Raw genomic sequence first — 72,089 nt, 5'->3', positions numbered from 1 at the left:
CTATATATGTCTGCAAACTAAGAGTTACAAAATTCTTTCTATGTGTCTTCTGGAGTCAAATCTTGATTCTTGACTTTCTTGTTTGTGTTGACCTTAGTTTGGATCTTGATGCTCTTTGAAGAAAAGATTATGACTCAATCTCAGTGCCTGCTTTCCTGATCCGAAATTGAGATGATGAATCTTCAGAAGATGGGTTATTGACAGATTGTCAAAGTTAACTCCAACTAAACTGTGATCGAAAGACTTCTTTCTTCTGATGATAACTGAAACGGCAAGCCTTTGATCGTCACAACCTGTGCTCTATGGAAGGGCCTGCAAAGCCATCAAAGACGAACAAAACGAACAAAATTTTCTGCCCCAGTGTGGCACTGAGAAAATTTTGTGAGTTATTGGGTAAAGCTGCAGATCAGCTTATTTTATTTGAAAGATGCAAAAATGATACAGAAGTCTCCGAATCGAATGTGCTTCTCTTAGGAGTAGAACGGATAAGACATAGACTTGGAGGTGCATCTCCCATGGGTAGCACTGGAATGACTACAAAATTGAAGGACTCGAACTATGAATTGCGTCTCCTAGGATTAATGATTCATATTAGGGAGTGCATCTTTTATTAGCATGAGCAGGGTTGACTCGAGCTAAGAAGTGCGTCTCCTACGAGTGAGGTGGAAAGACTCGGACTAGGAAGTGCGTCTCCTACGAGTGAGGTTGAAGGACTTGGATTAGAAAGTGCATCTCCTACGAATAAAGGTATAGATTAGGAAGTGCATCTCCTACTGGAATGACTCAAGCCAGGAAGTGCATCTCCTACGAGTGGGGTTGAAGGACTTGGACTAGGAAGTGTGTCTCCTATGAGTGAGGTTGAGGGACTTGTACTAGGAAGTGCATCTCCTAGGATTGATGGTTCATACTAGGAAGTGTGTCTCCTATTGGAATGGCTCAAACTAGGGAGTGCGTCTCCTACGAATGAGGTTGAAAGGTTTGGACTAGGAAGTGCGTCTCCTAGGATTGGTGGTTCAGATTAGGAAGTGCGTCTCCTAATGAAAAGATTCAAACTAGGAAGTGCGTCTCCTACGAGTGAGTTGAAGGGCTTGGACTAGAAAGTGCGTCTCCTAGGATTGATGGTTCAGATTAGGAAGTTCGTCTCCTAATGGAATGACTAAAACTAGGAAGTGTGTCTCCTACGAGTGAGGTTTAAGGGCTTCGACTAGGAAACGCGTCTCTTAGGATTGGTGGTTCAGATTAGAAAGTGCGTCTCCTTTGCAAGACTTGTACTAGGAAGTGTGTCTCCTAAGATTGGTGGTTTAGATTAGGAAGTGCGTCTCCTAATGGAATGACTCAAACTAGGAAGTGTGTCTCCTACGAGTGAGGTTTAAGGGCTTCGACTAGGAAACGCGTCTCTTAGGATTGGTGGTTCAAATTAGGAAGTGCGTCTCCTATGAATGAGGTTGCAAGACTTGTACTAGGAAGTGCGTCTCCTAAGATTTGGTGGTTTAGATTAGGAAGTGCGTCTCCTAATGGAATGACTCAAACTAGGAAGTGCATCTCCTAGGATTGGTTGAAAGGTTTGGACTAGGAAGTGCTTCTCTTAGGAGTAGAACGGATAAGACATAGACTAGGAGGTGTATCTCCCATGGGTAGCACTGGAATGACTACGAAATTGAAGGACTCGAACTATGAATTGCGTCTCCTAGGATTAATGATTCATATTAGGGAGTGCATCTCTTATTAGAATGAACAGGGTCGATTCGAGCTAAGAAGTGCGTCTCCTATGAGTGTGAAGTGCGTCTTCTAGGATTGGTTGAAAGGTTTGGACTAGGAAGTGCGTCTCCTAGGATTAATGATTCATATTAGGAAGTGCGTCTCCTATTGGAATGCGCCCTATTGAAAGGTTTGGACTAGGAAGTGCGTCTCCTAGGATTGATGGTTCAAATTAGGAAGTATGTCTCCTATTATAAGGACTCAAACTAGGAAGTGCGTCTCCTAGGATTGGTAGTTCAGATTAGGAAGTGCGTCTCCTATTGGAATAACTCAAACTAGGAAGTGCATCTCCTAGGATTGGTTCAAAGGTTTAGACTAGGAAGTGCATTTCCTAGGATTAATGATTCATATTAGGAAGTGCCTCTCCTATTGGAATTGCTCGAACTAGGAAGTGCATCTCCTATAAATGAGTTTGAAAGGTTTGGACTAGGAAGTGCGTCTCCTAAGATTGATGGTTCAGATTAGGAAGTACGTCTCCTATTGGAATGACTCAAAATAGGAAGTGCGTCTCCTACGAGTGAGGTTGAAAGACTTGGAGGGAATGTAACCAGGGGTTGGCGCCCTGTACCACTGAGAAAGAATGTAACCAGGAGTTGGCGTCCTGTACCACTAAGAGGGAATATAACAGAGGTTGGCACCCTGTATCAGTGAGAAGGAATGTATGTATTACTAAAAGTGAATATGGCTAGGGATTGGCACCTTATATCGCTGAGAGAATGTAACCAATGGATGGATCCTTGTATCACTAAGAGAGAAAGTAACCAGGGAATAGGATACCTTGTATTAAAATGGAACCTCACTAAAGATGGTTGTACCTTATGTCAGAAAATACATCTAGGGATTGGTGTACCCTATACTAAACATGCGGCTAGGGAGTGGTGTGCCCTATTTCAAAATGGAACCTCAACTAAGGATTGATGTACCTGATACTGGAAAGTGCAGTGGTTGATTATGTGATTATAGGCATATCTAGAAAGAAAAAGCAGAGAGTTTGAAGAACTTACCTTTGGTGACAATTCGTCTTTTGAGAACTTCAATTCTACACTGCTTTGTTTCCTGCTTCAAACAAAGAAAGATTTGTGAGTTTAACAATGGTGGTCGGTTTGTGGCCTTGAATGCTCTGAGCTGTTTGAATCTGCGGCCACCTCGTTGTTAGAGAACTGATTTGCAAGTATGGTACCAAACAGCTAGGAGGCTCTGTACCGTGTTCTAGAAACGTCGGCTTTCTACTGTCGCCTCCGGCTGTTTCATAACCGGATGTCTAAGGCGTTGCTAAACTTTGTCTATAAAGCAAGTCTTCACTTTGGCAGTTTTTTCCTTTAAAAATCAAACTCGATTATTTTGCACCCGATATTAGTTTGTGTCTGGGGTGCTATCTACTTTGCCCATGAAGCAAGTCATTCTTAGCGACCTTTTCGATGTCTTTAAAACACTTTGTTCGGCTTATCAGAGGTAATCACAGTTTGATTCGTGCCTTTGTCAATGCCGCGTATGCCCCACATCCTTTATTTTGCACTTCTAGGAAACAATGACCAATTTTGTGGCCCTTTCTTTATTAGCTTCTAAACGAATAGACCAGCAAACTAATGGAACTTCCGTTGGCATGAACCCTCAGATCTCGTTTATCTTCAACAAGCTTATTGTGCATGTTGCTTCCTGGGTATGTCCTCTTTGATGTGCCAGGATAGAACTCGCTTTGTACAATTGGAAAGCTGGTAATAGATGTTGAAATCATTTCTCGGTTGTTTTAACAAAGAATGAATCAAAAATAAAAATGCAAATGGACAAAATGACGCGATGTAAAAGTGAGAAGGAATAGTATTTAACTGAAAATGCCACTTTACGGGGAGAGAAAGAAAAAGGGACTCCTTTGAATATGGTAGCCAACTTTAATGATCATGACATGCATTTTGGACTGAGCGGCCAAATCTATCCAACCAATCTACCCTTTCTTCTTGTTGTTCCTTTTCGTATTTGAAGTTGGCCTCTTTGTGCCAATCATTTGCATCAAATCACAGCTCACCTTCGACCAGTGGTGCCCTGAAAGGTTTTCACCAACCGGACTCTCTCATTTATTTATCTCTACTTAGCATCGCCTTATAGTGCCCATGAGGGTTTTCACCAATAAGACTCTCTCATTTTCATTCATTTTCTCTTCTTTGTTTTCGCCTTTTTGTGCGAGCAACTTGACATTGTTCTACGTTGTGTGACTACTGTTGCTTACTGCGTGTTTCCCTTGGCATTCTTAAGACTATTTGGAAGGTCTTTATTTGGAAGGCTTTAGGAGAGGGCTAGAAAGAAAGGGTGACAATAAGGCTCAAAATAGACTCAAGATGATAGGGTTGTATATTTACAACTCTTGGAATCGACTCTTCATAAAAACATAAAAAAAATTCTGCCCCAGTTTCAGAAACTGGGGAATTTTTATTTTTGATTTGGTTAGACTGAACCCTAGTGTAGAGCTGCCTACGTATCCTTTAAAGGAATCAAGTCAAACGTAGTTCAAACTAACATGAAAGATTTCTTTGTTGTTTTTCTATTCATTTTTCATTTTTCATTTTTATTTTCTCTTTCCATTTCTTCTCTTTTTTTTTATAATCAGATTGTCCTAGCTCTTATCTTTCTGGTGGCATGGATCTTCGATTTTTTTTGACTCTATACTTGATTCCAAAAGAGGGGGGGGGGGGGGTTCAAAGAAAAATAAAACAGGCTCAAAAGGGGTAACGAAGGGTATAAAGTATTTGGGTAGCAGAAAAAGGGCCTCCCAGCCTCAAGAATGCCAAACATTCTATCTCTTCTCAGGTTCGGCATTGATGGACATGACTCTCTTCTTGGTTTTGTCAGTTGTATAGTTTCGTAGTCAATATCTTGTTCGCAACAAATAACTTTTGACAATTTGGAGTCACTTTTTCTTGGTCCTTATCCTGATGTAGAAGGGTGCACTTTAGTACCAGCTAATCATTTTAAATTCCCTGGGATGGACCTTCTTTGGGGATTTGGGTCATCTTCCCGGATATGATCAGATTATGCATGCCATGGCAAAAACCTTTTCGCTGATTAGTCCAACAAAACTTCAAAACTTTCAATTATCCTTAAACCAGTATTCATGACTATTTTGGTTCAATGTGATCTTGACACAGGCTTATCATCAAAGTTTTTCAACCTCTTACTTCTCCTCCACGTGTTTTTTCCTCGATTCAATTCAAGATTGGACAAGCTTTCTAAAATCTAGCCGAAAACTCCGCATGCATGTCATGTCACTAAAATTGGCGTGAAAAGAATTATATATGCAAGAAGAACTAAACACAATGGATTAAAATGACACAAAGAAAAAAGTTGTATTTCATTGATTAAAGGATAGAGAGGCTTGATGACAGGACAAACAAACAACATATGGATCACAACCTCGAAATAATCCGGATGATAGAAATTATGACAAAATAAGTTACCAAGACTCCTTCCCGTCAAGGAAGGGAGTGACTTTCCAATTATCAAGCTCAACATCTTAGCTACGAATTTGCACATCAGCATCAAACAAGATCGTCAACAATTTTGATTCCCTTGCATTCAGTGGACATGTTCTTGACATTTTCCACCAAACCGTCCCCATATTCTTTATCATTGTAAATCATCCGAACAATGCGTGCTTGGTCACGACGTTTAGGGTGCCATTATCTTGGACCACGATCATTCCTTCTTGAATCATCTTTTCTATTTCCTTTTTCAAAGCCCGACAACCCTCAATGCTATGTCCCTGGACATTAGAATGGTACATGCACCGTACAGCAGGGTCAAAACCTTTTGCATATGGATTAGGAACATACCCTTGAAGCGGCTCAATCATGCCACAATGTTTCAACCTTTCAAACAAACTTGTGTAGGATTCTACGATTGGCGTGAAATTGTCCCTCCGCTTATGTTCCCTTTCATACTCTTGTTTTGGACGAGCGTTGTAGAGTGATTGAGAGTTCTGATGTCGCGGATGAAGGTATGTTAGAGTTGGGGCCTGCATATGTTGGCGATTGGATGGTTTGGCAAAAGACTGAGTTCATACTGTGGAGCAACTGAGTATCGTGTATCCGGGGGTTGAGATGCTCCTTTTTGGCCTCTTTTTGCCCGTGATGCCATCATGGCCTCGTCATCTTTCTTCTTTTGGTTAACACAATTATTCCGCCTATTCTGGATTTCTTTGGTGGCTGCTTTGAGAGACGCTTGACTTATAATTCGGCTAGTATTGAGGCTGTTCTCGACCATTTCTCCTATCTTGATTGCATCAGTAAAAGGTGTGCCCATTGCAGCCATCATATTTTGAAAATAATCAGGATCCTGAGCCTGAAGGAAGACAATGATTAACTCATGGTCATCCATGGGTGGTTTAACTCTGGATGCTTGCTCTCTCCACCTAACGGCATACTTCCTGAAGCTTTCAGTCGGCTTTTTCTTCATATTGGATAGGGAATTGCGTCTGGCGCAATATCAATGTTGTACTGAAATTGTTTGACGAAAGTCTGGGCCATGTCGTCCCAAACATGCCAGTGAGAGATATCTTGGTCAATGAACCATTCAGAGGCTACCCCTACCAGACTCTCCCCAAAATAAGCCATCAGCAACTCTTCTTTTCCTCCTGCACCCCTCAGCTGGTTGCAGTACCTTTTCAAGTGGGCGATAGGGTCGCCGTGTCCATCATATTTCTGAAATTTTGGTGTCTTGAACCCTGGGGGTAAATGGATGTGAGGAAACATGCACAGATCACTGAATGAGACACTTTTGTGACCACCTAGTCCTTGTATTTCTTTATGTTCTGCTCAAGACTTTTCATTTTCCTGACCATCTCATCTGGCTCTCCTGTCTTTACAACCTTTTCATTTTCTGCAGGTAACTCATACTGTGGGGTCTGATTGTGTGGAGCCGAACCCTTAAAAGCCATATCTAGAGAGTAGTATTGGCCATCGTAAGCATGAGATAGTGGCTCGATGTTTGGCCTCGTCACAGGATTTGGTGGGGGGATTATATACACAGGCGGACTAGAAACGACGAGAGGTGTGTCCCTAACCGGTGCGGCAGAAGGCTGGGCATTAGAGATACCAGGGACGCTATGGAAGCTGTATTTTGGCACATGCCTTGGTGGTAGAATGTGATCGCTCGTTACAGGGAGTGGTGGTTGAGTAGCCTGGGGTATGGTGGAAGTTCCCTCAGAGGGACCCTGAGGCGGAGGCTGACTAGAGACCCAAGCCAGATACACATACTCAGTTGATGTTTCAATCTTCTTACTTCCTCTAACTCTTGCTCAACCGATTGACCCAGAGGGTCGTCACTAACCAACTTAATTTCATCATTGTTAGCCATCGCTGCCTTCCCCTTAGATCTGGTCAAGTAATGATGTGTTGCCAGTTTCACCACAAACCAACCACCTTAAGCTTACTATATAAGAGGCAACAAACGTGTTAGGGTTAAGCATTTTATAATACGAATCACACGTAACTATGCTATGCTCCTAACATTATCACGTCTCTAACATGCTTTTGGAAGGCTTCATGTTTCATTCCGGCTTATAAGGTCGCTGCTTATTGACACTCTTATTTATTCCTCTCTTCTTTTTTTCCTTTTTTTTGTTTTTTTTACACCTTGCCTTATTTTAGAGCCGTTGAAAAATATTTCGATCGAACCTTTTGGGGGTTGCCTACGTATCATATCGCCGCATGAATCAGATCATTACGTAGTTCAAGGACATGATCCTTTTTTTTCTTAAATTAACAAAACAAAGTTTTCCCCTTTTTTTATGTACAAAAAAAACAACATTTTTTTGGTTCATTTTCAAATTTTCCTAAAACAAAATCTTTTTCATTGATTTTTGATNCAGGATTTGGTGGGGGTATTGTATGCACAGGCGGACCAGACACGACGAGAGGTGTGTTCCTAACCGGTGTGGCAGGAGGCTACGCATTAGAGATACCAGGGACGGTATGGAAGCTGTAGTTTGGCACATACCCTGGTGGTAGAATGTGATTGCTCGTTGCATGGAGCGGTAGTTGAGTAGGGGTGTGCATTCGAATCGGTTTATCGATAAATTGAATCGATTATTTGTTATCGGTTTATCGATTTATCGATTTCGATTTCAATTTCGAATTTTTCCTTATCGAGTTATCGATTTCGATTTCGATTTTGTCCTCTTCGGTTATCGGTTTATCGATAAACCGATAAGATATACTAAAAAGATAAATATATCCTTATTCTATAATACCCTTTCCTCTACCCTAAGTCCCTAACCCTATTATTTTCTGATGAAGTGAACTCCGGCGCTTTTACCCATTATTTCCTTGACGGGAAACCTTTAAGATCTAACTAAAAGTGCAGTCTCACTCATAGAGACTCTTCTTTCCGTGGAGCCACACAAACGTGGAACTGCCTCTTCTGCTCTTGTATCTGAGGTATTGTTTTCATTTTTCAATCTCTTTTTTGGTTTTTTATATAGTAATGATAGTTTCTGTTATTGTATCATATACTTTAGTTTCTTTAAGCCTGTAAGAGTTGTTTTATGGTTTGGTTCTTCTCATGTTAATTGTTAATGAACGATGCAAAGAACAAGTTTGTCTGTATCTTATAAGTTGAACTATTTTAAAAAGTAATTCCATATTCCTGTATAAACACGTGTACTGTTTTTGCAATGGTTTTCTTATATTTTACAATTGCATAAATTTCAAATTCTCTAATTCCATAACGTCCAAATTCTATCTTTAGTACTTCAAGACAAAGCCTTATGCTTGCGATCCTTCAAATTTCAAATTCTCTATTATTTCCTGAGGAAGTGAACTTCAGCGCCGCTTTTTTCTTTCTCCCTCTCTTCCGCGAACTGCAAACCCAACAGATAAAGTGAACTCCGGCATACTCGGGCGACTTCAATAGTACGTTTCTCCCTCTCTCTCTCTCTCTCCGTGCCTTTGTTACAATTTCAAGGCATGTTTATAGCGATATACTTTCCGTGGAATCCCGCAAATTTTCTTATTGGTGTAATCGATAACCGAATCGATAAGCCCCAAAAATCGATAAATCGAAATCGAAAAAATCGAAACCTTACTGAAACGATAACGATAAGCATATGTACAAATCGATAATCGATAAGTAATTATCGATAAGGGTCAAAACCGAATCGATAAATCGAATGCACACCCCTATGGTTGAGTAGCCTGGGGTACGGTGGAAGTTCCCTTCGAGGGACCCTGGGATGGAGGTTGACCGGAAACCCAAGCTTGATATACATCTGACAGTTGTTGTCTCAACTTTCTTATTTCTTCCGACTCTTGCTCAACTGACTGGCCCTGGGGATTTTCACTGAACAACTCGATTTCATCATTGTTATCCATTACCACCGTTCCCTTAGATCTTGTGAAGTAATGATGTGTTGCCAGTTTCATCACAAACCAACCACCTTAAGCTTACCATATAAGAGGCAACAAACGTGTTAGGGTTAAGCATTTTATAAATACGAATCACACGTAACTATCTCCTAACATTATCACGTCTCTAACATGCTTTTGGAAGGCTTCATGTTTCATTCCGGCTTATAAGGTTGCTGCTTATTGACACTCTTATTTATTCCTTTCTTTTTTGCTTTTTTTTTTACACCTCGCCTTATTTTAGAGCTATTGAAAAATATTTCGATCGAACCTTTTAGGGGTTGCCTACGTAACATGTCGCCGCATGAATTAGATCATTACGTAGTTCAGGGGTATCAAGAACAAATAAATAAACTAACTTTTTTTTTGTTTTTACTTATATACAAATTAGAACACGAAAGCTCCTAACAAGGAAAATATTTTTAGATTTTTCTTTGTGGGAATTGTTGAATGAAAGACTTCTAAAGAGTAAGAATATTTTTTTTATTCAAACGAAAGACTTCCAAAGAAGAAGAAAATATTTTTGGATTTTTAATTTATGTCTTTGAATTTTCGAAAATATTTTAGATTCTGAGTTTTCTTTTTAATTTCCGAAAGAAAAACTTCTGAAGAAGAACGAAAATATTTTGGAATTCAAATTCTTTTTCTTTTTTTCAAATTTCGAGAATTGATGTATCAAAGATTAAAGGAAAATATTTTTGGATTTTTGAAAAATTGGGGGCTGGCCCCGATAAAGGTTGCCTACGTATCTCACATCCGGTGAGAATCAAACCCTGCGTAGTTCGGTAGAACCGACTATTTGTTTTCTGATTTTTATGAAAATTAATCTTTACACCTCACTTCAGACTACTTCAAAATTTTAGTAAAAAAGGATTATTTATACTAAACTAGGAGAATGTTTTTTTTTGTTTTTTTTTTGTTTTAATTCCGCTCAACTAATTTTCTAAAGCCAGTCAACAATGCAAGCAAGCCTTCCAAATGATGTAGCAAATAGCACATAAGTGAGCATGATGGTCTCAAAGAGGATACTTGTCCTATACGGACCCGGCCCCCGTGCCAAGCTTCGCTAAGTCAAATATACGTGATGCAAATAAAGCGAACCTACTAGAGATATCCGGCATGCGATTTGTTTTTCTAGGTTTAAATCCTAGTTGAGAATGTATCTAGACTGGTTTACTCGAGCAGACAACTCGAGTCGAGGAGGTTCGGCGTACCAGTAGCATTGCTTTCCGGCTTAGCTGGTGGTGCTCCCCGCCTAAAATATGTGTGACTAAAATCCTTCACCGGGTGACAAGCACCTCGGCTATCTCAAAGAAAGCGGGCTATGACAAGCAAATTCCCAATTTTTAATTTCAAGAAGAATCAGAGGGAGTGCGCGAGAAGACAATTTATATGTACAGTTCAACAATATCAAAGCGGTAAAAAGCAAACAAGTAGCACATTATGCCCAAATAAATCACAGTATATACAAAATTAATAAAGCCAAATAAAAGTCAACATGTACAAGCTCGAATTCTGGTTTTCCCCAGCAAAGTTGCCAGAGCTGTCACACCCCTTTTTCTACCCCCGAAAGATATGTATGTTACGGATTGTGGGTGGGTTAAAGAGTTTTTCCAATTAAAGTGACAAGCTTGAATAGGGATTATTTTGTTTAAAGAGTCGCCACTTGGAATTGATTTTTTGGGTGTTCCAAGTCACCTTTTTATTTGAATCCCTAGTCAAAGAAAGGTTTAACTCTATTATTATCAGTCCGCGAAAATAAAGTTCAGGTAAGAAATTCTGTTGATCGGGGAGAAGGTGTAAGGCATTCCCCGAGTCTCGCGGTTCTAGCACGGTCGCTTTATTGACATAAACTTGGCTTTAATTAATTTTGAACAAATTGATATTTATATGTTTTTTATATTTTTACCTAGCCACTTTTATATCTGGATTATTAGAAAAATTAAAGATTTTGTTTGAATAATAAGATGTCATAACCACACTACGCAAGCAAATGCGTGATCGAGACGAAATTTATTAATTTTATCATAACAGCGCTACGCAAGCGAATCCGCAGTTATGACAAGGATTATTAGTACATTATTACTTTTGAAAAAAAAAGTTACTACACTTAGAAATTACTAAAATATTAAGTATCGCGCTACGCAAGCGAAACCGTAATTTTAGCAAAAGAATTAATTAAATTAGAAATTAATTAAAGCTAGTAGAAATAGTATAAGTGTGAACAACTAATTTTTGACCACACTAAAATTTTATACTAGTTTAGTGTAAATATTTCTTTTAGGTCTAATCTTAATATTTTAAATGTTTATCTTACTCTTATAGGTTTTATTTAAGAAAGTTAAAAACTATAAAAAATATTCATATTCTTAGAATATAAGATTTTTTCCAATGTTTAAATAGAAGAAAATTTATATATATATTTGGTTTCTTCTAATTTAGATGTAATTTATAGTAGTATTTTTCTTGGTATAATTTATACTTTAGTGTAAATATTGAGTTTTCTTATTTACATAGTTTCTTTAAGTCTAAAAGTAAGTTGGAATATATATATATATATTATATATATATATATATATATATATATATATATATATATATATATATGTGTGTGTGTGTGTGTGTGTGTGTGTGTGTGTTTTATCTTCTTTTATTTTTGATTTAAAAAAAAGGGTTAGGAAAAGTTAAATAAATATATATAAAGTTAAAAAAATAAACAAATAAACAAATAAAACCACCCAACTTTTCCGCTTCCCCACTTCACTCATGCCTCACCCCCACTCCTCAGGTCATATGCACACGCAACACATAATCTCCATAATTTTCTATTTAACTACCAATTACCCAATTAATTTATAAATAAAAGAGAGCACAAAAAACGAAAAGGGGGATCCGACCAAGAAAGCAAAACAAAAGTGAAAAGAAGATTGGAAAACTTAGAAAAGCAAAAACGTAAGACAAAAGAAAGAAAGAAGCAGAAGTCAGAGGATCTGACAAAAAGCAAAAGAAAAGAACGAAAAAGAAGTGAGAAGACAAAATGAAAAAGGTTCTGCATTTTTAATTCTCAAACAGAAAACATGGAGTTCCAGTAGAGGTTACATTCGTGATTCGGGTTCCGATTTTCCTTAGAAATTTTGGCTCTGACCGTGATTTTATATCTATTCATTGTTGCCATTTCGCTTGGATTACAGAGTTGAAACCACATATTCATTTCCTACTATTATTCTTAAAGAAGTTTCATTCTACAGGTTTTCTTCTATTCATTCTTTTATATATTTTAATGTGTCCTACCGGGAACGTGAACTTGAGCCATCTAAAAGATTTTTTTTTTTGCAGTTACAGTTCTTTAGCTTTTGAATGTTTATTTATTTAACAAAAAAATACATATTCAAAGATCTCCATTTGTCCTTGAAAGACGTGTCAATTTTGCACAATAAAATGACTGATTTACCTTCAATATAGAAAACCATGTAATTTTGCATATGAATATTTTTTTTTATTCCAAGCATTAATAAAGGTTGAAGTAGTAATTAGCAGATATGTGTGATGAATTTTGTTCTAGTATAATAGTTATTCTGTATGTGTTTTAATTTTAAGATAATTTAATTAGTTCATTTTACTTCTTTGCTTAATTTATACTTTTAGATCTTTAGAAAATAACAAAAATAGTAGCATATTAAATAGTTCAATCGTAATAATAGACTTTGAAAATTGCAAAGATCATTAGATTTTTTTTTTAGTTGCCGTTAATCTGGTAACTTTAGGATTGAATTAATAAAGAACGAAGGGTTGAGCTTAAATTGGTGAGAAGTTAGTACTTAGTACACCAAACATTGGTCTTATAAAAATAATTTGGGTTTAATAAATCAGTCTTAAGCAATTAATTAGCTAACTAACTTAAACTCTTTTAATATCTCATAATTCAAGAGTAGAATTAACTCAAGATCCATAGCAATAAGTAAAAAAAAAAAAAAAAAACACATAATTAAATATATCGAATATACAAGAGACAAAAATAGTTAAATATTCTAAATATGCTATTAGTCCATGTGTTCATATCCGAACCTCGGATTGATATGCTTAATTAATAAAAGGATCGTGTGCGCATTCCCGCGTCTTGATACCTTTCAAATTAAAATAATTATGTTTTGACCGTGTGTACATTTCGTACCTTGGTTTAACATTCAATTTTAAAGAATACCTTGTGTGTACCCCATCTTAGTGAACATAATTAAAAATATATAATAATTAATTAAGCGATAATAAATAATCCATAATCAATAAAATATAAGAATAGCAAAAAATTGATTTAAGCCTTACATTAGTCAATAGAAGCGACCGTGCTAGAACCACGGGACTCGAGGGGTGCCTTACACCTTCCCCTCGGTCAACAGAATTCCTTACTCAGTCTTCTCTTTTCGTATACCATAAATTAAGAGTCAATTCCTTTTAAAAAAGGATTCAAATAAAAGGTGACTTGGAACACCAAAACTCAATTCCAAGTGGCGACTCTAAATAATAAATAATCCCTTTTCGAAACGTCACTTTAATTGGAAAAACTCTTCTAACTCAACCTCATAATAGGGTTGCGTGGCAAAAAGAGGTGTGACAATGAGATTATTGGATTAAAATATTAAGAGTTAATATCACGCTACGCGCACGAGTCCGTGAATGAAAAAGTTAAAGCGCACCTACTAGTTGCCTTGCGTTTAAATTAATTATTAAGGAGATTAAGTTGTAATGTTATTTTAATAAAAGAAAAAACTATTTTTTTTTAATTATATATAAAAATAGATATGGAACCATTAGTGATGGGCCAGCTCACTTATATTGAAAATGTCGGCCTGTTTCGGTTGTCATGGGCATTGAGTCCAATTAAAGTAATCACTTGTGCTGCTGGCCCCTTTAGAAGTTAAATGGTCATTTTGGGCCAAAGATTAGTTATTAACTTTGGGCCTAGCATTTTATATTTTCTATCCAACTTACTATTAACTATTGATAAACCATTATTATATTTGCAGGGGCCAATATTTTATCCTTTTCATCACCTAACTACTATTTTATGATCATAAAAATAAATCCACACCAAAATACTTATAAAACAATAATTACAAGAAATAACACACTAATAAAAATTTTGGAAATGAACATCACGGATTGTTGAACATTGGCTAACAAATCTCAGGCAAACTAAACTCAATAAGCTACTAAAAGGAAAAACTTATAAAATTAAAAGAAATCATATTTCCTTTTCATGAAACATGCATTAGGTTAAAATACGAGATAATCTTCCGGCCTCAAATATACATTGCAACGGACAAGAAAAAGACAACGAGCTATGAGCCAAAATATTTTAAAATATGGTGTCAACCACAATTAAACAAGAAGGTCAACATTCATTACACATGCTTACATACAAAATCCTACACAAAACAAGATATTTAAAGCTCAAAAAGAAGCTGAATAATACTTAAATCTGCTTCATTCCTATTCGTTCTTGACTCAAAATTACAGTAGCGCTTTGAGAGAATTACCTGGATAGCAGAAAGAAAATGTCAGCAGGGAAGAACTAAATTTCAGCAACAAAAATAGTAGAAAACAGCAGCAAAATCGTGTTTAAACAGCCCGAAAACCTTAGAGAAGAAACCCAGAATCAACTCTAAAAGACTTATTCTTTTTTGAAAGAGTTTTCACTCTAAGAAGCACTCATAAAGCTAAAATTTCAGCTTACTTTCTTTAAGTTCAGCTGCTGATTTTTACTCCTAAAATTATATTTTTTAGTGTGTAAAAATGTCTAGCAAATGTGTGATAGAGTGTGTGTAAAGTGAGGAAAGGGCTGCCCTTAAGTTGGCAAAGAAAGCCACTTTTGTCCAAAAGGACTAACTTTTGTGTGCTAAACACTGTTCAAAGGCTGTCTAAAAGGTGAAAGGACAACCTGAAAATCTGCTATAGCCGAAACAAGGAGAAAAAATATCATTCCGCCCACCCTACTAGTAAAAAGTAAGCTACTAGTACCCTATTTCATCATTTACCTTTTACCCTTCACAAACTAATAAACTAACTAACCAATTCAAACCAATGTAAAAACAAAAAATTCAGCATTTCAAAACATCAAAAACTAATGCTAAAATAATTAATAAGAGGCAAAAAAAATAAAAATCTGAAAAAATAATAAAACAAATCAACCATGAAAAAAGAATAGTATTTTTTACCATTTTAAATTTCAAGTGGCCGAAAAATGGTGGCATGCCAAACGAGGGCGTTCGGGGAGGTCGCCGGAATTTGGCCGGACTTTTGGTCGCCGGATTTTTGGTGTAGAATTGACATCAATAGGTAGGTATTGAGGAGCTCTATCCGTTGATGTAGGTATTGTGGGGTGTTAGTGGCCGGAACTTCAAGAATTTGGGCAAAAAAGTTGCGGCTTAAGTTTCCTAGATCTAAAATTCAAGGAGTTTGAGGGTTTTGTTAAGGATTTGGTTTATAGATATGTAAAGAGGAGAATGTGGAGATTGTATGGTGCGATTTTTGGGTGATTTGGAGGTGGACGGCCGCCGGTGGGCGATTTTCGGCGGCGGTGGAGAGGCGGCGGTTATGGAGAAAGAGAGAGTGAAGAGAGAGGAAGGAGAAAAGAATTATGGGTGAAATGGGGCAAAATTTCAGCATTTCTAAGTCTTAAATACCTAGTTGGGAGATTGATTGTGGACCATTGGATGAGGGAGAGATGAATGGATGAGATTTAATTTTGAATCACTTAATGAAACGACGTAGTTTTGAGGCAAAACTACGTAGTTTCGGACCCTTTCAATAGCAGCCCCTTATCTTGCACTCTTTTTCTTTCAAATTTGGCCAAATTTCTTCCTTAATCCTACTTATTAAACTAAATTTACACAAATAAATAAATTAATTAAATAACTTATTCAAATGATCAATTAACTAGATTGATTCACCAATTGAAAAGTTAGTCAATTCCTAAAATGCACAAATGAAGGAAGAACTATTATTTTTTGGTATTTTCATGATAGGAAATATGCAATTAAAGACACAAAATTTGAGAAAAACAATTAAAATAACAAAACGCTAATAACTTTAGGAGGTGTTAAAATAGTGCAAAAATTAGGTGTTCACAGCTGCTCCTCTTTGCTCGAGAACATGAAGAGTTTTCATGCAAAGAAAAGTGAATGCCATAGCTAATTTTTGCTCACATATCACTCCAATGGAAGCAATTTTTTGAAAAAAGGTGAGCGAACCTTGCTTCCGAGGTTGCCTACATATCCTTGGCTATAAAGGAATCAGGTCAGTGTAGTTCTGAAAATTTGGTAGCTGGGACTACCAGGCACTGGAGTTAAGACTGTTGCTGTTGTTGTTATTGCTATTACTGTTACTTACTGCTTACATCAAAAGGATGAGAGAGAGAACTATATATTTCTGCAAACTAAGAGTTAAAAATTCCTATCTATGTGTCTTCTGGAGTCAAATCTTGATTCTTGACTTGTTTGTTTGTGTTGACCTTAGTTTGGATCTTGATGCTCTTTGAAGAAAAGATTATGAGTCAATCTCAGTGCCTGCTTTCCTGATCCGAAATTGAGATGATGAATCTTCAGAAGCTGGGTTATTGACAGATTTTCAAAGTTAACTCCAACTAAACTGTGATCGAAAGACTTCTTTCTTCTGATGATAACTGAAACGGCAAGCTTTGATCGTCACAACCTGTGCTCTGAGGCGGGGCCTGCAAAGCCATCAAAGATGAACAAAATGAACAAAATTTTCTGCCCCACTTTGGCACTGAGAAAATTTTGTGAGTTATTGGGTAAAGTTGCAGATCAGCTTATTTTATTTGAAAGATGCAAAAATGATACAGAAGGCTCTGAATCGAATGTGCTTCTCTTAGGAGTAGAACGGATAAGACATAGACTAGGAGGTGTATCTCCCATGGGTAGCACTGGAATGACTACGAAATTGAAGGACTCGAACTATGAATTGCGTCTCCTAGGATTAATGATTCATATTAGGGAGTGCATCTCTTATTAGAATGAACAGGGTCGATTCGAGCTAAGAAGTGCGTCTCCTATGAGTGAGGTGGAAAGGTTTGGACTAGGAAGTGCGTCTCCTTGGATTTGATGGTTTAGATTAGGAAGTGCGTCTCCTATTGGAATGAGGTTGCAAGACTTGTACTAGGAAGTGCATCTCCTAGGATTTGATGGTTTAGATCAGGAAGTGCGTCTCCTATTGTAATGACTCAAACTAGGAAGTGCGTCTCCTACGAGTGAGGTTAAAGGACTTGGACTAGAAAGTGCGTCTCCTGGGATTAATGTTTCAGAGTAGGAAGTGCGTCTCCTATTGGAATGACTCAAGCTAGGAAGTGCGTCACCTACGAGTGAGGTTGAAAGACTTGGAGGGAATGTAACCAGGGGTTGGCGCCCTGTATCACTGAGAAAGAATGTAACCAGGGGTTGGCGCCATGTATCACTAAGAGGGAATATAACAAGGGTTGGCGCCATGTATTAGTGAGAAGGAATGTAACCAGGGGTTGGCACCCTGTATTACTAAGAGAGAATATGGTTAGGGATATGCACCTTGTATCGCTGAGAGAATGTAAACAATGGATGGCGCCTTGTATCACTAAGAGAGAAAGTAACCAGGGGATAGGATACCTTGTACTAAAATGGAACCTCACTAAAGATTGTTGTACCTTATGTCGGAAAATACAGCTAGGGATTGGTGTACCCTATACTAAACATGCGGCTAAGGAGTGGTGTGCCCTATTTNCACTAAGAAGGAATAACCAGGGGTTGGCGCCCTGTATCACTGAGAAAGAATGTAACTAGGGGTTGGCGCCCTATATCACAAAGAAGGAATGTAACTAGGGATTGGCGCCCTGTATCACTGAGAAAGAATGTAACTAGGGGTTGGTGCCCTATATCACTAAGAAGGAACGTAACCAGGGGTTGGCGCCGTGTATCATTGAGAAAGAATGTAACTAGGGGTTGGCGCCCTATACTACTAAGAAGGAATGTAACTAGGGGTTGGCGCCCTGTATCACTAAGAAGGAAAGTAACCAGGGGATAGTATACCTTGTATCAAATAGAACCTCACTAAAGATAGTTGTACCTTATAGTGGAAAATTCGGCTAGGGTTTGGTGTACCCTATACTAAACATGCGACTAGGGTGTGGTGTGCCCTATGTCAAAATGGGACCTCAACTAAGGACTGATGTACCTTATGCTGGAAAATGCAGTGGCTAATGATGTCATTATAGGCATATCTAGAAAGAAAAAGCAGAGAGCTTGAAGAACTCACATTTGGTGACATTCGTCCTTTGAGAACTTCAATTCTACACTGCTTTGTTTCCTGCTTCAAACAAAGAAAGATTTGTGAGTTTAACAATGGTGGTCGGTTTGTGGCCTTGCATGCCTTGATCAGTTTGAATCTGCGGCCACCTCGTTGTTAGAGAACTGATTTGCAAGTAATGGTACCCAACGACTAGGAGGCTCTGTACCGTGTTCTGGAAATTTTAGCTTTCTATCTGTCGCCTCCAGCTATTTCAAAGCCGGATGTCTAAGGTGTTGTTGAACCTTGTCAATAAAGCAAATCTTCACTTTGGCAGTTTTTCCTTTAAAAATCAAACTTGATTTTTTTTAGTTTGTGTATGTGGTGCTATCAGCTTTGCCCATGAAGCAAGTCTTGCTTAGTGACCTTTTTGATTTCTTCAAAATACATTGTTCGGCTTATCAGAGGAAATCAGAGTTGGATTCATGCCTTTGTCATTGCCGCGTATGCCTCAACATCTTTTATTTTGCACTTCCACGAAATAGTGACCAATTTTGTGGCCCTTTCTTTATTGACTTCTAAACAAATAGACCAGCAAACTTTTAGAACTTCCGTTGGCATGGACCCTCAGATCTCGTTTAGCTTCGACAAGCTTATTGTGCATGTTTCTTCCTGGGTATGTCCTCTTCGATGTGCCAGGATAGAACTCGCTTTGTACAATTGGAAAGCTGGTAACAGATGTTGAAATCATTTCTCGGTTGTTTTAACAAAGACTGACTCAAAATAAAAATGCAAATGGATAAAATGACGCGATGCAAAAGTGAGAAGGAATAGTATTTAACTGAAAATGCCACTTTACGTGGAGAGAAAGAAAAAAAAAGGGGCTCCTTTGAATATGGTAGCCAACTTTAATGATCATGACATGCATTTTGGACTGAGCGGCCGAATCTATCCAACCAATCTACCCTTTCTTCTTGTTGTTCCTTTTCGTCTTTGAATTTGGCCTCTTTGTGCCAATCATTTGCATCAAATCACAGCTCACCTTCGACCAGTGGTGCCCTGAAAGGTTTTCACCAACCGGCCTCTCTCATTTATTTATCTCTACTTACCATCGCCTTATAGTTTCTATGAGGGTTTTCACCAATAAGACTCTCTCATTTCCATTCATTATCTCTTCTTTGTTTTAGCTTTTTGTGCAAGCAACTTGACATTGTTCTACGTTGTGTGACAACTGTTGCTTACTGCGTGTTTTCCTTGGCATTCTTAAGACTATTTGGAAGGTCTTCATTTGGAAGGCTTTTGGAGGGGGTTAGAAAGAAAGGGTCACATTAAGGCTCAAAATAGACTCAAGATGATAGGGTTGTATATTTACAACTCTTGGAATCGACTCTTCATAAAATAAAAAAAATAAAAAAATTCCGCCCCAGTTTCAGATACTGGGGAATTTTTGATTTTTGATTTGGTTAGACTGAACCCTCGTGTAGAGCTGCCTCCGTATCCTTTACAGGAATCACGTCAAACGTAGTTCAAACTAACATGAAATATTTCTTTGTTGTTTTTCTATTCATTTTTCTTTTCTCTTTCCTTTTCTTCTCTTTTGTTTTTTATAATCAGATTGTCCTAGCTCCTACCTTTCTGGTGGCATGGATCTTCGTTTTTTTTGACTCTATACTTGATTCCAAAAGAGGGGGGGTCGAAGAAAAATAAAACAGGGTCAAAAGGGGTAGCAGAAGAAAGGGCCTCCCAGCCTCAAGAATGCCAAACATTCTATCTCTTCTCAGGTTCGGCATTGATGGACATGACTCTCTTCTTGGTTTTGTCAGCTGTATAGTTTCGTAGTCAATATCTTGTTCGCAACAAATGACTTTTGACAATTTGGAGTCACCTTTTCTTGGTCCTTATCCTGATGTAGAAGGGTGCACTTCAGTACCAGCTAATCATTTTAAATTCCTTGGAATGCACCTTCTTTGGGGATTTGGGTCATCTTCCCTGATATGATCAGATTATGCATGCCATGGCAAAAACATTTTCGTTGATTAGTCCAACCAAACTTCAAAACTTTCAATTATCCTTAAACCAGTATTCATGACTGTTTTGGTTCCATGTGATCTTGACACAGGCTTATCATCAAAGTTTTTCAACCTCTTACTTGTTCTCCACGTGTTTTTTCCTCGATTCAATTCAAGATTGGACAAGCTTTCTAAAATCTAGCCGAAAACTCTGCATGCATGTCATGTCACTAAAATTGGCGTGAAAAGAATTATATATGCAAGAAGAACTAAACACAATGGATTAAAATGACACAAAGAAAAAAGTTGTATTTCATTGATTAAAGGATAGAGAGGCTTGATGACAGGACAAACAAACAACATCTGGATCACAACCTCAAAATAATTCGGATGATAGAAATTATGACAAAATAAGTTACCAAGACTCCTTCCCGGCAAGGAAGGGAGTGACTTTCCAACTATCAAGCTCAACATCTTAGCTATGAATTTGCACATCAGCATCAAACAAGATCGTCAACAATTTTGATTGTCTTGCATTCAGTGGACAAGTTCTTGACATTTTCCACCAAACCGTCCCTATATTCTTTATCATTGTAAATCATCCGAACAATGCGTGCTTGGTCATGACGTTTAGGGTGCCATTATCTTGGACCACGATCAATCCTTCTTGATTATCTTTTCTATTTCCTTTTTCAAAGCCCGACAACCCTCAATGCTATGTCCCTGGACAATAGAATGGTACATGCACCGTACAGCAGGGTCAAAACCTTTTGCATATGGATCAGGAACATACCCTTGAAGCGGCTCAATCATGCCACAACGTTTCAACCTTTCAAAAAAACTTGTGTAGGATTCTACGATTGGCGTGAAATTGTCCCTCCGCTTATGTTCCCTTTCATACTCTTGTTTTGGACGAGCGTTGTAGAGTGATTGAGAGTTCTGATGTCGCGGATGAAGGTATGTTAGAGTTGGGGCCTGCATATGTTGGCAATTGGATGGTTTGGCAAAAGACTGAGTTGCATACTGTGGAGCAACTGAGTATCGTGGATCCGGGGGTTGAGATGCTCCTTTTTGGCCTCTTTTTGCCCGTGATGCCATCATGGCCTCCTCATCTTTCTTCTTTTGGTTAACACAGCTATTCGGCCTGGATTTCTTTGGTGGCTGCTTTGAGAGCCGCTTGACTTATAATTCGATCAGTATTGAGGCCGTTCTCGACCATTTCTCCTATCTTGATTGCATCAGCAAAAGGTCTGCCCATTGCAGCCATCATATTTTGAAAATAATCAGGATCCTGAGCCTGAAGGAAGAGAATGATTAACTCATGGTCATCCATGGGTGGTTTAACTCTGGATGCTTGCTCTCTCCACCTAACGGCATACTCCCTGAAGCTTTCAGTCGGCCTTTTCTTCATATTGGACAGGGAATTGCGATCTGGCGCAATATCAATGTTGTACTGAAATTGTTTGACGAAAGTCTGGGCATGTCGTCCCAAACATGCCAGTAAGAGATATCTTGGTCAATGAACCATTCAGAGGCTACCCCTACCAGTCCTTCCCCAAAATAAGCCATCAGCTACTCTTCTTTTCCTCCTGCACCCCTCAGCTGGTTGCAGTACCTTTTCAAGTGGGCGATAGGGTCGCCGTGTCCATCATATTTCTGAAATTTTGGTGTCTTGAATCCTGGGGTAAATGGATGTGAGGAAACATGCACAGATCACTGAATGAGACACTTTTGTGACCACCTGGTCCTCGTATGTTCTTTATGTTCTGCTCAAGACTTTTCATTTTCCTGACCATCTCATCTGGCTCTCCTGTCTTTACAGCCTTTTCATTTTCTGCAGGTAACTCATATTGTGGGGTCTGATTGTGTGGAGCCGAACCCTTAAAAGCCATATCTAGAGAGTAGTATTGGCCATCGTAAGCATGAGATAGTGGCTCGATGTTTGGCCTCGTCACAGGATTTGGTGGGGGTATTGTATACACAGGCGGACCAGACACGACGAGAGGTGTGTTCCTAACCGGTGTGGCAGGAGGCTGCGCATTAGAGATACCAGGGACGGTATGGAAGCTGTAGTTTGGCACATACCCTGGTGGTAGAATGTGATCGCTCGTTGCAGGGAGCGGTGGTTGAGTAGCCCGGGGTATGGTGGAAGTTCCCTCAGAGGGACCTTGAGGCGGAGGCTGACCAGAGACCCAAGCCTGATACACATCACTCAGTTGATGTTTCAATCTTCTTACTTCCTCCGACTCTTGCTCAACCGATTGACCCAGAGGGTCGTGACTGACCAACTCAATTTTATCATTGTTAGCCATCGCTACCTTCCCTTTAGATCTGGTAAAGTAATGATGTGTTGCCAGTTTCACCACAAACCAACCACCTTAAGCTTACTATATAAGAGGCAACAAACGTGTTAGGGTTAAGCATTTTATAAATACGAATAACACGTAACTATGCTATGCTCCTAACATTATCACATCTCTAACAGGCTTTTGGAAGGCTTCATATTTCATTCCGGCTTATAAGGTTGCTGCTTATTGACACTCTTATTTATTCCTCTCTTTTTTTTTACACCTTGCCTTATTTTAAAGCCGTTGAAAAATATTTCGATCAAACCTTTTAGGGGTTGCCTATGTATCATGTCGCCGCATGAATCAGATCATTACGTAGTTCAAGGACATGACCCCCCTCCCTTTTTCTTATTTAACAAAACAAAGTTTTCCTCTTTTTTTTATGTACAAAAACAACAATTTTTTTGTTCATTTTTGAATTTTTATAAAACAAAATCTTTTTCAATGATTTTCGATTTTATATATATATATATATATATATATATATANTCATGACTATTTTGGTTCAATGTGATCTTGACACAGGCTTATCATCAAAGTTTTTCAACCTCTTACGTGGCCTCCACGTGTTTTTTCCTCGATTCAATTCAAGATTGGACAAGCTTTCTAAAATCTAGCCGAAAACTCCGCATGCATGTCATGTCACTAAAATTGGCGTGAAAAGAATTATATATGCAAGAAGAACTAAACACAATGGATTAAAATGACACAAAGAAAAAAGTTGTATTTCATTGATTAAAGTATAGAGAGGCTTGATGACGGACAAACAAACAACATCTGGATCACAACCTCGAAATAATCCGGATGATAGAAATTATGACAAAATAAGTTACCAAGACTCCTTCCCGGCAAGGAAGGGAGTGAGTTTCCAATTATCAGCTCAACATCTTAGCTACGAATTTGCACATCAACATCAAATAAGACCGTCAACAATTTTGATTGCCTTGCATTCAGTGGACAGGTTCTTGACATTTTCCACCAAACCGTCCCCATATTTATCATTGAAAATCATCCGAACAATGCGTGCTTGGTCATGACGTTTAGGGTGCCATTATCTTGGACCACGATCATTCCTTCTTGAATAATCTTTTCTATTTCCCTTTTCAGAGCCCGACAACCCTCAATGCTATATCCCTGGACATTAGAATGGTACATGCACCGTACAGCAGGGTCAAAACCTTTTGCATATGGATCAGGAACATACCCTTGAAGCGGCTCAATCATGCCACAACGTTTCAACCTTTCAAACAAACTTGTGTAGGATTCTACGATTGGCATGAAATTGTCCCTCCGCTTATGTTCCCATTCACACTCTTGTTTTGGACGAGCGTTGTAGAGTGATTGAAAGTTCTGATGTCGTGGATGAAGGTATGTTAGAGTTGGGGCCTGCATATGTTGGCAATTGGATGGTTTGGCAAAAGACTGAGTTGCATACTGTGGAGCAACTGAGTATCGTGGATTCGAGGGTTGGGATGTTCCTTTTTGGCCTCTTTTTGCCCGTGATGCCATCATGGCCTCCTCATCTTTCTTCTTTTGGTTAACACAGCTATTCGGCCTATTCTGTATTTCTTTGGTGGCTGCTTTGAGAGCCGCTTGACTTATAATTCGGCCAGTATTGAGGCCGTTCTCGACCATTTCTCCTATCTTTATTGCATCAGCAAAAGGTCTGCCCATTGCAGCCATCATATTTTGAAAATAATCAGGACCCTGAGCCTGAAGGAAGATAGTGATTAACTCGTGGTCATCCATGGGTGGTTTAACTCTGGATGCTTGCTCTCTCCATATAACGGCATACTCCCTGAAGCTTTCAGTCGGTTTTTTCTTGATATTGGATAGGGAATTGTGATCTGGCGCAATATCAATGTTATACTGAAATTGTTTGACGAAAGTATGGGCCGTGTCGTCCCAAACATGCCAGTGAGAGATATCTTGGTCAATGAACCATTCAGAGGCTACCCCTACCAAACTCTCCCCAAAATAAGCCATCAACAACTTTTCTTTTCCTCCTGCCCCCTCAGCTGGTTGCAGTACCTTTTCAAGTGGGCGATAGGGTCGCCGTGTCCATCATATTTCTGAAATTTTGGTGTCTTGAACCCTGGGGGTAAATGGATGTGAGGAAAGATGCACAGATCACTGAATGAGACACTTTTGTGACCACCTAGTCCTTGTATGTTCTTTATGTTCTGCTCAAGACTTTTCATTTTCCTGACCATCTCGTCTCGCTCTACTGTCTTTATAGCCTTTTTATTTTCTGCAGGTAACACATACTGTGGGGTCTGACTGTGTGGAGCCGAACCCTTAAAAGACATGTCTGGAGAGTAGTATTCGCCATCATAAACATGAGATAGCGACTCGATGTTTGGCCTCGTCACAAGATTTGGTGGGGGGATTGTATACACAGGCAGACCAGAAACGATGAGAGGTGTGTTCCTAACCGATGTGGCAGAAGGCTGCGCATTAGAGATACCAGGGACGGTATGGAAGCTGTAGTTGGGCACATACCCTGGTGGTAGAATGTGATCGCTCATTGCAGGGAGCGGTGGTTGAGTAGCCTGGGGTATGGTGGAAGTTCCCTCAGAGGGACCCTGAGGCGGAGGCTGACTAGAGACCCAAGCCAAATACACATACTCAGTTGATATTTCAATCTTCTTACTTCCTCCGACTCTTGCTCAACCAATTGACCCAGAGGGTCGTAACTAACCAACTCAATTTCATCATTGTTAGCCATCGTTACCTTCCCCTTAGATCTGGTCAAGTAATGATGTGTTGCCAGTTTCACCACAAACCAACCACCTTAAGCTTACTATATAAGAGGCAACAAACGTGTTAGGGTTAAGCATTTTAAAAATACGAATCACACGTAACTATGCTATGCTCCTAACATATCACGTCTCTAACATGCTTTTGGAAGGCTTCATGTTTCATTCCGGCTTATAAGGTTGCTGCTTATTGACACTCTTATTTATTTCTCTCTTCTTTTTTTCCTTTTTTTTTGGTTTTTTTACACCTTCCCTTATTTTAGAGCCGTTGAAAAATATTTCGGTCGAACCTTTTGGGGGTTGCCTACGTATCATGTCGCCGCATGAATCAAATCATTACGTAGTTCAAGGACATGACCCTTTTTTTTAAAAAATTAACAAAATAAAGTTTTCCTTTTTTTTATGTACAAAAAAAACTTTTTTTTTTTGGTTCATTTTTGAATTTTCCCAAAACAAAATCTTTTTCATTGATTTTTGATTTTTTTTTGGTACAAGACAAAGGAAAATTACATAAAGATACAACCCAAAAGATGAATATTTAAACAAGACCGGACTTGACTCAAACAAGACGAATATTTAAGCAAGACTCAAAACACTAAAAGACTCTTACAAACTTGATGACTACAAATGAACAATCAAAGTGGACTGCCAACTAATAGAAGACTCTAATCTCCGAATGAGAATCCACCGGCATCATTGTAGTTAAGGTGCTTATTCCTGCGGCTAACCTCACATATCATGGTATATGCGCCTTAAGTCTGTGGCAATGTGGCGTGCGAAGTTGGGCGCTATCGTAAATTGCTCTCGGGTCAAACCCTGACAAGTCACACACCCTCGAGCGGTATAACTAGCCACCTCATAGACCCTCCTTCTAACATGCTCCTGGCTCCGACTTAAAAACTGGATGTGTCGCTCATGGTTATTAGCTATCTCTGATATATCCGCCTCGTATTGTGACACCAGATTCAGCTGGTTCTGGACCCTTGCTAGCTAATTCTCTAGCTAGTTCTTACTTGATTCTGCAGCCCTGGCCCAAGCCCTTCGATCATGGATGATAAGGTTGTAATGCATTTCTTCGTGCTTTGGAATGGCCGCTTGTTGCTGAGTAGCGGCTTCTATTCTCGCTTGTCGAAGCTGTGCTTGAAGCGCTTAAACCTCGTGTATTAATTTGGTTTTCTCCTCTTTAAACTCAGTATACTGCAAATCCCTATTCACATTGACGCAACTTATATCCCTACGTAGTTCGCAGATGGTGGATTCATAGTCTCTTGCTATTTCCTCCTTGGCTTGCCCCACTCTTGTTCTAATTTCAGTCTCCCATTCTGTCGTGCTCTTAAGAATTGTCTCTTGCCTAGATCCAAAAGCATCTTGGTCATAGAACCACTCAAAATACGCGGGGTCTAACTCTCCTTGATCTTGATCTTCTATCATAGTGTGAAATTCAAGCACCTTAATTTTATCACAAACCTGCTTAGCATAGGCCTCACGAACAGGATCCTCCGATGTTACCTCCCACATGCATCTTTGCATGTGCTCCACTGTGGGCATGACTTGTTTTCGACCTAATTGGCGTAGGGCTCTCATAGGTACATACGGCTGAAAACCCCGAAGACCCATCAAAATCAAAAAAAATGGTGGTAAGACCTGTATATGACCTCTTTTGGTGAGAATGAGTGGTATTTCCATGTGATTCCAGTAGCAGTTAACTTTTGAAGATACCCCCTCCATGCTTCGGCGCCCTTGGGGAAGTTCTAATCTCGGTCAAAACTTTAGACNTCTGATTTTATAATATGCTAAAACCAAACAAAGACCTAGTTACACTATTTAATTTCTAAAATTATTTAAAACTCTATTTAAAGATGATTGCAACAATTAACAATTAAAGGTGCAAAGAAACTATTTTTTTTTTTACGATTTTCTTTAAAATTTGTTCTAGAACTAATTTATACTTAATTAATACCAAAATTGTGAAATTAAATTCCTAAATGCAAGTGCATATATTTTTTTTGTATTTTTATATGAATAAAATGCAACCAATTAACACAAGAATTTAATAAAATTCACAAAAATTGTAAAGAAGTCAATTATTTGAAACTTTTTTTTTGGAATTAATTTGCTTAGGGCAAAAATCACGTGCATGATTAGATTATGCAGGCCATGGATAAAAAAGCTTTTCATCGATTAGCCCAACAAAAATTTCAATTATCCTTAAGCCGGTATTCATGATAGGTTTGAGAGAAAAATCTTTAACCTCTACGGATATGACTATTCTGGTTCCATGTGACAGGCTTATCATCAAAGTTCTTCAACCTCTTAGTTATCCTCCAAGTGTTTTTCCTCAATTCATTTCAAGATTGGACAAGCTTTCTTTAATCTAGCCGAAAACTCCGCATGCATGTCGTGCCACTAAAATTGGCGTGAAAAGAAATATATATGCAAGAAGAACTAAACACAATGGATTAAAATGACACAAAGAAGAGGGGAAAAAAGTTGCATTTCATTGATTAAAGGATAGAGATGTTTGATGACAGGACAAACAAACAACATCTGGATCACAACCTCGAAATAATCCGGATGATAGAAATTATGACAAAATAAGTTACCAAGACTCCTTCCCGGCAAGGAAGGGAGCGACTTTCCAATTATCAAACTCAACATCTTAGCTATGAATTTGCACATCAGCATCAAACAAGATCGTCAACAATTTTGATTGCCTTGCATTCAGTGGACAGGTTCTTGACATTTTCCACCAAACCGTCTCCATATTCTTTGTCATTGTAAATCATCCTAACAATGTGTGCTTGGTCATGGCGTTTAGGGTGCCATTATTGTGGACCACGACCATTCCTTCTTGAATCATCTCTTCTATTTCCTTTTTCAAAGCCCGACAATCCTCAATGCTATGTCCCTGGACATTAGAATGGTACATGCACCGTACAGTAGGGTCAAAAACTTTTGCATATGGATCAGAAACATACCCTTGAAGCGGCTCAATCATGCCACAACATTTAGCCTTTCAAACAAACTTGTGTAGGACTCTACGATTGGCGTGAAATTGTCCCTTTGCTTATGTTCCTTTCCGTACTCTTGTTTTGGACGAGGGTTGTAGGGTGATTGAGAGTTCTGTTGTCGCGAACGAAGGTATGTCAAAGCTGGGGCCCGCATCTACTGGTGATTGGATGGTTTGGCATAAGACTGAGCATTGAACGTTGCATACTGTGGAGCAACTAAGTATCGTGGATCTGGGGGTTGAGATGCTCCCCTTTGGCCTCTTTTTGCCCGTGATGCCATCATGGCCTCTTCATCTTTCTTCTTTTGATTAACCAGGTTGTCCGGCCTATTATGGATTTCTTGAGTGGCTGCTTTGAGAGTCGCTTGACTTATAATTCGGCCAGTATTGAGGCCATTCTCGACCATTTCTCCTATCTTGATTGCATCAGCAAAAGGTCTCCCATTACGGACATTATATTTTGAAAATAATCAGGATCCTGAGCCTGAACGAAGACAGTGATTAACTCATGATCATCCATGGGTGGCTTAACTCTAGATGTTTGCTCTCTCCACCTAACGGCATACTCCCTGAAGCTTTCAGTTGGCTTTTTCTTCATATTGGACAGAGAATTGCGATCTGGCGCAATATCAATGTTGTACTGAAATTGTTTGACGAAGGCCTGGGCCATGTCGTCCCAAACATGCCAGTGAGAGATATCTTGGTCAATGAACCATTCAGAGGCTACCCCTACCAGACTCTCCCCAAAATAAGCCATCAGCAACTCTTCTTTTCCTCCTGCACCCCTCAGCTGGTTGCAGTACCTTTTCAAGTGGGCGATAGGGTCACCGTGTCCATCATATTTCTAAAATTTTGGTGTCTTGAACCCTGGGGTAAATGGATGTCAGAAAACATGCACAGATCACTGAATGAGACACTTTTGTGACCACCTAGTCCTTGTATGTTCTTTATGTTCTGCTCAAGACTTTTCATTTTCCTGACCGTCTCGTCTGGCTCTCTTGTCTTTATAGCCTTTTCATTTTCTGCAGGTAACACATATCGTGGGTATGATTGTGTGGAGTCGAACCCTTAAAAGCCATATCTGGAGAGTAGTATTGGCCATCGTAAGCATGAGATAGCGGCTCGATATTTGGCCTCGTCACAAGATTTGGTGGGGGGATTGTATACACAGACGGACCAAAAACGACGAGAGGTGTGTTCCTAACCGGTGCGGCAGAAGGCTGCACATTAGAGATACCAGGGACGGTATGGAAGCTATAGTTGGGCACACACCCTGGTGGTAGAATATGATCGCTCGTTGCAGGGAGCGGTGGTTGTGTAGCCTAGGGTATGGTGGAAGTTCCCTCAGAGGGACCCTGAGGCGGAGGCTGACTAGAGACCCAAGCCAAATACACATACTCAGTTGATATTTCAATCTTCTTACTTCCTCCGACTCTTGCTCAACCAATTGACCCAGAGGGTCGTAACTAACCAACTCAATTTCATCATTGTTAGCCATCGCTACCTCCCCCTTAGATCTGGTCAAGTAATAATGTGTTGCCAGTTTCACCACAAACCAACCACTTTAAGCTTACTATATAAGAGGCAACAAATGTGTTAGGGTTAAGCATTTTATAAATACGAATCACACGTAACTATGCTATGCTCCTAACATTATCACGTCTCTAACATGCTTTTGGAAGGCTTCATGTTTCATTCCGGCTTATAAGGTTGCTGCTTATTGACACTCTTATTTATTCCTCTCTTCTTTTTTTCCTTTTTTTTGTTTTTTTACACCTTGCCTTATTTTAGAGCCGTTGAAAAATATTTTGATTGAACCTTTTGGGGGTTGCCTACGAATCATGTCGCCGCATGAATCATATCATTACGTAGTTCAAGGACATGACCCCCTTTTTTAAAAAAAATTTAACAAAACAAAGTTTTCCTTTTTTTTATGTACAAAAAAAATATATTTTTTTGGTTAATTTTCAAATTTTCCTAAAACAAAATCTTTTTCATTGATTTTTGATTTTTTTTTGGTACAAGACAAAGGAAAATTACATAAAGATACAACCCAAAAGATGAATATTTAAACAAGACCGGACTTGACTCAAACAAGACGAATATTTAAGCAAGACTCAAAACACTAAAAGACTCTTACAAACTTGATGACTACAAATGAACAATCAAAGTGGACTGCCAACTAAAAGAAGACTCTAATCTCCGAAGGAGAATCCACCGGCATCATTGTAGTTAAGGTGCTTATTCCTGCGGCTGACCTCCCATATCATGGTATATGCGCCTTAAGTCTGTGGCAATGTGGCGTGCGAAGTTGGGCGCTACCATAGCAAATTGCTCTCGGGTCAAACCCTGACAAGTCACACACCCTCGAGCGGTATAATTAGCCACCTCATAGACCCTCCTTCTAACATGCTCCTGGCTCCGACTTAAAAACTGGATGTGTCGCTCATGGTTATTGGCTATGTCTGATATATTCGCCTCGCGTTGTGACACCAGATTCACTGGTTCTGGACTCTTCCTAGCTCATTCTCTAGCTGGTTCTTACTTGACTCCAGCCCTGGCCCGAGCCCTTAGATCATGGATGATAAGGTTGTAATGCATTTCTTCGTGCTTTGGAATGGCCGCTTGTTGCTGAGTAGCGGCTTCTATTCTCGCTTGTCGAAGCTGTGCTTGAAGCGCTTGAACTCATGTATTAATTTGGTTTTCTCCTCTTTAAACTCAGTATACTGCAAATCCCTATTCACGTTGACGATACTTATATCCCCACGCAGTTCGCGGATGATGGATTCATAGTCTCTTGCTATTTCCTCCTTGGCCTACCCCACTCTTGTTCTAATTTCAGTCTCCCATTCTGCCGTGCTCTTCAGAATTGTCTCTAGCCTAGATCCAAAAGCATCTTGGTCATAGAACCACTCAAAATATGCGGGGTCTAACTCTCCTTGATCTTGATCTTCTATCATAGTGTGAAATTCAAGCACCTTAATTTCATCCCAAACCTGCTTAGCATAGGCCTCACGAACAGGATCCTCCGATGTTACCTCCCACATGAATCTTTGCATGTTCTCCACTGTGGGCACGACTTGTTTTCGACCTAATTGGCGTAGGGCTCTCATAGGCACATACGGCTGGAAACCCCGAAGACCCATCAAAATCAAAAACGAATGGTGGTAAGACCTGTATATGACCTCTTTTGGTGAGAATGAGTGGTATTTCCATGTGATTCCAGTAGCAGTTAACTTTTGAAGATACCCCCTCCATGCTTCGGCGCCCTTGGGGAAGTTACTATCTTCGGTCAAAACTTTAGACCTATCTTCAAGCTCATTGTTGCACCAATGGACGCTAAAATTTACCCGACGGGGTGAAGGAGAAGGTGCTCTAAAAATCATATCTGGAGTATGATGTTACAACCCTCAAAGAAATCTTTCCCTTCCTGACATTTGGTTAGGGCACGGTAAATATCTGACAATACCATAGGAATGATAGTGACATCCTTTCCATGCAATAAAGCGGTAACTATGCCAGATAATCGAATATCAATATTTTTGTCATGCCTCGGGAAAACCATCATCCCTAGAAATGCCACTAGGAAAGCTCTCCGCCCATGGCTTTGCAAGCTTTGTATCCAATTTTATTATCAAGCTCTTTCCCGTGCTTTGAAAATCCACCCGGATACCCATACCTGTCGTACAAGAAATCTAATCGAATGTGCCCTCGTTCCACACTTGCTATTTTATTTTGGCTGATTGTCATCTGCTCAAGGAACTTATTGCCAGTGACATCCCTCGGGGCCAAGGGTCTTTTCTTCCGAAGCTCATCGCCTAACTTTGTGTATCCAGCTAACTCCTCTAAAGTGGGAGTCATTTCGAAATCATTAAAACGGAATACGTTGTTATTAGGATCCCGGAAATGCACCAACGCCTCGATTAAGTCCCTTCTTGGGTTGATCTCCATAATTTTCACAAAGTTACCCAGATGGTCCTTTATCTTTTCCTGCTCACAAACGCCCATATTTTTCCACCATTGCCTCAGCAACTGGGGTGTTTTATGCACAAGCCAAATCTGCAAGGGCTCATCATCTTTTGGATTTTTATCGGGTCTTCCACTTACTGGATTCATATCTTACCTGGATAAATCAAAATGTGAGGTCAAGTCCTAATATAAACTCGAAGAAATGACACCAAGCAGACTTTTGGATAAGACAATGAACGAACTTCTTAGTGGAGAATTCCTCGTATTGAAGAATCAGTCAACTAAGACCCAACTGATCAGACTTGATTGATATGCCAAATTTGGACGAAAAGGACCAGACTCTAGGATGACTAACCACGTATCTCACCGAGGAAGCAAGACATGATGAAAACCGGCCGACCGAGGACAAAACGATAAAAGGTGACAAGAGGGACAAGATGGTTATTCTTATGAAAACGGTTCTTCAGTACTTCGAAGGAAAGTACTATGGCTGTCTCGGTAAAAACATCCGTACACATGGATAAACGGGTAAAAGCAGACAAAAAATTTATTCTTTTACGAAAACAGCCATTATGGTACTTCCAAAAAAAAGTTTTAAGGTTGACTCGGCTAAGATGGCCGGAAATAAGGGCAACACGGCAAAAATGTGAAAATAAATAAACAAAATGAATATTTTGCAAAAATAGCTCCTCGACGCTTCCAAGGAAGGTTGTCCTGACAAAACAGCCGGAATACGAGGGCAAAACAGTAAAAGGTGACCAAAAATAGCAATTTTTTTATTATTAGTTTTTTTTTTCGAAAATTTTATGCACATGCGTAAATTTTATGCCTTTTTTTTAAAAAATATGGGCGAAACCCGATAGAGATTGCCTATGTATCTCACTGGGTAGTGAGAATGAGGCCCGCGTAGTTCGATGAAACCGACTATTTGTTTTCTGATTTTTATGAAATTAATCTTTACACCTCACTTCAGACTACTTCAAAATTTTAGTAAAAAGGATTATATATACTAAACTAGGAGAATGCTTTTTTTTGTTTTTTTTTTTATTTTAATTCCGCTCAACTAATTTTCTAAAGCCGGTCAACAATGCAAGCAAGCCTTCCAAATGATGTAGCAAATAGCACATAAGTGAGCATGATGGTCTCAAAGAGGATACCTGTCCTATACGGACCAGGCCCACGTGCCAAGCTTCGCTGAGTCAAATATACGTGATGCAAATAAAGCGAACCTACTAGGGATATCCGGCATGAGGTTTGTTTTTCTAGGTTTAAATCCTAGTGGAGAATGTATCTAGACTGGCTTACTCGAGCAGACAACTCGAGTCGAGGAGGTTCAGCGTACCGGTTGCATTGCTTTCCGGCTTAGCTGGTGGTGCTCCCCGCCTAAACATGTGTGACTAAAATCCTTCACCGGGTGACAAGCACCTCGGCTATCTCAAAGAAAACGGGCTATGTCAAGCAAATGCCCAATTTTTAATTTTAAGAAGACTCAGAGGGAGTGCGTGAGAAGACAATTTATATGTACAGTTCAACAATATCAAAGCGGTAAAAAGCAAACAAGTAGCACATTATGCCCAAATAAATCACAGTATATACAAAATTAATAAAGCCAAATAAAAGTCAACATGTACAAGCTCGAATTCTGGTTTTCCCCAACAAAGTCGCCAGAGCTGTCACACCCCTTTTCTACCCCAAAAGATATATATGATGTGGATTGTGGGTGGGTTAAAGAGTTTTTCCAATTAAAGTGACAAACTTGAATAGGGATTATTTTGTTTTACAGAGTCGCCACTTGGAATTGATTTTTTGGGTGTTCCAAGTCACCTTTTTATTTGAATCCCTAGTTAAAGGAAGGTTTGACTCTATTATTATCGGTCCGCGAAAACAAAGTTTGGGTAAGGAATTCTGTTGTCCGGGAAAAAGGTGTAAGGCATTGCCCGAGTCCCGTGGTTCTAGCACCATCGCTTTATTGACATAAACTTGGCTTTAATTAATTTAGAACAAATTGATATTTATATGCTTTTCATATTTTTACCTAGCCGCTTTTATATTTGGATTATTAGAAAAATTAAAGAAATTTTTTGAATAATAAGATGTCATAACCACACTACGCAAGCGAATGCGTGCTCGAGACGAAATTTATTAATTTTTTCATAACAACGCTACGCAAGCGAATCCGCAGTTATGACAAGGATTATTAGTTCACTATTACTTTTGAAAAAAAAGATACTACACTTAAAAATTACTAAAATATTATGTATCGCGCTACGCAAGCGAAACCGTAATTTTAGCAAAAGAATTAATTAAATTAGAAATTAATTAAAGCTAGTAGAAATAGTATAAGATTATTGAATTAAAATATTAAGAGTTAATATCACGCTACGCAAGCAAGTCCGTGAATGAAAAAGTTAAAGCGCACCTACTAGTTGCCTTGCGTTTAAACTAATTATTAAGGAGATTAAGTTGTAAAGTTATTTTAATAAAAGAAAAAACTAATTTCTTTTTTTTTTATTATATATAAAAAGAGATATGGAACCATTAGTGATGGGCAAGCTCACTTATATTGAAAATGCCGGCCTGTTTTGGTTGTCATGGGCATTGAGTCCAATTAAAGTAATCACTTGGGTTGCTGGCCCCTTTAGAAGTTAAATGGCCATTTTGGGCCAAAGGTTAGTTATTAACTTTGGGCCTAGCATTTCATATTTTCTGTCTAACTTACTATTAACTATTTATAAACGATTATTTTATTTGTAGTGGCCAATATTTTATCCTTTTCATCACCTAACTACTATTTTATGCTCATAAAAATAAATCCACACCAATATACTTATAAAACAATAATTACAAGAAATAACAACTAATAAACAATTTGTAAATGAACATCACGGATTGTTGAACATTGGCTAACAAATCTCAGGCAAACTAAACTCAATAAGCTACTAAAAGGAAAAACTTATAAAATTAAAAGAAATCATATTTCCTTTTCATGAAACATACATTAGCCTAAAATACGATATAATCTTCCGGCGTCAAATATACATTGCAACGGACAAGAAAAAGACAACGAGCTATGAGCCAAAATATTTTAAAACATGGTGTCAACCACAATTAAACAAGAAGTTCAACATTCATTACACATGCTTACATACAAAATCCTACACAAAACAAGATATTTAAAGCTCAAAAAGAAGCTGAATAACACTTAAATGTGCTTCATTTCTATTCGTTCTTGACTCAAAATTATAGGAGCACTTTGAGAGAATTACCTGGATAGCAGAAAGAAAATGTCAGCAGGGAAGAACTAAATTTCAACAACAAAAATAGCAGAAAACAGCAGCAAAATCGGGTTTAAACAGCCCGAAAACTTTAGAGAAGAAACCCAGAATCAACTCTAGAAGACTTATTCTTTTTTGAAAGAGTTTTCACTCTAAGAAGCACTCATAAAGCTACAATTTCAGCTTACTTTCTTTAAGCCCAGCTGCTGATTTTTACTCCTAAAATTATGTTTTTTAGTGTGTAAAAATGTCCAGCAAATGTGTGATAGAGTGTGTGTAAAGTGAAGAAAGGGCTGCCCTTAAGTAGTTAAAGAAAGCCACTTTTTGGGCAGATTTTGGTTCGCCAAAAGTCTGTCCAAAAGGACTAACTTTTGTGTGCTAAACACTGATCAAAGGCTATCCAAAAGGTGAAAGGACAACCTGAAAATCTGCTATAGCAGAAACAAGGAGAAAAAATGTCATTTCAGCCACCCTACTAGTAAAAAGTAAGCTACTAATACCCTATTTCATCATTTACCTTTTACCCTTCACAAACTAATAAACTAACTAACCAATTCAAACCAATGTAAAAACAGAAATTTCAGCATTTCAAAACTTCATAAACTAATGCTAAGATAATTAATAAGAGGCAAAAAAAATGAAAAAATAATAAAAAAAAAATCAACCATGAAAAAAGAATAGTGTTTTTTACCATTTTAAATTTCAAGTGGCCGAAAAATGGTGGCATGCCAAACGAGGGCGTTCGGGGAGGTCGCCGGAATTTGGCCGGACTTTTGGTCGCCGGATTTTGGTGTAGAATCGACATCAATAGGTAGGTCTTGAGGAGCTCTATCCGTTGATGTAGGTATTGTGGGGTGTTAGTGGCCGGAACTTCAAGAATTTGCGCAAAAAAGTTGCGGCTTAAGTTTCCTAGATCTAAAATTCAAGGAGTTTGAGGGTTTTGTTAAGGATTTGGTTTGGAGATAGGTAAAGAGGAGATTGTGGAGATTGTATAGTGCGATTTTGGGGTGATTTGGAGGTGTTCCGCCGCCGGTGGGCGATTTTCGGCGGCGGTGGAGAGGCAGCGGTTATGGAGAAAGAGAGAGTTAAGAGAGAGGAAGGAGAAAAGAATTATGGGGGAAATGAGGCAAAATTTCAGCATTTCTAAGTCTTAAATACCTAGTTGGGAGATTGATTGTGGACCATTGGATGAGGGAGAGATGAATGGATGAGATTTAATCTTGATTCACTTAATGAAACGACGTAGTTTTGAGGCTAAACCACGTAGTTTTGGACCCTTTCAATGGCAGCCCCTTATCTAGCACTCTTGGCCACTTTTTCTTTCAAATTTGGCCAAATTTCTTCCTTATTCCTACTTATTAAACTAAATTTACACAAAACAAATAAATTAATTAAATAACTTATTCAAATGATCAATTAACTAGATTGATTCACCAATTGAAAAGTTAGTCGATTCCTAAAATGCACAAATGAAGGAAGAACTATTATTTTTTGGTATTTTCATGATAGGAAATATGAAATTAAAGACACAAAATTTGAGAAAAACAATTAAAATAACAAAATACTAATAACATTAGGAGGTGTTAAAATAGTGCAAAAATTAGGTATTCACAAGGGGTAAATTTCCTCTTACAAGGTTAGAAAAGAGACTTACCTCGTCTCAAAGCCTACTTCCCAATTCAAGAATGCGCTCAAACCTCCAAATTTGATGTCGAACGATTCGGAACTAGTCAAAAATTACATAAATCAACCAATCTATGCTCAAGAGTTCATATCTCCACTATCAAAGTGATTACCCAACCCTAATTGCAAGATTCCTAAAATTCACCCTCGGGCACACATGTCCGGAATCCAGAATTTTTGAAGAAAGTTGTTACCCATAACCTCAGGAACATTGATATATGATTTTTACTAAGTTCCATAACCATTTTCGTAGTAAGTCCCATTTTTGTTAAACCTTAGGTCTTTCATCTAAACCCATGATTTCTACCAATTTTCATGTTAAAATCTACCCACAATCGATGTATTAAACTAACATTAAGTAGAAATTACTTACCTCACAAATCTAGGTCGAAATCCCCTCCTTAAAAGCTCTCCAATCGCCCAAGTGTGGAAGAAAATGTGATGAAATTGGCCTAAGTCTGTATTAAATGAACCGCCACTGCCCAACGACTTTCGCACCTGCGGTGCATTGGCTGCATCTGCAGTCCCGCACCTGCGTCAAGACCTTCGCAGGTGTGCCTTTTCCTCACCTGGCCGGGCTCCGCATCTGCGGACACAAGGAGCCGCATATGCGAGCCCATTCCGTTCCTGCGACTAGAGTGCTCGCATTTGCCGTCTTGCAGGTGCGTAAATTCCTCCGCACCTGCGTTGCATGGACTTCCTTCGCATTTTTGCTTTTTTGGCTCATGGCTTGCACCTGCGAGCTCGCACCAGTGGCTGGCCAAGTGCAGGTGCGATTATGACAGAATTGGGAGCTTCAACTCTTGCTTCAAGTTTCCAAGATGGTCCGAGCCTCGTCTGATTGCCACTCGGGGCCCCCGGGGTCCCGCCCGAACGTACCCACAAGTCTGGAATCATAAAACGGACTCACTCGAACTCTCGGAACGCCTGAAACAACATTAAAACTAAGAATCACACCCCAAAACCAATTGAATCAAACTTATGAACTTCAAGTTCTTTAATTTACTTACAATGCGCCGACACGTACTCAAACTACTCGGAATGACACAAAATTTTACGTGCAAGTCTTAAATGACATTATGAAACTATTCCCGGTCTTGGAATTCTGTTTGAACCTCGTTATCACCGAAATCCGCTCCAAACCAAATTTAAATAACTTCTAAAACATTCAAGAACTAACTTTCACTATTAGGCGCTGAAATGCTCCTGGGTCATCCAAAACCCAATTCGAACATACCCCCAAGTCCGAAATCATCATACGAACCTATTGGAACCGTCATATCCCGATTCCGAGATCGTTTACTCAAAATGTTGACCGAAGTCAAACTTGGCCTTTTAAGCCAACCTTAAGGAACCATGTGTTTCGATTTCAACTCGAACCCTTCCAAATTCCGACTAACCATCCCCGCAAGTCATAAAATAGTAAAATTATGTACGAGAAGTCTTATTCAGGGGAACGGGTGTGACACCCTATGTTTTTGTACGTGAAAGTATGCCATAAGTTAATTGGTGAAAGCTCGGGAATGAGATTTACATCCCGCATTTTCGGACGTTAAAGTTTCGTTGTAAGTTAATCAACGCAAGCTCGGGAATGAGATTATTTTGAGGTTACAAATATTATGCTATTTCAAACAAGTGATAAGTAAATTCGTGAAGGTGATATGGTAAGCGACTCGAAGATTATGAGTTTCGTCGAAGGTTATCATTTTGAGATAAAATACGGTCCGAGCTATAATGCCCGGTATTTATGAACTAGTGCCATACAAGGTACCACATGACCATGATAGTAAGGTGTATAAGATGTGTTAAAAGTGAGTAGTATCTTAAGTAATTTGAGATAATTCTTAATTATGTGGATAATTGGGTAATTATTGATTTTAGTAGGAGATTAACAATTAATTAAGATATTGGTGGTTAATTGGTTCAGAATGGATAACCATTAACGTGGAAGCCAACAAAGTCACGAAATGTGACTCTTAAATCACTCTTCAAGGTGGCAAAAATTGAGGGGTTATGTGACACCCAACCTTGAAAGGTGGGGCCCACACCACCAAGACCTAATATCCCATCTCTACTCACAAATGAAGATGTATTTTACATCTAAATTAAGGGAAGGCTTCAACAAGCATAATTTTACAATAGCAACGTTATTGCTTCAAACATTTCATACGAAGACTACATAATATTATAGCAACGTAGGATTTGCAATTCTAAGAGAGCACGGTGCAATCTTTCTCAAGAATATCATACGGATTCTACCCTCCTTCGATCTGTCGCTACGTGTTTCATCGCAATTGACGTATATTAGAGGGATTTTCAAGAGAATCGGCTCGGGTATGTTAAGGCTATCCCTTCTTTTCTTTTGGCATGATCCATACGATATAAACGAAACGAGCAAATACACAACTTCCATAAATGACTCCATTCGTAGAAATACTAGAGATGCCTATTTTCTTGATTCCCCACGTGTCCTGTTATTCTATCGTCTGTTCATGGGTCTCAAAAAATACATAAGTTGGTGAAGTTGACTTCATGACATTAATCAAAGGCATAATGGTCTTATGACGTTCTGAGAGATTTTATTAACGTACTTCTCATGTATTGCATTCATTTATACATGTACATTGACCTATGACCAGATAGTGTTATATACGTGTATATATGTATATTATATGTGTATCAGATATGGAAAAAGGTTACGGCGTTATATATGCACCACCACCTGATCAACAGGTATACGTTGATGATTTTGCCCACAGTGACCGAGATGATATGATGGCATGCCCTTAGAGGCTTGATGATGTTATGAACACATGTACCTATGCATGGCATGACATTCATACACATATGCATGACACTATAAGTATTTCATGATTTACAGAGTTATCCAGACTAACAGGTTGAGTCATTTACTCCATGTTTCTTCCATGTCTTTTATATACTTCTTTATGTGCCTTATATACTCGGTACATTATTCGTACTGACGTCCTTTTCTTGGGGACACTGCATTCATTCCTGCAAGTATAGACAATCAGTTTGACGAGCCCTCATAGTAGATGAGGTTAACATTCAGCGAAGGATCGGTAAGACTCCATCTCATTCGGAGTGCAGCCGAGTCTATGAGTCATTGTGTCAGAATTTTGCTACAGACTTATGGGTAGGCCCATACCCTATCCCATTTGATGTCAAATACTATTAGAGGCTTTGTAGACAGAGGTTCATTTTGTACAGTATGTCAGAGGACTTTGTCTATGATCTGGGCTCAATTCTTTCTTTTAACTTATACTGGAATCTTCTACGACTGTGTGATTGAATTGTTAGAAGATTGCATCATGGATATTCCATAATGTCTATGGAAGGCTAAAGTAATAACTAACACCATGAGCCGCAGATCGGAAGATAACTTAAGCCTACATAAAGATTGGTTAGAGGAAAGAGGAAACTAAAGAGTTACGTCAACTAAGTAAATCAGGAGTCTGATTATTGGAACAAGAAAATTACAGACCTCGTGATTGAGAACATTGAAGGATCACTCTTAAATAGCAGAGGTACAAGAAAGATAGTATAATAACCATATTTTATAACGGCTCTACAATAAAGCCAACTGAAGAGTACCAGCCTCATAAGAAGTCAGTATGAAGTTCTCACCCGATTGTGTATGCACCGAAGGTGCAAGTATTATAATAGAGCTTCAAGTTGTGGATGTGAATTATACATGTGTGGAAGGGAGGTCATGAAAGAGATAAAAAATGTGATGCGAGATTTAAAGTAAGTAAGGTAAAGATGAATAATGTACGAGGTACTCAAATGCAGAAGGTGGTGAATAGTCCATACTTCAGATAGAAGGCTAGAAGTGCCGGGATTCAGGATCCAGGAATGATAGCGGTGTCATTAGTGGCATATCTTCCAGCCTATGGTTTCTAGGTACCAAGAGGTCCAGTTAAGAAAGTATAGAAGAGTTTGAGATGATATGATATCCCGCTTGATGTTCCAGAATAACACAAGGAAATCTTTGGTATAAGCAAGTTGAAGGAAGGTTGCGAGTAGTATAAATGGATATGTGTAGATCGCAAGCTAAAGCATGGTAGAGTGACAAGCTTTTAGGAAGACATGAGCAAGGATAAGAATAGGCGAGTGAGAAGGTGACGAGAAATGGATAAGTCATCGGGATTAAGCCCGGGAAAACAAAAGAGCTGATGGTTTCTCTAAGTTATAGAAAGCTCAGTATAGCCTGAGTGAACTCAAAGGAGTCTAAGACTAGTAGCATTTAGAAGAGATGGAATGCTGCCCTGGTAACAGAATGAGGATGTAGTTGTGATAAATAAGGGGACGTTTGGGCTTTCGATTGAGTAATGATTTGAAAAAAAAGGTGGATTTCATGAATTATACAGGATTAAAACACCCACGTAAGGTGAATCACATTGGGATGCTATGAAATACGGTTATGGAAGTATAGTATTCCCCCAGGTGGATCAGTCTAATTACTTCAGATATTCCTCGATGTGACGTAAGCCCTTGTGACAATGTATTGTAGGAAGTTTCAAGTTATCAATAGTAGTTTGCAGATCATCATTGAGGCGAATCAACAATAGATGGATAAAAGTTATAAAGTATGATATGAGATTAAGCCGTCATTCTTAAGATGAATAGTAATGAGGAAGCATTAAAGGACTTAGATTTATACATATAGGATAAGCAACGAACGTAACCTGGAGTTTGGTAGCAGACCTCAGTAACCATAAATCGAGGTAAGAGTTATGGTATAGTATGACATACTTAGATGCAGTAAAGTCATGCGGATAGATAACCAGGCCTATGAAATAAGATATAGCAATGTTCGTAAGTTCGACAAAGTACCGAGCAAAGAATTTCAGTATACATATAGATGCCCAGAGGGACATCTTGTCAAGCTCTCTATATGTTTACAAAGTGAGGCCTAGAGATGGGCTAAAAGCTGGAGGAAAAAGGAGAGAAGAGTCGCATAGGTGCACTTACAAGGAAAATGTCGTACAGGCTGCATGATGGAAGGTAGCAACAGTTACGAGATTGGAAGGATCCCGACCACAAGTCGTGGCGTGAGAAAGAGGCCTAAAGGGGGGAATGCTTTGGCCTTTGGATTTATTCACAGAATAGTTGCCTAGATGGCAAGGAGAGTACTAAAGTATTCGGAAGACATAGGTTATGAAAATGATAAGTGCATCAGTCAACATTCGAGGACGAATATTCCATAGGGGGAATAATGTTACACCCGTGATTTCGTACGTGAAAGTATGCCATAAGTGAATTGATGAAAGCTTGGGAATGAGATGTTACATCCTAAATTTTCGGACATTAAAGTTTTGTTGTAAGTTAATTGACGCAAGCGCGGGAATGAGATTATTTTGAGGTTACAAATATTATGCTATTTCAAACAAGTGATAATTAAATTCGTGAAGGTGAGATGGTAAGCGACTCAAAGATAATGAGTTTCGTCAAAGTTTTCATTTTGAGATAAAATACGGTCGGAGCTATAATAGTCGGTATTTATGGACTAGTGCCATACAAGGTACCACATGACCATGGTAGTAAGGTGTATAAGGTTTGTTAAAAGTGAGTATTATTTTAAGTAATTTGAGATAACTCTTAATTATCTGGATATTGGGTAATTATTAATTTTAGTAGGAGATTAATAATTAATTAAGATGTTGGTGGTTAATTGGTTGGGAATGGATAACCATTAACGTGACAGCCAACAAAGTCACAAAATGTGACTCTTAAATCACTCTTCAAGGTGGAAAAAATTGGGGGTTTATGTGACACCAAGCCTTGAAAGGTGGGGCCCACACCACCAAGACCTAAAATCCCATCTCTACTCACAAATGAAGATGTATTTTACATCTAAATTAAGGGAAGGCTTCAGCAAGCATAATTTACAATAGCCACGTTATTGCTTCAAGCATTTCATACGAAGACTAAGTAATATTATTTCAATGTGGGATTTGCAATTCTAAGAGAGTACGGTATAATCTTTCTCAAGAATATCATGCGGATTCTCCCCTACTTCGATACGTCGTTACGTTTTTCATCGCAATTGACGTATGTTACAGGGATTGTTAAGAGAATCGGCTCGAGTATGTTAAGGCTATCCCTTCTTTCCTTTTGGAATGATCCATACGATACGAACGAAACGAGCAAATGTACAACTTCCATAAATGACTCTATTCGTAGAAATACTTGAGATGCCTATGTTGTTGATTCCCCATGTGTCCTATTATTCTATCGTCTGTTCATAGAAATACATTGACCCATGACTAGATGGTATTATATACGCGTATATATGTATATTATATATATATGGGATATGGGAAAAGGTTACGGCGTTATATACGCACCACCACCTAATCAGCAGGTATACGTTGATGATTTTGCCCACAGTGGCCGAGATGATATGATGGGATGCCCTCAGAGGCTTGACGATGTTATGAACACATGTACCTGTGCACAACATGGCATTCATACGCATATGCATGACACTATAAGTATTTCATGATTTACATAGTTATCCATACTTAGAAGTTGAGTCTTTTACTCCATGTCTTTTATATACTTATTTATGTGCCTTATATACTCGGTACATTATTCGTACTGACGTCCTTTTGTTGGGGAAGCTGCATTCATTCCTGCAGGTATAGACAATCAGTTTGACGAGCCCTCATAGTAGACGAGGTTCACATTCAGCGAAGGATCGGTAAGACTCCACCTTATTCGGAGTGCAGCCGAGTCTATGAATCATCGTGTCAGAATTTTGCTACAGACTTATGGGTAAGCCAGTACCCTATCCCATTTGATATCAAATACTATTAGAAGCTTTGTAGACAGAGGTTCAGTTTGTACAGTATGTCAGAGGCCTCGACGGCCCATATGTATTCATGTTTTAAGAAAGATGGTTAATTGATACAGTGCTTTCCCACTTATAGTTATACATTACGAGTTGTGACCATGTTGGCCCAGTTACCAATGATAGTACGATAAGAAAGATATGTTATGTTGGTACTCGGTTGAGTAAGGCACCGGGTGCCCGTCGCGACCCTTCGGTTTGGGTCGTGACAACGGGGTTCTAGAAAGAAAATCGACCGGTCCGGTCATTTCACATGGCGTTGGGGTGTTAGAAATTATTTCTTTGCTGTTGTAATATATTTGGGGCATTGTGTTTGCCGCCGTGGTAGATTTGGGTCATTGTGTATGTTGCCGCAGACTCGTTGAGGTGTTTGGTTAATATCCTGCACTACCGTTTATGACAAGTCCTTAGTGTAGATTGTGCTGAGATACATAGTGTTATTGCTAAATAATTTTTTGGACATTATAGAGTAATTATATAGTGAAAGGATATTTGTGCACATTACTTCTGTGCTCGTTATGTGTTTGTATTTTCTAACACTTTCCAGAGGTATTCAGAGTGGCGGGTCGAGTATCATACTAGGTTATATGTACGTATAACTCACTTCTTACCTGCATGTCTATGCAGATACTATTGGTAAAGATGGATCTAGTAGCTGGTGAGTTCGCTAGAGTTGATTTATTTATTGAGGTAATCCACCGCATTGTTCATGGAGGCTGCCAAAAGAGTCTTTATCGTTTATTTATATAATATCTTTTGTAAGACTCTTAGATGCTCCATGGTCTAAGTATAAAATTTGGGTTAGAGAATTATTACTTGAGTGGTCATTTGATTTTATAAATAAGTTATGGTTTTAGTTGGATAATTATTTCGTATGTAATAATTTTTAATGCATTTGGACTTGTACGTATTTTTCTCAGTGCTTATATAAAAGGTTAAGAGTAGAGGAATTGGTTCACCTAGCGTGTATGTTAGTTGGGTGTCAGTCACATTTAGGGGGTAGTTTGGGAAGTGACAAAGTTGGTATCAGAGCTTAGGCTTTAAGTCCCGGGTCATGGAGTTGTGTTTAGTAGGGTCTTGTTCATGGATATGTAGGCGCCCATACTTGTGATCATGAGGCTACTAAATATTTAGGATGTTTTCCCTTCTTTCATTCCTCATTCGTGCACTAAGCTGAATCGAGTTTATACTTAGGATGTTCCTTTAGCAAACGGCTAGGCCGCGTGTATCCTTCTATGCTGGACGACACAATTGATTTGGAAGCTTCTAACAATACATGGGCGATTGAGTGTAGCCTTGAGTACATGAAATGTTATGCACATTGGTGATAATTTAGAATTTTACTTGTTTTAAATTTTGGGATAACTCTATTTTTCAAAGGAACGTGTGCCAAAATTCTTTTAATTTTTTCTTTAGAGTTAGTCAAATTTTTGAATGTTGAGAATTTGTGTGAATTGTAAAGTGGTATAAGGATTTGATTTTTTCCTAAGAGCGACTTATTCAATAGTTGAAGTTGTGGATACAACACCATATTATGAGTTTTATTTGGAGAATAAAAGAATTCAATGCAGAAGTAAGAAGTGTGAGTTTATAATAGCTTAAATACATTTAGACTGTTTGACTTGGTGTGAAAGACATTCAGAGAAAGGTGCTTATATGGTTCTAAGCTTAATGCCTTTTGAAGTGATTTGATATTACTAGTGATATCGTGATGGTAATGTTACAAGTATAATTGTGGCATGACTATTCTAATTTAAATGGAACTACATGATGTAAGAGGTGCAACATATTCTACTTGGGGTCCATTAATGAATTCCGATCTATGAGAGAAAGCAAGACTTAAGTGTAACGTTTAATGTACCAATATAGTAAAAGGTTGATTATGAAACTTAGCGAATACTGGCATGGTTAGCTATTAAAGTAAGGGTAGGACGTACAATATGGAGACTGTCATTTTAAAGAGAGATATATCATTCGAAGAGTTCGAATATTTGAAAAGAATTAACACAAATGTTATTGAATTAAGTGTTCCTTTATGACAGTTTTCGTAATATGTGTTATATCTTGTACTGCATGAGTTAAGAAAGTTCAAATATTGATGAAATAATGCGATAATGTAAAAAGTATAATTTTATCTAAGTGGGGGAGTTTACTATTATTGATTGTGTCTAATGGGCATGTGGAATCACAATTAGGACAGAAGGATAGTTGTGAATTTGATATGGTTTGTAATATTGATATTTAAGTGAACTTGGGCAGAGATTGACTGGTTTTGTCATATTTAGTATTCCTAATGCGCTTAACATTGCACAAAAAGGGATTCACAGTTGTCTACGGGTAAGACTATTCCTTGTATGGAAGGTTCTATGTATGTTAACGCCTTCGACTAACGAGTAAATGCTAAGAGATGGATAAATAAATTATAAAAGTTAGAGAAGTATGTTCATTTGAGATCGATGCGGATTGCGTATCTAAGAAGGATATCCGCAAGAAAAAAAAAGATCGAATCAATCAAGTGCTTTATTTTATTTAATTAGACATAGAAACGGTACACCCTTTACTTAATAGAGGTGAATTAGCAGAAGAAATAATTGGAAATATTTTGTGACAATTGCAAGAAGCAAATTTAAGTTTTCTCACTTAGACAACTTGACTAGTGGTGGACAACACCAAGTAACAATTTAGGGGATAATATCATTGATAATACCTCCATTTAGATATTGATAAATCTAGAAACTAACGTGTAAATATAAGATCAATAACAAATTAAGCATGGGCTAGCTTTGGATATAGAGTAGGTTTTCAAAGATTGAAATGTTACTATAGATATATTTATGCGTTCCTTTTTATACCGATTGGATACATTCACTGAAAATATGGTAATCACATGTTCTTTGTAAGTAATTATTGCATGACAATACAAGATCGCTCGGTGCTCCATTTACATGTGATTGATGGTATGGAGCCGTTTGGAACTCCCTAGTAATTGTGTTGTAGATTATTGTTGAAGCTTGATTTGAGACGGGTGTAAAATGGAATTAGTCTTAGTGATAGGGTAGATGCTGCCGAAATTTTGATAGATTTGGGAGACTTTCAAAGATGAGTCCGATCTTTATATGCAACCAATAGAACTCTCGGTTGAAAAGACAGCGAGCGCTTATATTAAGTTAAAGTTAAAGAGAGGGTTATGAGTATTATGCTTGAGATATATCGTACCAAGGACGAACATTTGGTTTGTGTAAAATAGCCTATGAAATGAGTACGAAGTTGTAAAGTACATTTTGGCCGAATATAACTTTTCTGACTCGTACGGGGACGAACGATTTTTTAAGTGGGGGAGAATGTAATAAGTCTAATTTAATTAGAGGTTAATTTATAATTTTATAAAAATAAAAGATAATAATAAGAAAATAAAATAAAAAAGAATTAAGGATAAAGAGTAATAAAGCAAAGGAAACGCCAGCCGAAGCTTATGAAAGAAACAACAGCAGAACACAAAAATAGAAAACGAAAAAAATGCAGTAGGAGAAAAGAAAAGAAAAAGGGAAAAAGAGTGGAAAAGAGAAAAAAAAAAATAGGGATTCTCAACCCAAATCATCAAGGTAATGATCCTTAACTTTTATATGAGTTTATCACTTGATTATGAGAAGAATTTATTGTAAAAACATGGAGGAATTTTCAAAAATTGCGTAAGTCTAGCCCTAAGGTTCTTTAACCTAATTCATCAATTTAAAAGGGAAGACGTTATCAAAATTTGATTTAGATTAGTGTTCTGGAATCCTCTCATCGAGGAAAATATTTTGGCGGTCATGGTACAGGAAATCTGACCCGTTAACCAGAGTTGACTTTTTGGGTCAATCTTTGACCACGAGTTGGACTTGCTCTAAAAATTAAAGGGATGTTCACCTAAGGGTTTTTGATCATGCTAAACTCATTTTTGTGTAGTTTGAGGTGATCCAAAGACTCGACAATATAATTTTGAGTGTCTCTTGACCAAAATATCCCTTCGTAAGATATCGTGACGACACCTAGTTTCTAAGACTAGGTAAGCCTAACAGTTGCGGAATAATTGAATAACAATAGAATTAACAACTAAACCTCAACATCAACTGGTATATATATAGATAAAGCTGGAAAACTGCCGCTTGGCATGTACAAGTAAAACCAACAACTACGAGTATAAACAACTCCCCTAAAGACCCGGTAGTGATAAGTCACAAGCTCTAAGAATTTATTCTAACTGTATCTATACATCAGTAACTAGGAAAAATAAAGGAGGAACAATATAAGGGATAGAGGGGGAACTCTGAGGTCTGCGGACGCTGGCAGATATACCCTGAAGTCTCCGAAGCAGCGGCAAGTACTCTCAACTAATAGCGGGTCTGGTAGGAGGTACCTGGGTCTGCACACAAAACATGTGCAAAAGAGCAGCATGAGTACACCACAACGGTACACAGTACGTGCCAAGTCTGATGTAGAGTAGTGACGAGGTCAGGTCAGGGCCCTACTGGAATATATTAATTTAAGGCCGAAGATATAACAATATAATAAGAAGGTGGAAATTTAACAAGGAGAAATTACAGAAAGATAACAGCACAAGACATAGGGATAAACAACAGGGGCGCTCCTGAGATACCGTCTTGTAGTCCCAAAAGTAAATACTCAATAGGGGATCTCCCGAGCTACCGCCTCGTAGTCCCAAAGTAAATATGCAATGGGGGATCTCCCGAGGTACTTCCTCGTAGTCCCAAAAGTAAATATGCGACAGGGGATCCCCGAGGTACCACCTAGTAGTCCATAAAGTATATATGCAACAGAGGATCTCCCGAGATACCGTCTTGTAGTCCCAAAAGTAAACACACAGCTCGAAACGGATGAAAACAACAGTTAACAACAAGAATATTATAGTTTAAGGCTAAATACAAATCAAAGAAAGAGCAGGAATTCAACTAAGCATGATGCACAAATTTCAAATAGGATTTAAGACACGTAGACATGTGATATTAGGCTAAACATGGTAACTAAACATGTTGGGATAACTCAGTCAAAATTTAGCAGGTTGCTATTATGTAAAAACTGGGATTTTTAATAATTAGCCCGTGCACGCACTTGTCACCTCGCGTACACAGCACTCACATATCACAAATTGTTACAACAGTACCAAATCCTAAGGGGATTTTCCCCACACAAGGTTAGACAATCCACTTACCTCAAACCAAGCTCAATCAGTCAATAAGGATGCCTTTTTCTCGACTTTCCGACTCCGAGTGGCCCAAATTTAGCCTAAAGCAATTACATACCATAGATATAACTATAAGAAACTAATCTAATTAATGAAATCAAGACTATAGCAAGAAACTAGAAATTCGTCCGAAAAAGTCGACCCGGGCCCACGTCTTGAAATCGGGGAATAGTAACAGAATATGAACACCCATTCAACCACGAATCCACCCATACCAAAATTACTCAAATCCAATACCAAAAGCTCAATGAAAACCCCAAAATTCGGTTGAAGAACTTCCAACTTTTCCCCAAATCTCTCAATTCAAATCCTTAATTAAATAATAAAATTAACGATGGATTAGTGGATATTAATCAAAAATAAGTGTAGAATTCTTATCCAAATGTTTCCTCTGAAAATACCTCAAATCTCTCCAAAATCCAAGCTCTCTATCTCAAGTTATGAAGAAAATGGCAAACACTCGATTTTGAAATGTTTGTATGTGCCCAGGTAATTCCTTAATCGCGATCGCGGGAATAGCCTCGCGATAGCGACACACAACTTAGCTGCCCTAAAATTTAACCTTACGCAAATGCGGAAAACTCCACGCGTTAGCGATACACTGGCTCTCATACTTACGCGATCACGAACGACCCCACGCGTTCGCGATGAACAAAGCGCGTGGCCCAGCTTTAGCCTCCTAAACACTACGCGAACGCGACCTTGGCCACGCGTTCGCGAAGCACCACTTCACACCAATACGCGTTCGCATACTCCTGCCCGCGAACGCGAAGAACAAATCCTTCCTCTGCCCAGCCTAGCCTACGGGAAAGCGGACCATCTCACGCGATCACGCATAAGGAAACCAGATGCACCGAAGTTGTAATGCTTCTGCAATTCCCCCACGTCCAAATCTAGTTCACTAACTTCCCAGAACTAACCTGAGGCTCCCTAGACCTCAACCAAACATACCGACCAGTCCTAAAACATTGTACGAACTTAGTCGACCCTTCAAATCACATCAAACAATGCTAAAAGCACGAATTGCACTGCAATTCAAGCTTAATAAACCTTGACTTCAAACTTCTACAACCGATGCCGAAACCTATCAAATCACGTCTGATTGACCCCATATTTTGCACACAAGTCATATATGACATTACGGACCTACTCCAACTTCCGAAATCGGAATCCGAGCCCGATATCAAAAAGTCCACCACCGGTCAAACTTCCCAAAAATCCAACTTTCACCATTTCAAGCCTAATTCAACTACGGACCTCCAAATCACAGTGCGGACACTCCCCTAAGTCTAAAATCATCCAACAGAGCTAACAAAACCAACAAAACTCCATTTCAGAGTCGTCTTCACACAATTTCGACTACAGTCAAATTCCTAGAACTTAAGCTTCCATTTTAGGGACTAAGTGTCCCAATTCACTCTGAAACCAAAAAGAAAACCTCCCAACAAGTTAGATAAGCATAAAATAATACAAGGAAAGCAGTAAATAGGGGATCGGGGCTATTAATCTCAAAAAGACCGGCCGGATCGTCTTCCCCCTCTTAAAACAATCGTTCGTCCTCGAACGAGCATAGAGACATACTTGAAGTGGTGAAAAGATGGGGATAACGGCTGCCATATCATGCACAATCTCCTAACTCGCCTCCTCGACCGGCTGACCCCTCCAGTGAACCTTCACGGAAGCAATGTTCTTTGACCTCAACTTTCGAACCTGCCTGTCCAAAATAGTCACCGGCTCCTTAACATAAGACAAATACTTGTCCAACTGGACAGAGCTGAAGTCTAACACATGAGACAGATCGCTGTGATACTTTCGGAGCATGGAAACGTGAAACATTGGATAAACTCCTGCTAGGCTGGGAGGTAAGGCAAGCTCATAAGAAACTACCCCGACATACTGCGACTCCCTCGAATGGGCCAATAAACCTTAGGCTCAGCTTGCCCTTCTTCGCGAACCTCATGACACCCTTCATGGGTGAAACCCGGAGCAAGACCTGCTCCCCAACCATGAATGCAACATCGTGAACCTTCCGATCCGCATAACTCTTCTGTTTGGACTGGGCTGTGCAAAGTTGATCCTGAATCACCTTAACCTTTTCCAAAGCATCCTGAACCAAGTCTGTACCCAATAGTCTAGCCTCTTCCGGCTCAAACCAACTCACTGGAGTTCAACACTGCCTAACATACAAAGCCTCATATGGTGCCATCTGAATGCTCAACTGATAACTATTTAGTAGGCAAACTCTGCAAGTGGCAAGAACTAATCCCAAGAACCTCCAAACTCTATCACACAAGCACGGAGCATATCCTACAGTAGTTGAATAGTGCGCTCGGACTGTCCGTCCATCTGAGGGTAAAATGTTATGCTCAACTCAATCCGAGTACCAAACTCATATTGTACGGTCTTCCAAAACTGGGATGTAAACTGCGTACCCCGGTCAGATATGATAGATACCGGCATGCCATGAAGCCTGACAATCTCGCGGATATAAACTCGAGCCAGCTGCTCAAAAGAATAAGTAGTCATCACTAGAATGAAATGAGTTGACTTGGTCAGCCTATCCACAATCACCCAAACTGCATCAAACCTCCTCTAAGTCCGTGGAAGCCCAACAACGAAATCCATAGTGATCCAGTCCCATTTCCACTCCGCAATCTTTAGCTTCTGAAGTAATCCACCTGGCCGTTGATGCTCATACTTCACCTACTAGCAATTTAGACACGGAGCTACATACTTTATTATGTCCCTCTTCATTCTCCTCCACCAATAATGCTGCCTCAAGTCTTGATACATCTCCGCGGCACCCGGATGAATGGAGTACCGCGAACTATGAGCCTCTTGAGAATCAACTCATGCAAACCATCTACATTGGGTACACACAACCTACCCTACATCCTCAATGCACCATCATCTCCAATAGTGACCTCTTTAGCATCACCGTGGTGAACCGTTTCCTTAAGGAAAAGTAGATGGGGTTCATCATACTAAGACTCCCTGATACGATCATAAAGAGAAGACTGGGAGACCACACAAGCCAAAACTCGACTCGGCTCAAAAATATCCAATCTGACAAACTGGTTGGTCAAGGCCTGAACATCCAATGCCAATGGCCTCTATGCTGCTGGTAGATATGCTAAGCTCCCCAAACTCTCTGCCTAGCGACTCAAGGCATCGGCCACCACATTGGCCTTCCTGGGATGGTATAGAATAGTGATATCATAATCCTTAAGCAGCTCTAACCACCTCCGCTGACGCAAGTTAAGATCCTTTTGTTTGATTAGATGCTGTAGACTCCAGTGATTGGTGTAGATCTCACAAGGGACACCGTACAAATAGTGCCACCAAATCTTCAAGGCATGAACAATAGCTTCTAACTCAAGGTCATGGACATGATAGTTCTTCTCACGTGCCTTCGGCTGTCTAGATGCATAGGCAATCACCCTACCGTCCTGTATTAACACTGTCGTGCCCCCTGTTTTCCCTCCTCGCAGAGAAAAGTTCGGGTTTCGACACTCATGGGGAATCGACTCGTTTCTTTTTGGGATTTGGATATTTGAAGAGTCGCCACCTAATGGATTATGGTGTGTTAGGGCACCTAGAGCGGTTAACTCATGTAACTAGTTTGCATCACCAGAGATTAGGGTAAGGGCTCGAAATAACCTTCAAGGGAAGGTGTTAGGCACCCCTCGCGGTCCACAACGGTGGGTCCCGGTCGAACTTAAACTATGTGAATTAGTCTTTTAGCAAGTAAGCAATTTCAACAAATATTTGCAAATAAAAGCATGTTTTTAAATTCTAAACACATGTATGATTCAGGTAATGGGAGCAAGAGAGAGGTTTGAACAACTTGCACATATGTAAAGAAAAGGAAATTCATTTAATCAACGGGAGTTGGGAAAGATGAGTCCTAGGTTGGTTAGCCTACAGGATCATACCCACACAATGCCCGGTAATCACTCCTCAATGGGGGGTTACACCTAACATTAGCGCGTAGTCATCATATCCTTACTACCCAATTCCCTCCCCTTGGTCATAGCCTAAATCGTTCTAGCAACCTTGAAAGATATCATATGCGTGCATTGCCCATCCCTTCCTTGTGGCCCTGGAGGTATTTAGGACCTCTAATTTAGGTAGTTCTAGACCATCCTAAGGTGCTCAAAGGAGAAAATCTAGGCGTCAACCAAAAACAATTAGGACTGCATTAAAGAGGAAACAATTAAAGGCTCATATTTTACCTCCACAAACAGAAGAAGTAAGTGCAGTCTCAAACAACTGTTTTCAGACATTTAAGAGGAACTCTAGAACAGGATATCTAGGTGAGCAGAGAATATGCAATATTGAGTTAAGACCAAAGTGTAAAAGAACTGAATCAGTTTACCTACTGATTTTTTTTAAACCTATTGAGTATGAGCAGTCTCAGATAACAAGGCGTAGTTTTAAAGTTTGCAGAATATTAGTCGCCCTACAGGCTGCCTAGGCGTATAATAGTGATGTCCTATGAGCATGGTATCTAATCATTGATCAAGAATGCAGTAAAACAGTAATTTTAAACGGGCAATTTGAATCCTATAGGAATGCTTTCTAGTGATATTGTTTAACACGTTGTTGAAGAAACGAGTATGTTAGTTAATTAAACCGATTCAGAATCTACAAACATGGGTTAAACTGATTTTAGATCTGATTAAAGCTGATTTAGATCCTATAGGCATGATTTCTAATTAAACATAAGGTGAAACAAGCAGAATTTATTTGACCAAAGCCAAATCCTATAGGCAGATTGTCTAACACATCACATGTAAATCAAAGTAAACCCTATATGCATGTTATCTACCCAACTTTACCCATGATATACAACTACCCTCCCTTTTCACTAGTCACCCCAATGTTTGTTTACAATTAATTATTATAGACCAAGAATTGAATGAATTACATAAATATAAATATACATTAAACTATAGGGAGCCTGAAGTAGGCCCAAAGTAATTTCCAAGCCTTCAGTAGTCTCAAGTGCCCAAAATTCCACAGCCAATTTCATGTCTAGGTGTGTTAAAGTTCCCTAAGGACAAGGATCTCGGGCATTGCTCAAACCCAGACCTTTCTCAAGTAAGAACTGATTTATGTGCAGTGTGGAAGTGCCAGCCCTGATATGCCAGAGTTTAGAGAGATCTCAAGGGTCTCAAAGCAGTACACATAGCAGAGGGGCAGGACTTAGTAATCTAAGAGTAGTGTGAGAGTGCATAATGATTTGAAAGAGTTTGGTAAACAGTATAGAAGGTCTTAGGAATGAAAAGAGTTTTCTGAAAACCTGTATTGGTTTGAGTAAAACAGTAGTTGGAAAAGCACGAAAAAGAACATGAAATCAGAACACCAGTCCCAGAACAGTTTCAGAAAACACTTTGGCAAACAGAATTCACACAAGGAGAAAGGGGTAGGGGACACATAAAATGCACCTTAGTGATAGCAAACAAATACACAGATTCCTCAAGAAGTTGTGGAATTGACAAGTTAGTTACAACGATTACAGCAAAGATATATTGAGAACACATAGGTCTTAGACATGACCAATACACACAACTAGAGTACCTCTGAAAGGGCTAGATGTCTTAACAGAATCTCATTTGTGAAGTAGAGTAGGTAAGACTTAAATGAACAAACTAGACAAACACTCCATGAAGCATTCAAAGTTTTTGAAATACTAATCACATATAGAACAAGCAGAATTGAGACATGTTGGGTGAGACAGTAAACAAACAATGCAGCTTGGACATACTAGTGAACAAATAGGATTCACGCAATCATCTAAAGCAGGATTGGGCATGCTAAACAGTATACTAGTTATAGCTTTTAATAGAACAAACTTAAACATGCTGAGTGATACAGTAATTAGGCAGTGTAATCTAAGATTGTTGGTTGCACATTGAGCATATGACAGTAGAATAGCAAATAGAACTGGAAATCACAACTAATGAACTGCAGCAACAAAGAAAACACATTGTTTTGGAATGTAAATTAAATCAGGACATATCAGTCAAGGAGAGAATGCAGAGTATAGAGCAAAGATGGTGCAAATAGCCAGCCTTGGCTTACAACCAGCTGGATTAGTGAGAATTGCAAGTAACATAAGAGAATAGAGAGCTTTTGTGAGTGTGAGAGTGTGGAGGAACTAGTGTTTGTGTGCAGAGGTTAAAATAAAGAAAGTTTGTATAGTAGATCAAGAGTAGAGCAAATAAGGTAAAGCAATCAACAATCAGTAATTAAGGAATTTCAGAATCAATTACACAAAGATTCAGCATAGTTTTCTCCATTAATTAAGGAAAATCAACCAACGGTAATGACAGGAACTAATTAAGGCAAAAGGTTCAATCAGACCGAGTAGAGAAGTAAGAATCAAAGATCTTTTTAAGGAAATGAGTTCAAATTGAAACAAAGAACTTCAGAATAGAGAGTCAAGGGTTTAATTAAGGAAAGAATCATGCAAAGAGTCATCAAGAATCGCAGATAATTTTCAAATAAGGCAAGAAATGAATAGTTAGGAAACAGATTGATAAATCAGGAATTCAAATTAACACTGATTAAAGGGTGAAAATATAGGTTTACCATGAATAGGAAAAAAATGAATATAGACACATAGAATCAGTAAAAAAGTCTAACCAAGAACCTTAGTTGAGGCACATTAGGATAAAAATCACAAGACATCGAATTAGGCTAAAGAACAATTACAGGAACCAAAGCATAGGACAAAGTCAGTACATAAGTAACTCAGAAACCAAACAAAAATGTTGAAAACATTGGAGTTTTTAGCATAAACGAGTTAGGGTTAGAGCAAACCTTACGAAATCGGTTAAAACACATAAGAAACAGAAGATTAAACAGTCAAAATTATCAAACGTTTTAGAGAAAGAAATTTTCGGGAAACCCTAGTTTAGAAAAAATGGAAAAACATTCGAAAATCAAAAGGTTCTTCTAAAACTCATATGAAATAGGCTCGATCCATCTCAGATCTTATACAGATCTGAGAAGTTCAAAGGGTAAAAACTAGGGTTACAACATAGAGGTGAAGAAGCGGGCTTAGAAATCCATAAACATAGGAAGATCTTACTCAAATCGAACCGGAACAACCTGAAACAGACGAGCAAAGACCAAAGGCGTAAGCAGACTAACCCTGGTCCCTTGAGGACCCTAGAGATGATGATACCGGCATAGGAGATGCCGTTAAAGGCCTGGGGGTGGTGAGAAACCACCATGAATGACCATAGATGAGTGCCGGCGAGGGTGGATTAGGGTTTAGACTTGAGAGAATTTGAGAGAAGCGGGGATTAGGTGACGTCGGGGGAGGGTGTTAGAATGATTAGGGTTTGGGGGTTATAGATTGGTTTATTTTAGGAAGGGGGAATCTTGACAGTTGATCAAAATGATCAACGATTAGGATTTGGCAAGAAGTAGGTCGGGTAGATGCTAGGTTTGGGCTGGGTATATTTTGGGTTATAATTGGGCTAGTTAATAGGCTAGGTTTCAAATGAAAAAAGGGCTATTTGTTAAATACGTAATTAACTGCCAAAACAATTTTAAAATATGGTTAATAAATTACAAATAATGATTTTCATGCATGGAAATATTTTAAAGTAATTACTTAATATTTAAAAATATAAAAGGCTATTTTCCGGTAAAAATAATCTAATAATGCATGCACAGGCTATAATTGCAAAGTAATTGCAATCGCATCCTAAAAATACAAATGTGGCTATTTGTGCAATAATTGAAACTTAATAAAAATGCAAATGATAAAATTAAGCCACAAAAATTATTATAGAACTATTTTGTGATGTGATCAGTGATTGTTTTTATAAATAAATGCTGGGATAAGTTAATTAAAATATTTTAAAAAGGCAGCAATTGTATGAAAAATACTAATTGGTGCCAAAGAATAGTTTGAAAATATTATGGGAAAAATTGGGTATCAACAGCTGCCCCTCTTTACCCGGGAAGGATGAAAGAGTTTCCGGGTAAAGACATGATGGCCAATTTTGACCGGATGGGATGTTTTGAAAGATAGAGGCCGGACTCCGGTTTTTGAGCTGCCTAAATATCCCTAGTTTTACAGGAATAAGGCGATGTGTAGTTCTGGATCCATCGGCAGAATATACCAATGAGGTCTTTACAAGAACGGACTTGAGATTTCGGAATGGGTGCGAGAGTGGTTATGGTGAATGGTCAAGTTTGAGATAGTTGAAAGAACTGGAGCGAGGTCGCTCCTGCTGGGATAGCGGTTGCTTACCGGTCACCTGCATATAAAAAGATGCTAAAAACATGTATTTGTGCAAAAATTTAAACATGATGCAGATTCCGTTTGGACCATGAAAGTTGTCTTCAGACGGTTAAGGATGACGTCCTCAGACCATGATGTCCTGGGCCATGAATTTCTTGGTGCGGGATTCATAGGCCATGAAATGATGTTCTCGGGCCATGAGGATGGTGCCTCCGAACCACGATGCCTTTGAACAATTATGTGCAAATTTGAGAGATCCTTAGGCCATGGCATGGTGTCTTCCGGCTATGAGGATGATGCCTTTAGACTATGATGCCTTTGGGCAGATTGGCGATATTTTAGCCCATGAGATGCAATAGTATGATGTTACCAAGACAAGGCTTAGTCTTGTGAAATGAAGGGCAGAGCTTAGCCCAATCGAAAACAAATAGATAGTACCAGAATATATCGATATTTATGCAAGGAGGGTCAATGCTTAGTCCCTATGCAAACGTGGAGGCAAGGATTAGCCTCATGTAGATGTGGAGGTAGGGATTAGCCTCATGATGATATGGAGGCAGGGAATAGCCTCATGTAGATGTGGAGGCAGGGATTAGCCTCAGCAAGCACGGAGGCAAGGATTAGCCTCATGCAGATATGGAGGCAGGGATTAGCCTCATGCAGATGTGGAGGCAGGGATTAGCCTCAGCAAGCACGGAGGCAAGGATTAGTCTCATGTAAATATGGAGGCAGGGATTAGCCTCATGGAAATATGGAGGTAGGGATTAGCCTCATGCAGATGCGAAGGCAAGCATTAGCCTCATGCAGATAGGAAGGCAAGTATTAGCCTCATGCATTTATGGAGGCAAGGATTAGCCTCATGCAGATAGGGAGGCAAGGATTAGCCTCATACATGCACGGAGGCAGGGATTAGCCTCATACAGATGTGGAGGCAGGGATTAGCCTCATACTGATATGGAGGCAAGGATTAGCCTCATGCAGATAGGGAGTCAAGGATTAGCCTCATGCAAATATGGAGGCAAGGATTAGCCTCATGCAATTATAGGGAGGCAAGGACTAGCCTCATGCAAATATGGAGGCAGGGATTAGCCTCATGCAAATATGGAGGCAGGGATTAGCCTCATGCAATTATGGAGGTAGGGATTAGCCTCATGCAAATATGGAGGCAAGGATTAGCCTCATGCAAGATAGGGCGGAAAGGATTAGCCTTATGCAAGATAGGGAGGCAAGGATTAGCCTCATGCAAATATGGAGGCAGGGATTAGCCTCATGCAAATATGCGAGACAGAGCTTAGTCCCATGCAAAGAGCGAGTAGCAAATAAGAGTAGTATATGTCTTAGCTTGAGATATATTCGGTGTCTGGTGTCCAATTGATAGTGATCTTGTTACGTGTATATTTTTGCGGATGTTATTGCTATGTCAGATGTGCCTGCGTTCAAAGAAAAATTGTAAGTTTTGTGAGGGGAGGTTGGTTCGTGATTCTGTCCGCTGGCCTTGCTTTGCTCCGTTCTGGAGGCCTTTTCGAGTTTCCCTGGGTAACAACTGACTGTTATGGAAATAGAGTTTTCGAAAATATGCAATTTTTGATAAAAGAATCATATTAGAAACATATTGATATATCAAGTGATTTTTAGATGAACTAGTGACTGTAACATGTTTCAGAGACATTGCAGCTTTCTTATGTTTGAATTTTGAGGGTTCTCCTCAAAATTCTGCCCCGGCTTGGTAGATGATCCTTCGGCCGTTTGCAGGTAACGACCCTTGTTGAACCTTCTTTGGAATTTTGAGAATCCTTCTCAAAATTCTGCCCCAGTTTCTTACTGACTGTTTGACATATGTTGGCGTTGGCTGGACTCCTCAAAATTCTGCCCAGTTTCTGATTTTTGGGAAAAATGGAAATCTTATTATGATATGACCGAACCTATAAGGCTGCCTACGTATCCCCTCTTAAATGGGAATCAGGTCAAGCGTAGTTCAATTACATCAGATGAGTAAATGTAAATAGCTAAGCATAATATCTTTTGACTGCGTCTGAATTAATTGGTTTTGGCCAAATTTCTCCGTATCCTCCTGTCAACACCCTATGAACCATGTACGGACCTTGCTAGTTGGGAGAGAATTTCCCTTTGGCTTCATCTTGATGTGGGAAGATCTTCTTCAGCACCAGCTGTCCTGGTGCAAATTGCCTTGGTTTGACCCTTTTGTTGAAAGCTCTGGACATTCTATCCTAATAAAGTTGACCGTAGCATACTGCGTTCATCCTCTTTCCATCGATAAGGGCTAATTGTTCTGCATCGCTGAGTTCAGCCTCCTATATGATTCTTAAAGAAGGAATCTCTACCTCGGCTGGGATGACAACTTGGGTACCATAAACAAGCATGTAGGGAGTTGCCCCGGTTGATATGCGGACTGTGGTGTGGTATCCCAACAAAGTGAAGGGTAGCTTCTCGTGCCATTGTTTGTGGTTTTCTACCATCTTCCTTAGTATCTTCTTGATGTTTTTGTTGGCGGCTTCTACGACTCCATTCATCTGAGGTCTATAGGCTGTGGAATTCTTGTGCTTGATTTTGATAGTTTCACACATGGATTTCATCAGATCATTGTTAAGATTGGCGGCATTATCAGTAACAATGGACTCGGGAACTCCGGCAAACAATACGATCTCTGACAAAGTCTGCGACGACTTTCTTGGTTACAACTTTGTAAGATGCAGACTCTACCCATTTTGTGAAGTAATCAATGGCCACTAGAATAAACCTGTGCCCGTTTGAATCAGTGGGCTCGATAGGATCGATGACATCCATTCCCCAGGCGGCGAACGACCAAGGTGAACTTGTTGCATTGAGCTCATTCGGCGGCACTTTATCATATCGGCATGCACTTGACATTGGTAGCATTTGCGGACATACCGGACGCAATCTGTCTCCATAGTCATCTAGAAATAACCGGCCCTAAGTATCTTCTTGGCTAAGACAAAACCATTCATGTGTGGGCCGCAGGTCCCAGCATGTATGTCCTCAAGTAGCTTAGAAGCCTCTTTTCCGTCGACACATCTTAGCAGTCCTAAATCGGGAGTTCTCGTGTACAAATTTCCTCCGCTGTGGAAGAAGTGATTGGATAATCTCCGGAGTGTGCATTTTTTAGTGTGGTTTGCATGCTCCGGATATTCTCCTTTTGTCAAATACTCCTTGATGTCGTGGAACCAAGGCTTTCCATCTGTCTCTTCCTCGACGTGAGTACAGTAAGCCGGTTGATTATGGACTCTTACTGGGATGGGATCAATGAAATTCTTGTTCGGATGCTGTATCATAGATGACAAGGTGGCCAATGCATCGGCAAACTCATTCTGAATTCTGGGTACATGCCGAAACTCTATCTTTGTGAACCTCTTTCTCAATTCTTGCACATGGTGCAGATATGGAAATATCTTGGAATTCTTGGTGGCCCACTCTCCTTGTACCTGGTGCATAAGCAAATATGAATCACCAATTACCAGCAGCTCCTGAATATTCAAGTCGACTGGCATGTTGAGTCCTAGTATGCAGGCCTCATACTCTGCCATGTTGTTGGTGCAGGGAAATCTGAGTTTAGCAGATACTAGATAACGTTGACCTGTTTCTGATACCAAAACCGCTCCAATGCCTACCCCTTTGAAATTTGCAGCTCCGTCGAAGAACATCCTCCAACCGTCGTATGCTTCAGTAATGTCCTCTCCTACGAATGACACCTCTTCATCAGGAAAATACATTTTCAAGGGTTTGTATTCTCCTCCCACTGGATTTTCAGCAAGATGGTCCGCCAATCTTGTCCTTTGACTGCCTTTTGAGTTACGTAGAGGATATCAGACTCACTTAACAGTATCTGCCATTTGGCCAACTTTCCAGTCGGCATGGGTTTCTGAAATATATACTTCAAAGGGTCCATCCTGGATATGAGGTATGTGGTATAGGCACAGAAGTAATGCCTCAACTTTTGGGCTGTCCAGGTCAAAGCACAACAAGTGCGTTCCAACAGAGAGTACCGTGCTTCGTAAGGTGTGAACTTCTTATTCAAGAAGTATATGGCTTGCTCCTTTCTCCCTGTCTCATCATGTTGTCCCAGAATGCATCCGAAGGCTCCTTCCAATACAGATAGATGGAGTAGCAAAGGCCGTCCCGGCTCTGGCGGGACCAATACCGGTGGTGTGGACAGGTACTCCTTGATCTTGTCAAAACCTTTCCGACAATCCTCGGTCCAGCTTGTCTCCGCATCTTTCCTCGGCATCTTGAAGATGGGTTCACATATGACTGTGGACTGTGCTATGAAGCGACTGATATAGTTGAGACGCCCTAGGAAGCTCATCACGTCCTTTTTGCTCCTTGGCGGCGGTAACTCCTGAATAGCCTTGACTTTAGACGGATCTAGCTCGATCCGTCGATGGCTGATGATGAATCCCAATAATTTTCCTACGAGAACCCCGAATGCACACTTTGCGGGGTTCAGCTTTAAGTTGTACCTCCTTAACCTGTCAATGAACTTTCTCAAGTCTGCTATGTGATCTGCGGCTCTCTTGGATTTGATAATGATGTCGTCCACATACACCTCTATTTCTTTGTGTATCATATCATGGAAGATGGCTGTCATGGCTCTCATGTAGGTAGCCCCAGCATTCTTTAGACCAAATGGCATCATCTTGTAGCAGTATAGCCCCCATGGTGTTATAAAAGCTATTTTCTCTGCGTCTTCTTCATCCATCCAGATATGGTGATAACCCGCGAAGCAATCTACAAAGAATTGGAGTTCATGCTTGGCGCAATTGCTGATCAGGATGTGTATATTCGGCAGGGGAAGTTGTCCTTGGGACTTGCTCTGTTTATATCTAGATAGTCAACACATACTCTGACTTTCCCATCTTTCTTCGAAACTGGCACAATGTTGGCTAACCAGGTTGGGTACTCAACCACCCTGAGAACTTTGGCTTTGATGTGCTTAGTAACCTCCTCCTTGATTTTTAGGCTCATATCTGGTTTGTATTTTTTGAGTTTCTGCTTCACTGGCGGACAAATTGGATCAGTAGGTAACTTGTGAGCCACTATGGACGTGCTCAAATCGGTCATGTCATCATATGAACATGCGAAAATGTCCTTATACTCCTTTAAGAAACGAATGTATTCTTCCTTCTCTATTGGTGACAAGTGAATGCTGATGCAAGTCTCCTTAACGGTCTCGGCGTCCCCTAAGTTTACTGCTTCAGTTTCGTCCAGATTGGACTTAGGATTATTCTCAAAGTTTTCAACCTCCCTGACAACTTCCTCGGGTATCTCGTCTTCTTCATCCGAATCACTATCCTCATATTGCATTGCCTCATTACATGTCACAGTCGCCGGTTCATCAGGAAAAGTAATAATAACGTTGTAGAAAGAAAAAGTGTAGAAAATAATAATGAATAATAAAGAGCAATGCATTTGATTAAAACTGGAAAACAAAAATCATCCAGACAAGTACGGCTTGATGAATCGAGCATTTATTTTGAAGCAAATAAGTTTTTTAAAACAAAGCTACTGAAAATCTTAAATGCCTAGAATGGCTATAGAAATAAAATATGCCAAGCTACCCAGGGACTCGGCGGGCCCGGGATGGTGTGGCGGTCCAGTTCCTGAGAACAGCTCCCTTCTCCATAGTCTGAATAATGAGGCCTTCTTCCTCCTCTTCCTCAATTATTGAACTGCAGTCCATGTCTTCGTCTTCCAAGAACAGATTCTTCAGCCCACCTAATGCCTCTTGTTCTGCAGTTCCCCATATTGTGTCAGTTTGGTGAAAAGCTTGATCCAGGTGTGGCAACGGTTGCTCGAGAGCGTAATAAGGTCCGCGCCATGGAGGCGACCAATCATTATACTCTTTCCAGGTGTACTGATATCCGAGCCCAAAGGTAGTGAAATGACCCTTCAGTTGTATCGGTTTAGTAATACCCTGGAGGTTTTTCCCAAGCCCTTTACCGGGTTCATACCCAGACCATGCCAGTATGCTTTCTATTCTGCGACTCCACCATTTGTCTTTCTCAACGTCGTTGACACGTTCAATGTGATGGTATGTTTCCCCTCCTAGCCTTCTTCTGTTTTCAATAACCGGGATGGTTTGGCTGGTGTAAATGGGGTTACTCCCGTCCCCACGAATGATCACCTCCTGATGGTTCCATTCAAACTTTACTGCCGATGCAAGGTTGATGCCACAGCCCCAGCGGCGTGTATACATGGTCGTCCTAACAACAGATTGTAGGATGCAGATATGTCCAGCACCTGAAACTCGACATCGAACCATGTAGGCCCCATTTGCAGGCAGAGATTAATCTCTCCGATGGTAGCTCTTTGAGACCATCAAAAGCCTTCACGTTCATGGTCCCTTCTCGTATCTTGTATAGGCCTTTGCCCAACCTCTTCAGTGTTGTCAATGGGCAAATATTGAGACTGGATCCTCCATCAATCAAGACCCTGGTAATGAAGTAGTCTTCGCATCACACTGTGATGTGCAGTGCCCTATTTTGATTCAAACCCTCAGGCGGCAACTCATCCTCGTGGAAAGTGATTTTGTGACTTTTCAACACCTGTCCCACCATGTTAGCCATTTCTCCGCTTGTGGTATTATTGAGCACATAAGCTTCGCTCAACACCTTCATCAAAGCGTTTTGTGTGCTTCTGAATTTTGCAACAATGACAAGATGGATATCTGAGCTGGGGTTTTGTTCAAATGATCAATGATAGAATACTCCTTTGCTTGTACTTTCCTCCAAAGGTCATCTGGCCCTGTATCAATGACAGGCTGCTTGGCAGTGGCATCCTTACTTGGTCCTCCCAGGTGTTCAGGTGTATAGACTCTTCCGGTCCTAGTCATTCCTTGTGCAGCATCAGATTCCTCTACCTTTGCCTTCCCTTTTCGCCGAGCTTCGGTAACATAATCCCAAGAAATTGCTTTTGAATTGAAAGGAGGTGTAGTTGATACTGTCACCATGAAAGGTGTGACCACTTCTACTTCAAACGGAGCAGGGTGGCCGCAGGTGGAGCCACGTCTACCTCGAATGGAACTGATGTAGCTACCTCAACCTCGATTGGTGACTGAGTCTGTACTACAATGGGAGTGAGTGTGACTGAGGGTTTAAAGTCATCACCTTCCCGAATAAGCCAAATCGACCCCTCAGGGTCCTATTCTTTGTTTGTTTCTATCACATGTACCCCACCACCTTTATGATCAAGGAGAGGGTTGTTGCGAACATTGGGTGTGGCTTCCTTTGCCTGTATGACCTTGTTGTCAATCAACGTCTGGATCTTATCTTTCAATGCTCGACACTCGTCAGTGGTGTGCCCCTTTATATCGGAATGGTACGCACAAGTTTTGTTAGGATTGACTCATTGAGATGGATTCTCTAATGTCACAGTGGGAACAGGAGTGATGTAACTTGCGGCTCTCAACCTTTCATACAGCTGGTCAATGGGTTCAGTGATAGCGGTGTATTTTCTGGGTGGCTTGCGGTCAAAATTGGTCTTGGTCTTGGATAATTTTAGCGAGTCGGAGGTGACTGGAAATGAGATGGTTGGGAGTTATGATAGACAGTGGCTGGTTGGGAATATCTAGGAGATGATGGTTGATATGTAGGTGGTGGTGCTTGGTATGTGGATGGAGGTATTTGATATGTGGGTAGAGGTGTTCGATAGGTAAGTGGAGATTTCGGGCACTGAGCCACCATTACTGCCCCAACGTCTTTCTTCTTTGATATGCCGCCCGATTGCAATGCCTTATTTGTGGCCTATAATGCCTCGAAAATCGTTACCATCCCGTTTTTGATGCCTTCCTCGATTCTTTCCCCAAGTTTGATGATATTAGAGAATTTATGGTTTTTAATATCCATCAACCTTTCATAATATTACGGATCTTGTGCTCTAACGAAGAACTTGTTCATTTGTTCCTCGTCCAAAGATGGTCTGACCTTGGCCGCTTTCGACCTCCAACGAGTAGCATACTCGCGGAAAGTCTCGATGGGTTTCTTCTTGAGATTCTGGATGTAGAAAACATCTGGTGCGTTTTCTGTGTTGAACCTGAATCGGTCCATGAAATCTGATGCAATACTTACCTAATTGGACCATTTCTTGGGATCCTGGCTGATGTACCAGGACAAAGCATCTCCAGTAAGACTCCTCATGAAGAGTTTCATCCAGATCTTTTCATCTTTTCCGACCCCGACAAGCTTGTCACAATAGGTCCTCAGATGAACCCTGGGGTCACCTGTACCGTCAAACATCTCGAACTTAGGAGGTTTGTACCCCTCTGGCAGTTCTACATCCGGCTGTATGCATAGGTCTTCATAATTCAAACCCTCTATCCCTTTGCCGCCTTCGACACCCTAAACCCGACTTGTTAATTTCTTGAGTTCTTCGGCCATGTTCTTGATGAGCAGGTCCTTCTCAGCTGATTTTGGTGTATAGGAAGTTGGTTGAGTAGAGTGAGGTATGGTCTCCACATATATGGGGTTGTTTTGATGAGTGCCAGGGACTTGGGTGTAGTGATGGTCATTGGTTGAGTTTTGAGGATCGGGAATGGGTTGTGGTATGTTTTGGGGAGTGTGGTAAGTGGCGGTTGGTGGGTACCGGATAGATTGGTGGTGGTGTTGTGGCGGAGTTGGTACCGGTAAGGGATTGAGATTCTGAGGTGGGGTTGCATATTGATGCGGTGCAGGAGGGTTTTGTGGATGTTAGTTCGGTGTGTGTTTGGGGAGGTGCTGGGTTTTTCGTGTTTTGTTGGTTAATGTCGAGAGCATTCAAAGTGAGGTATAAGTTCGCCAAGTTTTGGACTTGCTCAAGCTCTCCTTGTGGCTCCAATATTTTTTGTTCCAGTCTCAAGACTAGATCATTTGGTGCCGGAGTACTCCGGCCGTCTGAAGTTTCTGTGTTCTCCACATTCTCTTTTCGAATACCACTTAAGTCGTCCATTTTTGCTTTTCCTTTGCCTTTTGTATTGCTTGGAGGAGGAGGAGGTGGAGGGCCTCAAGATCTGGTGTGATATGCTGATGATGCCAGTATGAGCGAACCAACCTTAGGGGATGGAAATAAAGAACAAAGAAAAACAAAAAAAGTAGACAAGTCAGTAAGGGTTCTGAAATGTTTGCAGTATTTAAACACATATTGCGAGAATGTAAATTCGTGTCCTAATTTGGGAGCCTCGTTGTGCCCAAGGTAGGCCTAGCGACAAATAGATTTGGAGAACTTTAGATGCCAGCAAATGCCTCATTTCATAATATGAAAAATACACGAATCCCAAAACGACACTAAGATAATAGAAAAGAAAGTCACTATTGGCACTTGGCCTTATTACATTTTAGGAAAGCAAATAAATCTAGCCTATAGTGACTTACTTTTATATTATCTTAGGGGTCACTATCGCCTAGCCCTTCACGGAAATTCTTGGCGATAGTGACCCCTTTGAAGATGTTCTAATAACCACAACTGCAGCAACATGTTACAACCCTCGAAATGCTTGATCCCTCTTTGACAGCGCTCCAGAGCCCTGTAGATGTCGGCTATGATCATGGGGACTATAGTGTATGTTTGTCCATTGATCCCTTCCATCAAAGTCTTGGCGACCATGGCCAACCTAGTATGGATTCTTTCCCATTTCATTGGGAATACTATCAGGCCCAAGAAGCACACAATGAACACAAATACTTTGCGGTGGATGTGGCCCAGAGAAGTGATAGAAAGCTCGTCATGGAAGGTACGGTAGGACTTGCAATGGCCATATCTCTCATACAGGTATTCGAAGGGTATGTAGGACTTCTTCAAGCATTCCAGGTCAGCATTTTTCTTTAGCCCCATCATCTTTAAAAACCCTTTACCAATACGGTTCTCCGATACCAATAACCCAGGGCTATCCCAAGCCAATCCCGCAAGTCCCCCAATTTCTTCTAGGAGTGGTGTCATTTCTATGTCGCCGAAACGGAACATAGCCCTTTCACTATCCCAGAACAAAGTGGCATCCTCGATCAACCTATTGTTTGGTTAAATGTCTAGTAGAGAAGGTAAATTGCCCAAGTGCTTCTTACGTGTTTCTTGTCACTTGAGGAAAGGTCCTCCCACCAATCTAGTAGCAATGGTGGAATGTTGCTGACCATGCCGAATCTGGGGACCTCGTGCCTTATTTTCTGCAAAACAAAAGGTTAGGCCCTTCTCCCCCACCAGACTCGACTATTTGTACATTCATGATTAGCATATTGGCATTTAGTTCTCCAAATTAATGCACAAAATGTGGCTGTGTCCGTTGGGATTATGGAAACCCCAGTGGACTTTTGGATAAGGATCGTCTTAAAGGATTATTATGTGGACAACATATTAATCCCACTAGGTTTAACTATGATGCATGCACAATTACGATCAGAGTAGGGTTACTATAGGGGTCTAGACTGGTACCCTCAAGCGGACAACTTGAGGGGGAAAGGCACGGAACCGTCGACTGCACCGCTGATCGACTAGTTTTACCGCAAATAAGCCTTTCCGAATTTAAGGGTAATAAATTGGAAGAGCGTAACCACTCATCAAGCGTTGCTATAGGATTTAATATGCACGAGTGGAATATGATGTGGAGCATGATTTATGCAACAATAAATAACATGTTGTCAAGTATTTGCACGTAAGAAAATAATAAATGCAGTATTTAAATAATTGAAAGTTAGTTACAGAAAGGAAACAAAGAGACAAGTCAGTTTCAGGAATAAAAGAATCATAAATGCTTTAAAAATAGACAGTTAGATTCAAATAAGGGGAAAGGGTACGGTATAAGGCATGCTTGGACTAATTCACAAAAGCAAGTTCGTTATGGTAAGAGCCTAAATATCCCCAGTAGAGTCGTCATGCTGTCGCGCCCCCTTTTTTGTCTCCTCGCGGAGAAAAGTCCGGGTTTCGACACTTATAGGGAATTGACTCGTTTCCTTTTGGGATTTGGGTATTTGAAGAGTCGCCACCTAACGGATTATAATGTGTTAGGGCACCTAGAGCGGTTAACTCATGTAATTAGTTTGCATCACCAGAGATTAGGGTAAGGGCTTGTAATAACCTTGAGGAGAAGGTGTTAGGCACCCCTTGCGGTCCACAACGGTGGGTCCCAGCCGAACATAAACTATGTGAATTAGTCTTTTAGCAAGTAAGCAATTTCAACAAATATTCGCAAATAAAAGCATGTTTTTACATTCTAAACACATGTATGATTCATGTAATGGGAGCAAGAGAGAGGTTTGAACAACTTGCATATATGTAAAGAAAACTAAACTCATTTAAACAACGGGAGTTGGGAAAGAGGAGTCCTAGGTTGGTTAGCCTACAGGATCATACCCACACAATGCCCGGTAATCACTCCTCAATGAGGGGCTACACGTGACATTAGCGCATAGTCATCATATCCTTACTACCCAATTTCCTCCCCTTGGTCATAGCCTAAAACGTTCTAGCAACCTTGAAAGATATCCTATGCGTGCATTACCCCTCCCTTCCTTGTAGCCCTGGAGGTATTTAGGACCTCTAATTTAGGTAGTTCTAGATCATCCTAAGGTGCTCAAAGGAGAAAATCTAGGCGTCAACCAAAAACAATTAGGACTGCATTAAAGAGGAAACAATTAAACGCTCATATTTTACCTCCACAAACAGAACAAGTAAGTGCATGTCTCAAACAACAGTTTTCAGACATTTAAGAGGGAACTCTAGAACAGGATATCTAGGTGAGCAGAGAATATGCAATATTGAGTTAAGACCAAAGTGTAAAAGAACTGAATCCATTTACCTACTGATTTTTTTTAAACATGTTGAATATGAGCAATCTCAAATAACAAGGCGTAGTTTTAGAGTTTGCAGAATTTTAGTCGCCCTACAAGCTTGCCTAGGCATATAATGGTGATGTCCTATGAGCATGGTATCTAATCATTGATCAAGAATGCAGTAAAACAGTAAGAAATTTTAAACGGGCAATTTGAATCCTATAGGCATGCTTTCTAATGATATTGATTAACACGTTGTTGAAGAAACGAGTAGGTTAGTTAATTAAACCGATTTAGAATCTACAAACATAAGTTAAACTGATTTTAGATCTGATTAAAGCTGATTTAGATCCTATAGGCATGATTTCTAATTAAACATAAGGTGAAACAAGCAGAATTTATTTGACCAAAGTTAAATCCTATAGGCAGATTGTCTAATACAACACATGTAAATCAAAGTAAACCCTTAGGCATGTTATCCACCCAACTTTACCCACAATATACAACTACCCTCCCTTTTCACTAGTCACCCCAATTACAATTAATTATTACAGACTAAGAATTGAATGAATTACATAAATATTAAAATACATTAAACTATAGGGAGCCTGAAGTAGGCCCAAGGTAATTTCCAAGCCTTCAGTAGTCTCAAGTGCCCAAAATTCCACATCCAATTTCATGTCTAGGTGTGTTAGAGTTCTCTAAGGACCTCAAGGATCCCGGGCAGTGCTCACACCCAGATCTTTCTCAAGTAAGAACTGATTTATGTGCAGTGTGGAAGTGCCAGCCCTGATATACCAGACTACTGAGAGATCTCAAGGGTCTCAAAGCAGTACACATACCAGAGGAGCAGGACTTAGTAATCTAAGAGTAATGTGAGAGTGCATAATGATTGAAAGAGTTTGGTAAACAGTATAAAAGAAGGTCTTAGGAATGAAAAGAGTTTTCTGAAAACCTGTACTGGTTTGAGTAAAACAGTAGTTGGAAAAGCATGAAAAAGAACATGAAATCAGAACACCAGTCCCAGAACAGTTTCAGAAAACACTTTGGCAAACAGACTTCACACAAGGAGGCATGGGTAGGGGACGCATAGAATGCACCTTTGTGATAGCAAACAAATACACAGATTCCTCAAGAAGTTGTGGCATTGACAAGTTAGTTACAAATATTACAGCAAAGATATGTTGAGAACACATAGGTCTTAGACATGACCAATACACACAACTAGAGTACCTCTGAAAGGGCTAGATATCTTAACAGGATCTCATTAGTGAAGTAGAGTAGGTAAGACTTAGATGAACAAACTAGACAAACACTTCATGAAGCATTCAAAGTTTTAGAAATACTAATCACATATAGAACAAGCAGAATTGAGACATGCTGGGTGAGACAGTAAACAAACAATGCAGCTTGGACATACTAGTGAAGGAATAGGATTCGCGCAATCATCTAAAGCAGGATTGGGCATGCTAAACAGTATACTAGTTATAGCTTTTAACAGAACAAACTTAAACATTCTGAGTGATACAGTAATTAGGAAGTGTAATCTAAGCATGCTGGTTACACATTGAGCATATGATAGTAGAATAGCAAATAGAACTGGAAATCACAACTAATGAACTGCAGCAACAAAGAAAACACATAGTTTTGGAATGTGAATTGAATCAGGACATAGCAGTCAAGGAGAGAATACAGAGTATAGAGCAAAGATGATGCAAATAGCCAGCCTTGGCTTACAGCCAGCTAGATTAGTGAGAATTGCAAGTAACATAAGAGAATAGAGAGCTTTTGTGAGTGTGAGAGTGTGGAGGAACTAGTTTTCGTGTGCAGAGGTTAAAATAAAGAGAGTTTATATAGTAGCTCAAGAGTAGAGCAAATAAGGTAAAGCAATCAACAATCAGTAATTAAGGAATTTCAGAATCAATTACATGAAGATTCAGCATAGTTTTCTCCTTTAATTAAGGAAAATCAACCAACGGTAATGACAGGAACTAATTAAGGCAATAGGTTCAATCAGACCGAGTAGAGAAGTAAGAATCATAGATCTTATTAAGGAAAGGAATTCAAATTAAAACAAAGAACTTCAGAATAGAGAGTCAAGGGTTTAGTTAAGGAAAGAATGATGCAAAGAGTCAGCAAGTATCGCAGACAATTTTCAGATAAGGCAAGAAAGGAATAGTCAGGAAACAGATTGATAAATCAGGAATTCAAATCAACACTCATTAAAGGGTGAAAATATAGGTTTACCATGAATAGGCAAAAAATGAATATAGACACATAGAATCAGTAAAAAAATTGAACCAAGAACCTTAGGAGAGGCACATTAGGATAAAAATCACAAGACATCGAATTAGGCTAAAGAACAATTACAGGAACCAAAGCATAGGACAAAGTCAGTACATAAGTAACTCAGAAACCAAACAAAAATTTTAAAAAAAATTAGGGCTTTTGGCATAAACGAGTT

At 39.5% G+C, this 72,089-nt stretch overlaps 1 protein-coding gene and 2 long non-coding RNA genes across 3 annotated transcripts; all 3 read right to left on the bottom strand.

Moving 5' to 3' along the window:
- Positions 1-14,376: 14,376 nt before the first annotated feature.
- Positions 14,377-15,796, bottom strand: LOC109216718. Its single transcript, XR_002066540.1, has 2 exons — positions 15,365-15,796; positions 14,377-14,686 (listed from the first exon to the last, which is right to left on the bottom strand). It is a non-coding gene; the product is annotated as an uncharacterized LOC109216718 (long non-coding RNA).
- Positions 15,797-23,784: 7,988 nt separating this feature from the next.
- On the bottom strand, positions 23,785-25,504 carry LOC109216716. The gene is made up of 3 exons (XM_019380901.1): positions 25,478-25,504; positions 24,987-25,373; positions 23,785-24,807 (listed from the first exon to the last, which is right to left on the bottom strand). The coding sequence occupies exons 1-3, from the start codon at positions 25,502-25,504 to the stop codon at positions 23,785-23,787; spliced, it is 1,437 nt and encodes a 478-aa protein (XP_019236446.1).
- Positions 25,505-35,470: 9,966 nt separating this feature from the next.
- Positions 35,471-36,909, bottom strand: LOC109216717. The gene is made up of 2 exons (XR_002066539.1): positions 36,481-36,909; positions 35,471-35,780 (listed from the first exon to the last, which is right to left on the bottom strand). It is a non-coding gene; the product is annotated as an uncharacterized LOC109216717 (long non-coding RNA).
- Positions 36,910-72,089: the final 35,180 nt, after the last annotated feature.

Source organism: Nicotiana attenuata, unplaced genomic scaffold, assembly GCF_001879085.1.
Source record: "Nicotiana attenuata strain UT unplaced genomic scaffold, NIATTr2, whole genome shotgun sequence".
Classification (NCBI taxonomy): domain Eukaryota; kingdom Viridiplantae; phylum Streptophyta; class Magnoliopsida; order Solanales; family Solanaceae; genus Nicotiana; species Nicotiana attenuata.
This window is presented reverse-complemented; position numbering and strand designations above follow the sequence as displayed.

Bases quoted from the DNA above. Each gene is read 5' to 3' on its own strand.
- LOC109216716 (XM_019380901.1), bottom strand. From the start codon at position 25,504: ATGGCTAACAATGATGAAATTGAGTTG. The intron at 25,374-25,477 runs GTTAGTTACGAC...GTCTCTAGTCAG, and splicing joins ACAATGATGAAATTGAGTTG to CCTCCGCCTCAGGGTCCCTC. The intron at 24,808-24,986 runs GTCAGGAAAATG...CCACTTGAAAAG, and splicing joins CAGTAGAGCGAGACGAGATG to GTACTGCAACCAGCTGAGGG.